Below are 72089 nucleotides of genomic sequence, written 5' to 3' on the forward strand. Positions count from 1 at the left end.
CAAATTAGCACACACACATGTCTCAATAAAGTGGTATTTTAAAAAAATAAGGCTTAAGCTAGACTTCAGCCCTCACAAAAGCTTAAACCCAATAAAATGGAATGTCTACATTAAACATACAGATATCTTTCACACACAGATCTCTACATAAATATTCAGTGCAGCTCTACTTATCCGTAATAGCCCCAAAATGGAAACAACTCAAATGTTCTTTCCTGAGTGAATTAGTAAACAAAACTGTTAGTCTATGCATACAATGGAATACTACTCAGCAATAAAAAGAAACAAGCTGTTAATTCATGAAATAACACAGATGAATTATAAATGCATTTGCTGAATGAAAAAAGCCAATTTCAATGGCTAGATATCTCAAGATTTGATTTATGTGACATGCTGCAAGAGACACACTGACAGGGGTCAAGAATGATCAGTGGTTGCAGGGGTTAGAGGAAAACGTGTGACTACAGATAAACTGATAACACCAGGGATATTTTTAATGGGGTACTAAAATTATTTCTCTAATTACGGTGCTTGCCCCATTCTATACATGCATTAAATCTCAGAACTGTAGTCCAAAGAGAATCTTGATTTTATTTTACATTACTTTTTTAAAAATTAAAATAATGTTAGTGGGTTTCATAAACAGCCTGGAAGAAGACCCTCCTCAACTAGTGCTACACTGAAGTATTTCTGCCTTTGTTCAACTTATTACAAATAATCTACTCACAGCTACGGTCTGCACTTTCTAACCAAGACCAAAATACAATACATGAGGCTGGGATTATCATCCTGTTTTATTCACCTCCCACCTTCCACTCATATCCTCTTAGTCCCTCTGCAAAAGTCCCACTTTCATCTTTCAGTGTCTCTCTTTCTCTTCCTATATCTTTAACTATAAAACTGTTGCTTACTTGTGTATTCTAGAGGAGAATTTTTTTAAGGAATGACAGAAGAAATGTGTTAGTCTGAATTTTCATTTTGTGCTCATTCTCTCAGTCATGTCCAACTCTTTGCGAACCTTTGGACTGTAGCCTGCGAGGCTCCTCTGATCACAAGATTTCTTCAGGCAAGAATACTGGAGTGGGTTGCCATTGCCTCATCCAGGGGATCTTACTCATGTCTCCTGTGTCTTCTGCATTGCAGGCGGTTTCTCTACCACTGAGCTATCTGGAAATATCCAATTCAATGGATATTTTATTGACCAGAAGTAAAAACTGGGATTGGAAATTAATAGGCTCTAGCACTAAAACTTTAACTCAGGTGTTCTCTAACTATAAAATAATTGATTTAACTATACCACACTGTGGAACTCATCCATTTTTTCACTACAAACTATGCTTTGTAGTATCTAATCAAAATTCAATAAACTATTGTCTCATCTAACATTAACAAATTCTTATCCATGTGTAATTAGCATTGTTTTCTTTATTGATGTTTTAACTTATACTGAGTGAAGGAATAAAAGAAATATGGGTAATGCCTCTGGATTTTTTGTTCAAATTATTATATAAAATTAAATCTCAGTTTAGTTTACCAGTAGTTTATAATTTTCACTCCACCTCAGAATGGGATCTTTTATAGAAATGTGAGTTCTTAAATATACTTTTGCAGTACAGGAATTCTTCCAACTGTTACAGTCACAATGTTCATAAAAATATAATTATGTTTAACTGTTAGCAGCAGTACATGGTTAATGAATCAAATGCTTGTGTCTTTAATTTGATCAACGTGGTTTTGCTCTAGTTTTACCACTGAGGAAGCCACGGTTGACTAACTAAAGAAAGATCAATTAACATATGATGGTTGAATTAAACATTATCATTCATATATAGTAATATATCTTCTTCATTCAAAGTACCCAATTGTAATACAACTTTCTGTTTATGTTTGTTAATATCACTACTCTTAAATTTATGGTTGTAATTTTATTTAAAATGCTTGCTATTTAAAAAATTTTGTTAATAGTGTTTCTGTTTGCTTTTATGTTAAATTTCTGATTTAAAAAAATGGTAAACAGTGGGTAGTGAGATATCTTCTTATGTTTGTTTGCTGTTTTATATATTATTTATAGTAAAGCTAGTTGTTAAATCTGTTTCAATGTTTTGCTTTACCAAAACCTTTTGAAACTGTGTTGTCTGACATCAATATGAACTCATTATTAATGTAATACATATATGGATGCTGTTACTGTTAAGTCGCTTCAGTCGTGTCCGACTCTGTGCGACCCCATAGACGGCAGCCCACCAGGCTCCCCCATCCCTGGGATTCTCCAGGCAAGAACACTGGAGTGGGTTGCCATTTCCTTCTCCAATGCATGAAAATGAAAAGTGAAAGTGAAGTCACTGAGTGGTGTCCAACTCTCAGCAACCCCGTGGACTTCAGCCTACCAGGCTCCTCCATCCATGGGATTTTCCAGGCAAGAGTACTGGAGTGGGGTGCCATTGCCTTCTCTTGATATATACAAAAACAATTATAGATATGGATTTCTACACTGGTTGGAACATATACATATTCATACCCCTGTCCACTGACAGGTTTTAGAAGTATCCCAGTAGCAGTGAGCACATCAAGTCCTAAGACCTTGGTTTCTAAATAAAATTCTCCAGTAAATGGGAACCAAAGTTTCTTAGGGAAATATTTGATTCTAGTACTGGGATAGGGAAAACACAAGACAATCCTGGAGTGTTTTACAGTATCAAAAAATAAGAGATACTGGGAGAGAAATGGAAGAATGAGAGTGTGTCAGAGGGAAAAGGAGCCTCCCAAAGACCAGAGCTTAAAAATTTTGAGCAACAAAATAAATAATGACAATATTGGGTTATAAACCAAAGAATAAAAATAAATATCTAAACACATGTTGATACAAGTAAATAAATTTAAAAACAGAGGCTAAGTGATGTGTACTCACTATAGAATAATTCCAAATACCAAAGGAGAAGGAATAAGAATATAATGAATGATCATTAGATCATTATCTTTCAAAATATCCTAATGAATGATAAAATTTGTGGGTGAAATTTTATATTTTATAGCCTCAGTATTAATTACTGTGATGGTTTAAACTTATGTGAAAATGCCTTAATAATACTACTTCCAGGAGGTAAATATTAATGCCTTTCCCCTTAAGTGTGGACTAGACATAGTGATTTATGTTCAAAGAATAGAGCATGGAAAGTGAAAAATGTTAATTCAGCAATAACAAAAACTGACAACAACTTAACAGAATGATTTAAGCCAGAATTACCAGACACAAATCATGTTAATATTATGTATTCTCTTATATGATTTAATTTGGAGGGGACTCACCTCTGTGCTATTCTCCCAAATCCATAACTCCAGGCTAATTTTGAGAAAATATTAAACTAACTTTAATTGAAGGAATTCTACAAAATATCTTACTAGAATGCTTCATAAAGGTCATTAAAAAAAAAAAGGAAAGACTGAGAAAGTGTCATAGATTAAAGTAGATATGATAAGTAAATATACTGTGCTACCCTGGATTTCATCCCAGGATATAACACTGACATTTGTAGGAAAATTGTTAAAATAAAGTCTTTAATTTATTAGTATTATATTAATATGATTTTTTTAATTTCATAAGTTTAGTATCATTATTTAAGAGAAACAGATAAAGTTTATATGAGAACTCTATTTTTATAATTTCTCCTTAATTCTAAAATTATTTCAAAATTAAAAAGTGAAGTAAAAGTGAAAGCCACTCAGTCGTGTCCAACCCTTTGCGACCGCATGGACTGTAGCCTTCCAGTCTCTGCTGTCCATGGAGTTCTCCAGGAAAGGATACTGGAGTGGGTTGCCATCCTCTTCTCCAGGGGATCTTCCAAACCCAGGAATGGACCCAGATCTCTCACATTGCAGGCAGATTCTTTACTGTCTGAGCCACAAATCCAAAGGATCAAGTAACAGCAAGTGGCAATCAGATTCAGTAGTAAGTAGGAAAATTTATGAAATTGCAATGCTTCCACAACGGATTACTATGAAGCTAAAGAGTCTGAAAATGATCATTATCAGCTAAAACATGGAGCAAGGAGTTCTCTGAAGCACTCTTGATAGAAGTGTATTTAATACAACTTCTTTGAAACAACTGTTTGCCTTTATGTGGTAATGCTGAGGATAAGCTTATCCATGACGCAACATTTCTACTCTGTGGATATTCTTGGGAAACTCATATATTTGCACACCACAATAAAGGTCAAGGTTGTCCTCAGTAGCACTGTTAGTATATATTAGCCCAAATCTCAAAAACATTGAAATGCTCGTTGTTATTAGAGTGAACAAAGTGTTACAGAGCTATAATGAATTAACATACATGCAATTAAGCTTACTGAACTCCAGCCCCATGTAAATATTTATGTGTATTATAAAAACAATATTGAAAGACACAAACATAAGATAAAATATTCAATATGATTACATTTATACAAAGGTCAAAAATACAATTTATAGTGTATATTTAGGGGCACATATGTATAGGTAGTGTTTAAGTTTGTTTGGGGTTCTGTAACAAAAATACCACAGACTGGTGACTTAAATAACAAACATTTATTTCTCAGTCTTGGAGGTTAGAAAGTCCACAATTAAGGTGCTGGGAGATTTAGTATCTGCAGCTTCCTTCCTGTCTGATAGACCTCATCTTCTTCCTGAGCTCTTGCCATGGAGGAAGGCATGAGGGAGCTTTCTGGGGTCTTTTTAATAAGGGTATCAACCCCATTCCCGAGAGTTCAGTCTTCATGGGTATAGCCTAGCATATGTAGTTTCAGTCATGTCCAAATCTTTGCAAACTCACCAGGATTCTCTGTCCATGGGATTTTCCAGGCAAGAATACTGGAGTGTGTTGTCATTTCCTTCTCCAAGGGATCTTCCCAATCCAGTGAGCAAATCTGAATCTCTTGCATCTCCTTCATTGGCAGGCAGATTCTTTACCACTTCCACAGTCTGGCTACTGAAAGTCCCACCTCTTAGTATCATCCTTCTGGGGGTTAGAATTTCAACATATGAACTTGGGATGGAGGGGACAAGAACATTCTGGCATAAAAACGTGAGCAAAAACAAAGAAATAATTATCATAAGAGTCTTCATATGTTACTTATAGATCATTTGGGGATATATACAGGATGCTTTAAAATATTTAAAAAATATGAAGCTATTGCATGAACTTTGCTCTATGTTATGTGGCAGTCTGGATGGGAGGGGAGAGTGGGGGAGAATGAATCCATGCATATGTGTGACTGAATCCATTTGCTGTTCACCTGAACTATGACAACATCGTTAATCAGCTATACCCTAATACAAAATTAAAAGTTAAAAATATATGAAGCTATTTACCATAAAAATTAGCATTGTAGTTATTCTGAAGAGGCGGGGTACCATGGAACAAGAACACATGAAGGGGTTCTGGGAAGACTGCAGGTTTCTTTCCAGCCTAGATGGTGGTCATCCAGGTATTGCTTTTCTAGTTATGTGATCTGCTGCATGATACAATTTTATGCACTGTAGTTATATATATTATTTTTCATATTTTTAAAAGGCAAATGCATAGGTATATTTGTTTTAAGAAATCCAGAATCCAAACTAAGATTTTAAAATCTATAATACTCCAAAAATAACATTTGTACAATTAATGAACAGAAGAAAAGCTGATTACACAAAAGTTAACAAAGTGCTTACTGAAAGTGTCATTTGACTCTAAATTTGAAAATTAGGTATGGAATAGAGTGTCTGTGAATGTGAAACACATTTTCTCTTATATTTTGTAATGTAGAATCTTAAATTTATATGAAACTTGGAATAGCGGTTTGGCTCACCATCCAGTCTAAATATTCCAAATCACTGCCAACCTGAGAGATTTGATATAATATATTCAGACTAAGCTGATACACTAAAAAATGTGAACACCAATTATAGGGACACAATAAAATCATAGGGGAGGTAGAAGAAGTAACACAATATTATAAGTTTCACTTTTGCATCATTTCCAATAGTTTATTATTCAGGCAAATCATAATTCCAGAAAGATTATACCCTCTCTGTGGCTAACTACAACAGTCCAAGTAAAATATTTCAGTCCTTCATGGGTTGGTTATATAGCTGAAAAGAGGGCTAGTCACTAAATACATCTCTTTAAATCCCTGGGCAGACTTAACTCCTTCACTCATCCATTATGGAGCTTTTATTTTTATTATTTATTTATTTTATTTATTTTTTACAATAGCTGCTGTCATTCCCATTTACCCAGTTGTTCACTGATTCTAAGGTTTAAATAAATCAAGACCATGAGAAGCTATCCTGCTTCTATCTTTGGTGCTGTGGTAAGATTTTTCTCACAGCCTCTTTTGATACTGTTCCTTCCATTTCATGGATTTTTTTTTCTTTCTGTTGAACTTCTCTGTCATTACCAATATGTCTTTATAGTTTATACTTTTCCAATTATATAAGAAAAGTGTGTAAGAACTTCCCACTTGGATCCTGACAGCTCTTTCCACATCATTTATAGTATCTAAAACAAAGACTATTTGGGACACAGACATTCCTTTCACTGCTCCTGGATTTTGATATCACTTTGACAGATTCAAGCTAAGTAACTTCTCTCCCCATTGGATATTTGCCTGAATTTCAAGCCTTCTCTATGGGGACATATAGTCACTTCAGTTTTCCTTGGAGAAACTCTTCCATTGCTTCGCTTGCAATATCAAGACCTTGCACATTTCCTCTGCTTTATTTAGAACAACATTCAACCACAGAGGGTTTTATTCCTTCATGGATACGGAATCCCGAATGTGTAGGCAGATTACTAGATTACTAGAAGCCATTTTGTCTGTGTTTTTCCATGTTTTGGGAGACTAAAATTCTAGACAAGAGATCATATTGGATTCATTTCACTCAAGGGCCAAAAGAACAGTTTTCATGAAGCTTTCATGAAGTAAATGGCCTAGATGCATGCCCAGTCAAGGGACACTCAGACAAAGCTGAGTGGCAATAACAGCCTGTAGATGTGTGACTGGTGTTAAGAACTGTCAAAGACAGTGGTTTTCCTGAAAAATAATATTTTTTATCTTATAGTCATATAAGTAAGCCTGTGCTGCTAAAAACCAAATCTAAAGTTTCTAACATCTGTCTAAAGATCTCTTCTATATACATTTTAAATTGCCTTACTTTAAACATAAATTTTGAAAAATATTATTCTTTCTAATCTCTTAATTGTGAATAGTATATTATGAAAAACTAAATGAAATGTGTAACATGAATAGAAGTAATATATAGGGTGCAAGACATGAGAGTACATGAAAAAATACATTTTTGTTGTTAGTTTTCAGTTACCATAAAACTCAATTTTAGATTTGAAACCAGAGTTTTGCATTAAAGCATAAGTGCTTGATTTTTAGAGCAATCGTTTATTTCTAGATTTTCTATTTTGCTCTTTGTTCACTCAAAATAAAATTTTGTATGATATTCTGAGAGAGATAAGTCAACAATTTGCAATATGTTGTAGTTTGTGGTTTCTGAGGGAAATTAATACCTTCTGTAATTGGAAATTTTGTAAAAACCAAATCTCTAATGAATGGCACCACAAATGCTATTATTGACTCAGAAAATTACTATCTAAATAAAAATGAAAATCCATGTTGCAGGCCATTACTATTTCCTTGCCTCAAATTAATTTCCTCTATACCACCTTTCCCACTGATGAGAGCCACTAGAGTTTTGACTAACCACTATTACTGTTTAGATGCCACAAATAGCACACAACATACCCACAACTGGAAAAACCCTGAGGATAGCTCCGTTCTCATTCCAAGGTGAAAATATTTTTTCAGAATGATAAACAGGACAGCTAACCCCAGAGGCATTCTGATACTCACAAATATATAATGTATTCAGTCGCTTCAGTCATGTCCAACTCTTTATGACCTAATGGACTGTAGCCCACCAGGCTCTTCCTTCCATGGGTTTCTCCAGGCAAGAACACTGGAGTGGGTTGCCATTTCCTTCTCCAAGACAAATTTATAGTATTTTAGTGTAAATATCTATAGCAAGTTTGTCCTCTTTAACACTTAAATCTTATTTGCATGTCCAATAAGTCATTTGAAGAGAACAGCATATTTGTAAAATGGTAGTTAAGTAAAAATATTTAACCCTGGTGCCTCAGTGGGTAAAGAATCTATTTGCAATGCAGGAGACACAGGTGATGCAGGTTCTATCCCTGGGTTGGGAAGATGTCCTGGAGAAGGAAATGGCAACCCACTCCAGTGTACTTGCCTGGAAAATCCCATGAACAGAGGAGTCTGCTGGGCTACTGTCTATGGGATTGCAAAGAGTCAGATACAACTGAACATGATACACAAAATCACAAAAATAACAATACTATTACAGAAGGAGTCACTTTGAAATCATACTGAGTGTATGATTTCTCAGTGTATGATACTGACAAATCAAATTTTTTAGCTGTTAGATCAAGAGCCAGAATAGTCACTGGGCTTTGCAAATTCATGAAAAAAACATGTCATCTTGTTTCTTGGCCTCTTCCCTGGGTAGTTCTTGGATTCTATTTTAACGACTAACATTCACATTTTTTTCAGATAAAGAAACTAAAGCTTTTGAAAATTAAGCAACATTCCTAGAAGTAAGCAATTCATAAGAGAACCAAGATTCCAGCTCTGTTCTGCTTGAATTCAAGGTCTGTTATAATTCCAATCATGTGTCTTACTTTTCTTTCCTATTCTCATCAATATCCTACAAACATAGTGCTCACTCCTTAAGGAAATGAAGTCTACATTCATGGTTTCCTGGAGGATGTAGTTTGGTAATGAGATAGTATAGGTATGGAAATCAGGTGGAAGACATTGTAATAGTTAGGCTAGAGGCCATAAGCATGTAAAACAGAGAAATGTCATAAATGGAACAAGAGAGGAGGAGAGCTAAGTGATGAGTATACAAAAATGTGTAAGCCTTAACAGCTGTTTTAACGAAAGAGGCTGCTTTGCCCCATATGCCTTTTAAAGTCCTGGGGAAAAAAATATGACTTAGGGCCATTAAATTTATCTTATGGAAACTTGTAATTAGAATTTGTAAGATGAACCAGTTGCTACTGAGCACTTGAGATAAAAAAATATAAAAAGTTCAGGCACTTGGAGAACAAAAAGATAGTGACTGAAAGAAATTCTGGCCCATGATAAATAGAAGTCTGAATTCTTGATGGCTTTCAAATTCCCAGTTGCACTCCATAAGAGGTCTGGATGTATTTTGGTGTGTTTGTGGGTTTCTGTGAGGTTACAGCATGTACCCATATAAAAACCACTTGTCTGAGCTGGTTCAAGTGAGTCTTTGTTTTTTGTCAAAAGAGAAAGAGAGGAAAAAGGAAGGAAGGAAGGAAGAAGTACAAAACTTTAACTGAGTAAGAGCATAAATTGTTGAGAAAGATCTATATTAATGGCGATAGAAACAGAAAAGGGTTAAAGATGTAAAAACCAAGAAATCAGCAAGAGAAGTTGTGAATAAGAGAGTAATAAAGGCACAGATACATTGATCCTTTTCAGAAATCCACTCAGATGATCCCAACTGAATAATGAAATAGGATATCATTTATTCATATGGCAGAAATCTTTACAAAATTTGTCTATAGGTCATGTTCAATACGAAGGGCTTTCCAGGTAATGCAGTGGTAAGGAATCCCCCTGCTAGTGCAAGAGATGCAAGAGATGCAGGTTCAATCTTTGGGTGAGAAGATCCCCTGGAGAAAGAATGGGTAATCCACTCCAGTATTCTTGCCTGGAAAATCCCATGGACACAGGAGCCTGGTGGGTTACAGTACAAGGGGTGGCAAAGAGTCAGATATAACTGAGTGACTTAGCACACACACGCACACACAAAATAAATTACAAGGAATGATAATGAAATTTAAATTTCAAATAGCTTTTAATAGTACCCCTTTTCTTTCCCCTACATTCTAATCTGTCCACTAAGCCTGTGAACCTCTTTCCTAATATAAAACATTGCATGCCATAACACACATTCAGTTTATAAGAGTTACTCTGCAGTTTACCCAGCCCAGTATTCTTGGGCTTCCCTGGTGGCTCAGCTGGTAAAGAATCCACCTGCAATGTGGGAGAAATGGGTTCAGTCCTTGGGCTGGGAAGATCCCATGGAGAAGGGAAAGGCTACCCACTCCAGTATTCTGGCCTGGAGAATTCCAATGACTGTACAGTCTATGGGGTCACAAAAAGTCAGACACCACTGAGTGACTTTCACTTTCCACATTCAACACTTTCTTCTTCTTTCCATTTGTTATTTATTCCTAAATTACTTATTCTCCTTCTTACTTTTCCTTTAAGAAACCAAATAAGTGTCTTACTTAGAGTAACAGGCTTTCAGTAGATACTGATTTAGACAGTTTAATAATAAGGTAAACTTGTTCTTTCTTCAAAAATTATTTCAACTTTTAGATTTATATCAAAACATTAGTAAAATTGAAAGGTCTAAGGAAAACTGTAGCTGAATTGTTGCTGGATAATTTAATAAAGACTGTTTAATTAGTAACAGGCATTTTCTGTAGAAACAGGGCAAAATTCAAACAATGTAATTTTTTTTCACTTCTGACCAGAGGCTACAGTGAGAAAATACTGTCTTGCGGTGGGAATAAAAAAATATTTGAGGTTTTATCTTAGTGGGTCCAAGGAGTGTTTTTCATGTTTCTTTTGAGAAATGAGAGTAGGGAAAAATAAGAACTCTTCCTTTCCTATTATCTTGTCTGTAGGATAGATAAATGAGAAATTAGAAAAGAAAATCCTTGTACTACCCAACAGCTGGAGGGCTTTTGGCATCAAGGACTGGAAAGAATTGGAGGAAAAGGAAGAGCCTTTGATATAAAATAATTGGAAAGATGCAAAGTTTCCTTTGAAGCCAATCATACAAATTAAAGAGAAGATCCAGGAATGGATAATCACTAATAATCAAGTTGCTAATGATAAAAATTAAACAAATATGATGAATCTTAATAATATTTTTTGCATTTTCAATTGAAAATGCAAAAGAAAAAACAACTGAACCATATTCTGATGTGAAGAAAATGTGAATAAATACTTAATAAATCTAAATAACCTAAATATATGCTTCTGGAAATGATTCAGTACCTGGAGCCAGACTAGTTCTGCAATAAACAATTTTAAAATGGACACAGTGCAAAGTGAAATTATTTTCAGGTCAACAGGAAAAGTAACACTATGACTCTGAGAATAGGGAAGTTTACAAAGTCAACTTTGGCACAAATGCCCACCTTGCTGACAGGAGTCAATTTCCTGACCACACTTCAGAAAACTAGGTTCTGAATAGAGCACAGTGGTTCTGTTGAATTGATGAGGTAATGAAGACCTCTGAGATGGAACATCAGAGGAGGAATTACCAAAAGGGAGGGCTTGAGAAGCACATGAAAGGGCTTGTTGCAAGGTCATGACTGAGAGGCATGCTGTACTTTCAGAGTAAGATGAGTTTACGCTTTCCAGAAAGTGGCAACAGACAGTTTTTTATGATACTTTTAAACTAGACTTTGCATTGCCAAGAACACGTGTACCCCAATGTTCATTGCAGCACTGTTTACAATAGCTTGGACATGGAAGCAACCTAGATGCCCATTGGCAGATTAATAGATAAGAAAGCTGTGGTACATAGACACAGTGGAATCTTACTCAGCTATTAAAAAGAATGCATTTGAATCAGTTCTAATGAGGTGGATGAAACTGGAGCCTATTATACAGAGTGAAGTAAGTCAGAAAGAAAAACACGAATACAGTATATTAATGCATATATATGAAATTTAGAAAGAAGGTAATGACAACCCTATATGCCACACAGCAAAAGAGACACAGATGTAGAGAACAGACTTTTGGACTCTGTGGGAGAAGACAAGGGTGGGATGATTTGAGACAATAGCATTGAAACATGTATATTATCATATGTGAAATAGGTCACCAGTCCAGGTTCGATGCATGAGACAGGGTGTTCAGGGCTGGTGCACTGGGATGACCCTGAGGGATGGGATGTGGAGGGAGGTGGGAGGGGGGTTCAGGATGGGGAACACACGTACACCCATGACTGATTCATGTCAATGTATGGCAAAAACCACTACAATATTATAAAGTAATTAGCCTCCAATTAAGATAAACAAATTAATTAAAAAAAAAAAAGAACAGAAAATGGAAAGATTTGAGTTGTGGTCCAACCAGAATTATCATAACTAATTAACTTTTGCCCCATGTCCCAAGACAGCAGAATTAAAGCCACCAAATCAATAAGTAACATTTAGTATGAGTTTATTATACATGTAAGAACAATTTGTAAACTGGGAGTCTTCTCATTTAAAACTAATCGGAAGTTCAGCACATGAAGTTAAAAGATGATTTATAAAGTGAAAATGAAGAAGTTGATTAACTTTCACAATGATTGATTATTATAAGGGAGATTTCCAGGTTGATTATTACAATGGGGATTTTGTTACAAATGATTATTTTATAGCATTTTCAGAAAGATGTCTTAACTTTCTTTTGTAATTATCAGAGTCATTTATAAGATCTAATCAAAATTAAGTTTTGTGTATACGCATGATAATTCACTTCAGTCATGTCCGATTCTTTGTGATCCTATGGACTATAGCCCTCCAGGCTCCTCTATCCATGGGATTCCCCAGGCAAGGATGCTGGAGTGGGTTGCCATTTTGTCTTCCAGGGGATCTTCCTAACCCAGGGATGGAACCAGCATCTCCTGCATTTCAGGCACTTTATCACTAACTTCTTTACCACTAACGCCCAAGTTTTATGTATGTTCGTGAAATACATTTGGCTCGCTTGTGTGGCTTAAATGGTTTTGTCTGCTCAGGGAATTGTCAGGATGGGTCTTCATTTTGCACTTAATATAACACTTTCTGGGCATCCAACTGAGACAGCAGAAAAACCACCACATATTTGTAATAAGGACCATATCCTAGAGCACTAGTTCTTAATGATAGAGAAGGAGAATGATGTAGGTTTGCCAATCAGTGGACACTTGGCAATGAAAGGGGCATTTTTGATTTTCATAACTTGCTAAGTGATACTGGTCTCTTGTGGGCCAAAGATGTTGTAAATCAACTTTTTTTTTTTTCACACAACAGCCCCAGCATTAAAAAATTATCTGATCCAAAATGTAAATAATACCAAGGCTGAGAAACATTACCCTAGAACTAGATGTACTCTCCACTTATACCCCAGAGAAGCCTAAAAATAAGCCTCAACAAGATCCACAGGAGATAAAAGACATGTTATATACATGGTAGCAGAGAATAAAGTTCTGTTGACTTTTCATCAGAAATAGTGGAGGCCAAAAATCAATTGAGTGACCTTTTTAAGTTCTGAAGGTTAAAAAAAAAAGAGCAGAAGAAAAGAAAGAAATAAAACTGTTGACAAAAAGTTCATATACAGTAAAAATATCCTTGAAAGGCAAGGTTTAAATGCCATTTTTAGAAAAATTAAAGCTGAGAGTCTGTCACTTCAAGAAATGATAAAATGTCTTTCAATCTGAAAGGAAATGACAAGATAGAAAATCAAATGTACAGAAAATAAATACAACCATTGAAAATAAAAGCCTATGGAAAGGATGGTCTTCAGAGTTGATTCAGTGGCTCAGCATGTTCATGAAGATCCCAGATTTTTTCTACCTTTCAATTTGACATCATTGGAAAATATCATAGGGTTGGTAGCAGTATGTCTCCTACTTTGTAAGCATAGTTTCTGATACAATAACAACCAGAGTCAGTAAAGGGGATTATCTTTAAAGTTTTAAGAAGTAAAGAAATTTTACAGCATATTTCTTTTGCCAAAATTGAATTGCCTGCCTATTATCAAGACAGACACAAGCACAGAGTTTTAATGACGGTGATGGCTGTAGAACAGTCACTGCCATGGGATAAATTCCAAGGAGTCACCCTACAAGTCCTCCAGCACATGAAAATGGAACCTCCAACAGTAATATCTGGACTAAATAGTTTTGTGGCCATCCGCCTTCCACAAAATCACATCATCTATTCTCTTTACTGGCAACCTAAAACCTAGATGTTTCAGATGAAAATTAGCCCATTCTTCTGTCTAGCTCTGTGGTCAGTTACAGGGTTTCTAGGATGGCATACTAGTACACTCCATATTTTATCAAGAGTCATGACTCTGATGAAGCCTATAATCACTAAGCACTTTAGTTCTCAGGATGAACGACATACTGAGGGAGGACTGACGATTAAAACATCTTGAATTTCATTGCTTATATAAAACTAACTGTGTGGAGCAAGATTAGGGAATGACTCCCCAGGGAATGTGGTGTACTTCCTCTAACTGTGAAGCAGTAGGGACTGCATCTTTGGGCTCTCCAATGTAAAATGATCTTCGGTTCTGAAACCATCGGCTGCCTGGGTAACAGAGCACTGGGGCTACTCAGTCTTCTTCCAGAGTTAGTTCCAACCACTGCAAATATTTCAGGGAGCTCTTGAGTTGGTTCTTGGATGTTTCATGATTTTTTAAACCCTTTTCCACTTATTGCAGGTATTCTCTCATTCTCTTAAAGTCTCTGAGATCAGTTTGTTTTCTTTTTAATTCCTCTGCTTGCTACCTAGACACAATTAAGGCTGTCTTTGCCAAGAGTCATCACTTTGAGCAATAGAAGTCTCTCTCAACAGGGACCTGCCTCTCTCTACACCTCTCTGCAACACCTGTCACTTCCCATTCCTTGCAACCTCAAATGTCATTCTGCTATCTCCAGTTACCCAAATTCTATCAACCATGCAAATCCACTCATAGTCCTCTCCCCCAGGGAGACATCTTTGGTCCAGCAGGCATCATTAATCGCTTCTTAAAGACCTTGAATTTTTTTTATAGCTTCTGCTATAATTGCTTGAAAGAATTAAGCTGACTTTTCTCCACTCATTCATAATTTCACTTTTGAAAGACAAGTCAGGTTTTCCTCATTTCTTACTCAGGGAAGGAGTAAGGCCTTTGCAGTCAGACATGTACACCTTAAACTCCACTCTTCACTAGAAGTTTGACTTTAGATAAATCACCAAGCCATCCTGAGACTTAGTTTTCTCCCTCTGTAAATAAGGAAATATAAGTGTACTTGACCTTGGTGAACTTTAATGTATGCTAAAGCTGAAACTTCAGTACTTTGGCCACCTCATGCAAAGAGTTGACTCATTGGAAAAGACTCTGATGCTGGGAGGGATTGGGGGCAGGAGGAGAAGGGGATGACAGAGGATGAGATGGTTGGATGGCATCACTGTGTCGATGGATGTGAGTTTGAGTGAACTCTGGGAGTTGGTGATGGATAGGGAGGCCTGGTGTGCTGCGATTCATGGGGTTGCAAAGAGTCGGACACGACTGAGTGACTGAAATGAACTGAACTGAACTGAAACCAGTAAAAAAATAAATGTCACTATCTTAACGAGTCCATGGATGGAGCTGAATCAAATTTTCAGTGTGTCTCCAGTTTTCTTGGCTAGTTCAATTAGCAGCCTACTCAAATATCAGTGACGAAGTTTAGATAAGGAAAAAAAAATAGCCATATGGGCCTTCTGTTTTTAAAATGCTACCAAAGTAACATCTCACCCCAAATAAAAATAGTGATATTTATTGTACATACAATAAGATATTTATTTTACGTATATACTTATGTACTCATATGTGTGTGTGTGTGTGTGTGTGTGTGTGTGTGTGTGTGTGTGTATGCTGTTAAAAGTGTGGATGCTACAAAGTCTAAACTAATTATTCACTTTCAGAAAGAGAAGTAATCTTTCCAGGTGAATGCTATGGCTGAATTGGGTCCCTCCAAAGTGTATAAGTTGAAGTCCTAAATCCAAGTGCTTTAAAATGTGACATTATTCAGAAACAGGGTCATAGAAAATGGAATTAGGTAACTTAAGGTTCTTAACATTCAGGTCTGATTTCCTTTAGGATGGACTGGTTTGATCTCCTTGCAGTCCAAGGAACTCACAAGAGTCTTCTCCAACATCACAGTTCAAAAGCATCAATTTTTTGGTGCTTAGCCTTCTTTATAGTCCAACTCTCACATCCATACATGACTACTGGAAAATCCATAGCCTTACTGGACAGACCTTTGTTGGCAAAGTAATGTCTCTGTTTTTTAATATACTGTCTAGGTTGGTCATAACTTTTCTTTAAGGAGCCAAGCGTCTTTTTATTTCATGGCTGCAGTCACCATCTATAGTGATTTTGGAGCCCAAAAAAATAAAGTCAGCCACTGTTTCCACTGTTTCTCCACTATTTGCCATGAAGTGATGGGTCCAGATGCCATGATCTTAGTTTTCTGAATGTTGAGCTTTAAGACAACTTTTTCACTCTCCTGAATGTTCATTCAGGCCTGAATGTTCACTGGAAGAACTGATGTTGAAGCTGAAAGTCCAATACTTTTGCCACCTAATATGAAGAACTGACTCATCTGAAAAGACACTGATGCTGGGAAAGATTGAAGGTGAGAGGAGAAGGGGATGACAGAAGATGAGATAGTTGGATGGCATCACTGACTCAATGGACGTGAGTTTAAATACACTCCAGGAGCTGGTGACAGACAGGGAGGCCTGGCATGCTGCAGTCCATGGGATCGTAGAGTCGGACACAACTGAGCAACTGAAAAGAACTGAACTGAACTGAGGGTCCTTGAGGTGGACCCTAATCCAATATCAATGTGAAAGTTGCTCAGTCGTGTCCCACTCTCTGTGACCCCAAGAACTGTATAGTCTATGGAATTTTCCAGGACGGAATACTGGAGTGAGTAGCCTTTCCCTTCTCCAGAGGATCTTCCCAACCCAGGGATAGAACCCAGGTCTCCCGCATAGCTGCTGCTGCTGCTCAGTCGCTTCAGTCGTGTCCGACTCTGTGCGACCCCATAGACGGCAGCCCACCAGGCTCCTCTTTCCCTGGGATTCTCCAGGCAAGAATACTGTAGTGGGTTGCCATTTCCTTCTCCAATGCATGCATGCATGCTAGGTCACTTCAGTCGTGTCCAACTCTGTGTGACCCCATGGACTGCAGCCCACCAGGCTCCTCTGTCCACAGGATTCTCTAGGCAAGAATACTGGAGTGGGTTCCCATTTCCTTCTCCACTCCTGCATAGCAGATGGATTCTTTACCAGCTGAGCAACAAGGGAAGCCCAAGAATAGTCGAGTTGGTAACCTATCCCTTCTCTAGCAGATCTTCCTAACCCAGGAATTGAACAGCGGTCTCCTGCATTGCAGGCAGATTCTTTACCAATTGAACATGGGAAATTTGGACAAAGAGACATAAGCATAGTAGGAAGATGATATGAAGAGATGTAGAGAAGATGGTCATCCCCAAACCAAGGAGGAAGATTTTTTTGTTTTGTTTTGTTTTTATTTTTATTGGGCTCCAGGGGATGGGATGGGGAATGCCTCTGTTAAGTTATGCCCCACTAGGAAGATGTCCATTCTAACTTTCCTGAGATAGCTTTCGGAGCTTTTTCTTTTTCTTGGAGCCGCTGCTCTTGCTGGCAGCAGCCTCTTCAGGTCCACTGCTGAGCAGCTGAAGGAGGGTTTTGCACATACCCTTCCCTCACAGCCCTCGAAAGAACTGACTCTTCCTACACCTTGATTTTGAAATTTGAGCCTTTAGAGATATGAGACAAGAGCAGTAAGAACAAACTAATATGGTGAACAAAAAACAAGATACCAGATACTTTTATACCTGGAGGAATTGTCTGATCTGGCAAAGGAATGGACTTGCCATAAGGAGACACATTTGACAAGATGAGGAGGAACCAGACAAACCTTTTACATCTACATAGGAATTGTTTTATGATATAAAAGCTAAGCATCCTAATTGCAAAGATAATCTTTCTGACATTAGAAACCTCCCCCGTGTAAGAGTAAGCAGTGGCTAGGGTGAGGCAGGGAAGCAGAAGGAGATGATAGTTTCCAAATAACTGTATCAAAGGACCTTGCTGAAGGGAGGACCTGATGTAACTCTTGCAGTATTTGATACTAAAAGTGAGCTGACTGGCCCGAAGTTTCAGCTATCAAAGTTATCATTATGTAACCTAATGCAGTAATTTGGGGTGATTGCATGATGCAGGCCACCATGCAAATGGTGAGCCATTAACTTTAATTTTAATTCTTTAAAATATTTTACTTACATTTCAGTTTATCCAGACCCACCAAGATTCAAGAAGGGAAGCCCAAAAATTGTCAGCAAGTTTTAGAGTGTCTGGTTTCAAGTTCCCCTGAAGAACACAGCTCTTTCTCTTGTGTCAAGATTGATAAGTATATTTTCTTTGGTCTTCTTTTTAAAATAAACTTCTTTTGAAGGATTTCTTCCCCATTTCCTCACACAGTTGGGTATAGGTAAAAGTTAATTCAAAGTTGAGACCTAATAACCAAAGCCATTTAATAATCCTACCTCCATCAATGTGAAAGAGACCTGTAATCTATTAAATTTTTCTGATAAATGGAATCATAGCACATGGATCAGAGCACATGTTCTATCCATGTTGTTACATGTATCAGTAGTTTAGTACTTTAAATTACTGTGCTACATTCCACTATATAAATACATACAGTGGAATTTGCATGCTCCTGTTTATGAAAATCTAGTTTGTTTCCAAGTCTGAGAGAATATGAGTATGGCTATTATGACAATTCCTATGTAAATTGTTTTCTGAATTTATATGCTCATTCAGTTCAGTTCAGTTCATTTCAGTTGAGTCACTCAGTCGTGTCCAACTTTTTGTGACCCCATGAATTGCAGCATGTCAGGCCTCCTTGTCCATCACCATCTCCCGGAGTTCACTCAAACTCATGTCCATCAAGTCCTGGCCATCTCATCCTCTGTCATGCCCTTCTCCTCCTGCCCCCAATCCCTCCCAGCATCAGAGTCTTTTCCAATATTTGTTAAATATGTAGAACAGAGATCAAATTGCCAACATCCATTGGATCACAGAGAAAGCAATAGAATTACAGAAAAATATCTACTTCTGCTTCACCAGCTATGCTAAAGCCTTTGACTATGTGGATCACAGCAAACTGTGGAAAATTCTTAAAGATAGGAATACCAGACTACCTTACCTGCCTCCTGAGAAGTCTGTACACAGGTCAAGAAGCAAGAGTTAGAACCAGACATGGAACAACAGAATGGTTCAAAATTGGGAAAGGAGTATGTCAAGTCTCCTTTATTGTCAACCTGCTTACTTAAGCTATATGCAGAGTACATCATGCAAAATGGCCAGTTGGATGAAGCACCTGCTGGAATCAAGACTGCCAGGAAAAACATCAATAACCTTAGATACGCAGATAACACCACCCTTATGTCAGGAAGTGAAGAGGAACTAAAGAGCCTCTTGATGAAGGTGAAATGAGAGTGAAAAGGCTGGCTTTAAAATGCAACATTCAAAAAATGAAGATCATGACATCCAGTCCCATCACTTCTTGGCAAATAGATGGAGAAACAATGGAAACAGTGGAAACACTGGCTGAATTTATTTTCTTGAGCTCCAAAATCACTGCAGGTGGTGACTGTATCCATGAAATTAAAAGAAGCTTGCTCCTTTGAAGAAAAGTTGTGACCAACTTAGATAGCATATTAAAAAGCAGAGACACTTTGCCAACAAAGGTTGGTCTTGTCAAGGCTATGGTTTTTCCAGTAGTCATGTACGGCTGTGAGAGAGAGACCATAAAGAAGGCTGAATGCTGAAGAATTGATGCTTTTGAACTGTGGTGTTGGAGAAGACTCTTGAGGGTACCTTGGACAGCAAAGAGATCCAACCAGTCAATCCTAAAGGAAATACATCCTGAATACTCATTAGAAGGACTAATGCTGAAACTGAAGCTCCAATACTTTGGCCATCTGATATGAAGAGCCAACTCATTGGAAAAGACCCTGCTGCTGGGAAAGATTGAAGGCAGGAGGAGAAGGGGATGACAGAAGACTAGATAGATGGATGGTATCTCTGATTCAATGGACGTGAGTTTGATCAAGCCCTGGGAGATGGAGAAGGACGGCGACGTCTGGCACGCTGAAGTCCATGGGGTCACAAAGAGTCAGACACAACTGAGCAACTGAACAAAAACAAATGGAGAACAAAAATTCCTAAATTGCTTAATTTCTTTCAAGAAATTACTAAACTTTTTCCAAAGTGGTTGTATTAATTTAGAGTACAGACAAAATATCAGAGTTGCAGTTACTCCTTCAACCTTTCTGAAATTTGATGTTGTCAATTTGTTTTTTCATTTTAACTTGTGTAGTGATATTTTAGTATAGTTTTAATTTGTAAGTCCCTAATAATGTTTAGTACATTTTTATATTCCTTGGCCACTTGTATATACTATTTTGGAAAATGTTGGTTTGATTCTTCTTCAATTTTTGAAAATCCACATAGTTGGGCTTTTATTTTTGAAATGCAGGTATTTTTAAATATTTTTTCAATAAAAATCTTTTTCAGATATTACTGTTTCAAATATTCTCTCCAAAAATGTAAATAATTTATTTATTATTTTTATGATATTTCTTTTCTTTTCTGATGATCTGAAAATTTTAATCTTCATACAACCTAACTTTCTTGACATAAATGTATAGTTTATGCCTATTACATACCATAAAACTTCATTGCCTAACCCAATGTCTCAAAGATTTTCTCCAGTGTTACATTCCATAAATTGTGTTTTTTAATTCTTATGTTGAGCTTCATAATTCATCACACATTATTTCTCACCTGTGATATAAAAATGGGAGGGTGAGATTATCTTGTAGTGACAGCCTATTGTTCCAATACCATTTTTGGAAGAGATTTCTCCTTTACATATCAAATTGTTTTAACCCTTCTTTTATTGCTGTTGTTGGTATTTTATGTACAGTTGAGATTTGATTTCCTATTATTGAGCTCCATCATCAAACTCTGGAAGCAAGAGTAAGGGATCAAGTGAAAAAGTATATATTAATAGTTTACTAAACTGTTAGTAATATCTTGGAATTTAGGAAGTCTTCATTGCTCCTGTACACAAAATTGATCTTCTGCACTTGCTGGAGGAAAGAAAGACTCAAGCAGTAGTTGTTTTAGATATTGATTTCAGGTATTATAATTAAAATATAAGAAGGAGAATTTATTATTCCAAAGGGAGTTTGTCACAGCTGCTTACCTCAATTCTTCATTTATTCTTTAATTTCTTAATCATGTCATATATTTACTTAACCCTATTGTGTACGAGTAACTATGTGATGATGGCTTATAAAAGAATGAAAGAACATCCGCTACCCACATGATACTGTTTATTTTAACTAACCTGTTTGATTATTTTCCCCTAAATTTTTCTTAGGATGTACCTTTTTGCATGACCTTTTCTTTAAAAATGAGTTCTAGCACTTAAGAAGACTCTGCCTCAATATGTAGACAGAGCTAATTCAGAGATAAAACAGGATAAAAAGAGTAAAAGCTAGTTCCTTAAAAGGAGAACAGTATTTCAGAAAACAAGGATACAGCTTTCAAGAAGCAGTGATAATCAACAGAATAAAATATTGCACACACTAATCAAAGCTATGACAAGCCCATAAAGCATATTAAAAAACAGAAACATCACTTTACCAACAAAGGTCCATCTAATCAAAGCTATGGTGTTTCCAGTAGTCATGTACAGATGTCAGAGTTGGGCCATAAAGAAGGTTGAGCTCTGGAGAATTGACAGTTTTGAATTGTGGTGCTAGAAAAGACTCTTGAGAGCCTCTTGGACCTTAAGAAGATCAAGCATGTCAATCCTAAAGGAAATCAACCCTGACTATTCACTGGAACTGTTAGAGGAAGCACACTGACTGAAACCACCCACCCTGGCCAGGCACCATAGCAACCATTTGCATGAGCTGTTTTATGACAGGAGGTCCTGGTAAGGAACACGGAGCTAAGAAGCTACCACCAACAGGAAGAGTTCGGGAAAGTTCAAAAGCAGACACCACTTGTCCAACCATCTCTCAGAATCTTTCTGGTGTCCATCTTGGCTGAACAAGGCATGTACCACCAGGAACTCTGAGTAAGAATGATTGGCTAAAGACAACAGGGAAACTAATCCAATCACCATAAAATCAGAGACTGCAAGCCACGTGGCAGAGCTGTTCTCCTGGGTTCCCTTACCCTACTACTCTCCACCCAGGTGCCCTTTCCCAATAAAGTCTCTTGCTTTGTTAGCACATGTGTCTCCTCGGACAATTCATTTCTGAGTGTTAGACAATTAGTGTTAGGCCCAATTTTGGGCCTTGACAGGGGTCCCCCTTCCTGCAACAGAAGGACTGATGCTGAAGCTAAAGCTCCAATACTCTGGCCACCTGATGTGAAGAAGCAACTCATTGAAATAGATCCTGATGCTGGAAAAGATTGAAGGCAAAGGAGAAGGAGGCAGGAGGATGAGATAGTTGGATTGCATCATTGACTCAATAAACATGAATCTGAGCAAACTCTGGGAGATAGTGAAGGGCAGAGAAGCCTGGCATGCTGCATCCCCTGGTGTCACAAAGAGTTGGACACAACTTAGCAATTGAACAAAGAACAACAATCAAATAGAAAAAGAATGACTCAATTAAACACACATACACACTATGAATACAACAGGATAGCATTGGAAAACTCAAATGTAATTTTATGAAGATCATGACAAGTGATATCATATGTCACATGTAGGAAAGGGGAGAGACACATGACAAGGACTATTCACAAAATCTTTCTTCCAGCAGTGTTCCAGAGCCAGTTTGCAAGCTGGCTTCAGTTAAGTTCAGTCGCTCAGTCATGTCCAACTCTTTGTGACCCCACAGACTGCAGCACGCCAGGCCTCCCTGTCCATCACCAACTCCTGGAGTTTACTCAAACTCATCTCCATTGAATCGGTGATGCCATCCAACCATCTCATTCTCTGTCATTCCCTTCTCCTGTCTTCAATCTTTCCCAGCATCAGGGTCTTTTCTAATAAGTCAGTTCTTCACATCAGGTGGCCAAAGTATTGGAGTTTCAAAATCGGTGCTTCCAATGAATATTCAGGAATTCAGGACTGATTTCCTGAATTCAGGATGAACTGGTTGGATCTCCTTGTGCTCCCAGGGACTCTCAAGAGTCTCCTACACCACAGTTCAAAAACATCAATTATTCAGAGCACAGCTTTCTTTATAGTCCAACTCTCACATCCATACATGACCACTGAAAACACCATAACCTTGACTAGAGGGACATTTGCTGGCAAAGTAATGTTTCTGCTTTTTAATATGCTGTCTAGGATGGTCAAAACTTTTCTTCCAAGGACCAAGCATCTTTTAATTTCATGGCTGCAGTCACCATCTGCAGTGATTTTGGAGCCCAAAAAAATAGTCTGTAACTGTTTTCACTGTTTCCCCATCAATTTGCAAGCTAGATACTCATTTGATATTTGGAAGACACTAGTCTTTCTCCAGAAGAAAAAACACAAACACATGAGCTTTGCAACATTTCCTATGAAGCCTTTTGCCTAAATAACTGGGAAAATCTTGTGCTTAAGGATATGTGGTATCTTTCTGATTCCCTAAAATATCTCTTTAAATCTGAAAGTTAATAGCAATTTTCTTGACCTTTTCCCCTCTAGCCCTCCCAACAATTTGTAAGCAAATTATTATTTTAATCAGATCAATTCTTGCTTAAAATACTTATGGTATTTATTGCTTTTTGACCTAACTATGAACCCAACTGGAAGTAAAATAAAGTTTATTTAATTATAGAAAGCAAATGTAAGAAATACTTCTAATAAAAGTAAATGAATAGGTATATCAACATAACATTTTAATATTAATGGAAGGCAATATAATCCAAGTAGCCTACAAGTTAACATGCATAATGTCAAGCAGACAGTAGGCAAAAATGACTAGTTAAGCAGAGACACAGGAAAATATGATAATCAGGAAAAATTAATAAACATAAACTGACACAAAAATGATTCAGATATATAAATAGCTAAGAAAAACTTTGTCAACTGTAACAAAGCATGCATAAATTTTGAGGGACAAAATAGACATAATAATAAAATACTTGGGGAACCTCAACAGAGAAAAGAAAACTAAAATAACCAAAAAATAATCATTAGACATTACAGAATTGAAAGTACAAAAGATGATACAACAACAACAACAACAAAAATAACTTTGTGAGGGGTTTAACACAACAATGGAAATAAGAAAAAAAATGGATTTCATGATTTTGAAGGTAGATTATTTAAATTCATTTACTTTGAAGACAAGAAAAAAATAAAAAATAAAAATATCGAAGAACTTTACTGTGTCTCATTGATTTGGGGGACAAAACTAGGAAGAGAGCCCTCACCAGAAACCAGATTTATGGGACCATGACTATGAACTTATGACACATGAAAAAAATCAGTGTCTCTTGTTTAAGTCACCCAATAATGGTATTTTGTTATAGCAGCCAGAGAAGACTAATACTCCTTATGAAATACACATATTAGAAATATTTCATAAAACTAAAAAACAAATTGTGTTCTAATAACTATGTGAACAGAAATATGTGCAAAACTGCATTCTTTATTGTTATTCTAATTTCTGGGTTAAAAAATATATGTAACATTAAATCTACCCCCTTGTCAAAACCTTTTTTTTTTTTTTTAAGAGATTGTGGTTATTTTATTCATCAAAGATATCACATTTGGAATGAAACCATTCTAGGGAATATCACCAACCTGCTAATCCCTTTATCCTTAAAATGGAGAATAAAACTAAATATAATGTCATATTTCATATTCGCTAACAGTGAATATGTTTTCAATAAACTTATGAAGATAACAAGGACCAGAAAAGTGCTGCTAACTATATGCATATTGTTATACAGTAGATTACTAGAACTTTTCTGTCTTGCTTGACAGAAACCCTATACCCATTGAACAGAAGCTCATTCTTCTGTTGACCCACATCTTTGGCAACAACAATTCTACTTTCTGCTTCTATGAACTTTGACTATTTTTGATACCCCTTATAAGTGGAATCATGCATTGTTTTAGCATATGACTGGATTCCTCCATTTTTAAGGCTGATATTCCATTGCATGCATATATCATATTTTCTTTATTCATTCATTAATTGATGGATGTTTAGGTTGACATACAAATGACCAACAAGCATATTAAAACACGCTCAACATCATGAATCATCAGGGAAATGCAAAGCAAAACTAAGGAAATAGTACCTCATACATGTTTGGATAGCTGTTATTATAAAACCATTGGAAACAATGAATGGTTGTGAATATATGGAGAATTTATAACCCCTGTGCACTGTAGTGGAAATGTAAAATGGTGCAGCCACTATTTAAAATAGAATGGAGATTCCTCAAAAAAAATTAAAAATAAAACTAACATATAATCCAGCAATCACACTTCTAGGTATTTCTCCAAAAAAATTGAAAACAGGATTTCGATGAGATATGCACACTTCCATTTTCACTGAAGCATTATTCATAACAGCCAAAAGATGAAAAATGTCTATATATTTAACTGTACATTTTTGAAATTGTTGTGTGTAGATCCTCTGTAGACATTATTTTATATAAAGTTTCTCTCCTTCCAAAGTAGATTTTTGCATCAGAAATTACTTCATTTCTGTCAAAATTTTCTTAATATGAAAGATTTAGAAGATGAAATATATGATTGAAAGATGACTTTTAAATCCATGAAAGCAGAGGTTTAAATAGAAGCAAAATTTGTGCTATCCTAATGTACCACATGCCATAGCTCTAAGCTTATTTCTATTTTTTCTCAAAATATACAAAGCTCCATATATCTTATAATTACCGTTCTACATAGTTCAGTAATTTAATTATCATTTATGCAAAGAATAAAGCTTCAGATTTAATGTGTGCACAAACAACCAATGTACTGATACCTAACTTATACATTGATATAGATATATACTATAGAAATGATAGATTGTATTTGTGAACTGCACTAATATTTTCCATTATTTTACCTTAGTTTGCTGCATGTAAGTTCTGTCAGTCTTACTGTCATGGAAACTGATTCCCCATTGTAATCACTGCTGGTGTAAAACACAGCTGCCTAACAAATGTACACTGGAATGGTCTGCTTTTAGCATCTGTTAAATCTCAGCACAGTGTTTAACTGCTCTTTTTAGAGAGCATCAATCATGGAAGAGTGAGACAGAATTAAAGAGTTTAGCCCTGCTTGGCTCCCTTTGTATCTAATTTAGGCATGCATGACCCATTGCATTCATTGTTGTGCTTACAACAGCTGTTTCTTATTATTAAGAAAAGCAGCTTTGCGTGCAGAACATAAAACAATAAATGTTAGCCATGTGGATACAGTACATTTGCTTCTCAAGGTTATAAATATACACTTAATAAAAAAGTAAGGTGATGCTCATCATATTTCACAGAGAACAAATGGTACCACTTCAGGCAATAAAGTCTAACACCTCCTGATCAAAAAGCCAAAATACTGAATCTAACAATTCCTATCACTGCAAAAATAATTGTAATGAATAAAATTATGAGCCAGAATGGATTGGGTGCTTCAGAATTATGCTTCAGAAAGATCATCTCTAATGATTTTTCCTAGAATTCCACATAATTTAACTTCTAGAGACTATTAAGTATAGAAATTATAAAAGTGTTAGGTGAATACAAGGATTTATGCTTCAAAAAATGCACTTAATTTTATGTATATGTATGTATATTTACAGAAACATTTTGAAAACACTTTTTTTCAGTATGTTGCCCATTTTTCAATGTGAAACTCTAATGATTTAATGATGGTAACAAATAACTACCTTATCAAACTACCATTTAATAATGGTAACAAATAACTACTAGGTTGAAAATTAATCCTATACTTCTATAATTTCTTTCAAGTTGAAAGTTCATATATTAAAAATCCTAGAGGTGACTTAAGGACTTCCTTAATTAGTAAACTTATCAACAGTAAAGGTCAAAATAAAAACTATGTCATCAAAATTATGACAAATTTTTAAAAGACTATCATTATATTTTATGTAATCTCTCAAACTAAAGGTCAGTATGTTTCTAAGTAGATTTTGCTGATTCTGATTGGTGAGGTGCTTATATAAGAAAATATTTCCTATTACTTTTTAGTAAAATTTTGCACGGCTACAAGGAGCTTCCCTGGTGGCTCAGATGGTGAAGTGTCTGCCTGCAATACAGGAGACCTAGGTTCAATCCCTGGGTTGGCAATATCTCCTGGAGAAGGAAAAGGCAATCCACTCCAGTATTCCTGCCTGGAGAATCCCAGGGAAGGGGGAGTTTGGTAAGCTACAGTCCATGGGGTCGCAAAGAGTCAGACATGACTGAGCGACTTCACTTCACTTCACTTCAAGGAGTTCAATAAGTTAATAATTCATTTTCTTTCTTTTTTGATGCAAATGATAATCTATCTCCAGCAGTCTTTTGTTTTGAGTTCTTTTTAAAATTCGCTTATCCAAATTACTTCCCTGTACCCTTTTACGGTAATAGTTTATCTTTTAAAATTTCCAAAACACCTCATTTGTTACACTTTCTTTTTTCATTTACTTTTTCTATACAGACCTATTATAGGAATATTTGAAATCTTTACATTTTGGCTTCAGAATCTCTGTAATATACTACTGGTATGTAGTCTGTGAACTCTTCAAAACCAAGGACTATGTGAAACCTTGGGTCATAGTGGACTGAAAGTAAAAATGAAGCCATGTGACAAAAAAGTTTATCTTTTTGCAACCATTATTACAAATAATAGTTCCTCTCCATGTTCTCTTTTCTTGTCTTTCAGAGCCTAAAGGGTTTGTTTAACGAGTGTCATAAGAAAAACCTCTTCCTCTGGTCAGATGGCTATTATCCACATAGAACTCGGGTTTTGTCCCTCCACCTACCAAAGTCCTCTGTACCTGGACTTGAATTGGGCTGAAGAGAATAGACTACCTCCACCTTCCCCAATCTTCATATCACCTCTCTTATATTGTTGCCCAAGAAGTTTGTCTGAAAACAGTTGCATCCTTTTTAAGTTGTTGCACCTTTCTCTTTCCCTGAATTCAGGTTTGCGTTCATAATGCTGGGATCATGACACATTTAAGTGAGAAACATGAAGCTTTATCCCTTTGGAAAAAGGGAAGCAGACCACTGAGGGAGCTTTATTGAATTATTTTCCTTCTGATGACTAAGAGCTTTATTTATTTATTTTTTTACTAGATATTATTTCTTAATGTCATGTCCACTCTCCCATTCTCTCCCACAAGAATAATCTACATTCTTTATACAAAGCATACCCTGGTGACTAACCAGAGTTTCTAGACATGTACTGTGGATTCAAGTTGGCAGTGTCTGCTACACATTCAGTTCACCTCTGTTGTTCCCACAGCACCAGGTGAATATGTGTTTGTGTTCAGCTGCCAAGTTGTGTCTAACTCTTTGTGACCCCAGGGACTGTGACACACCAGGTCTCCCTCTTCTCTCACCATCTCCTGGAGTTTGGCCAAGTTCATGTCCATTGAATTGATGATGCCATCCAAACCAACCATCTCATCCTCTGTCACCCTCTTCTTTTTTTGCCTTCCGTCTTTCCCAACATCAGGATCTTTTCCAGTGAGTTGGCTATTCGCATCAGGTAGGCTAAGTACTGGAGCTTCAGCTTTAGCATCAATCCTTCCAATGAGTATTTCGGGTTGATTTCCATTAGGATTGACTGGTTTAATCTCCTTATTTTTGAAGGGACACTCAAGAGTCTTCTCCAGCATCACAGTTTGAAAGCATCAATTCTTTGATGCTCTGCCTTACTTGTGGTCCAGCTCTGATATCCGTACATGACTACTGGAAAGATCACAGCCTTAACTATACATACCTTTGTCAGCAAAGTGATGTATTTATTTTTTAATACACTGTCTAGATTTTTCATAGCTTTTCTGCCAAGAAGCAATCATCTTCTAATTTCATGGCTGCAATCAACATCTGCAGTGATGTTAGAGCCCAAGAAGAGGAAATTTGTCACTGCTTCCACTTTCCCCTCTGCTATTTGCCATGAAGTGATGGGACTGGATACTATCATCTTAGTTTTTTTCAATATTGAGTTTTATGCCAGCTATTTCACTCTCATCTTTCACCCTCATCAAGAGGCTCTTAGTTCCTCTTCACTTTGTGCCTTTACAGTAGTGTCATCTGCATATATGAGACTGTTGATATTTCTCCTGGAGTTCTTGACTTTCATCCAGCCTGGCATTTTGCATGATGTGTTCTGCATATAAGTTAAATAAACAGGGTGATAATAAACACCCTTGTCATACTCCTTTCTCAATCTTTAACCAGTCAGTTGTTTCTTATAAAGGTCTAATTGTTGCTTCCTGACCTTCATACAGGTTTCTTAGGAGACAGGTAAGATGGTTTGGTATGCCCATCTCTTTAAGACTTTTCCAAAGTTTGTTATGATCCACATAATGGATTTAGCATAGTCAGTGGAACAGATGTAGATGATTTTCTGGAATCCCTTTGGTTTCTTTATGATCCAGTGAATTTGATCTCTGGTTCCTCTGCATTTTCTAAACCCAGTTTGAACATCTGGAAGTTCTTGGTTCACATGCTGCTGAAGCCTAGCTTGAAGGGTTTTGAGCATAATCTTACTAGCATGGGAGATGAGTGTAATCGTCCGGTAGTTTGAACATTGTTTAGTACGGCCCTTTTTGGGAACTGGGATGAATACTGACCTTTTCCAGTCCTGTGGCCACTGCTGGATTTTTCAAACTTGCTGACATATTGAGTACTACACTTTAACAGCATCATCTTTTAGGATTTTAAATACCTCTGCTGGAATATCATCATCTCCACTAGCTTTATTAGCAGTAGTGATTCCTAAGACACATTTGACTTCACACTCTAGAATGTCTGGTTCTGGGTGGGTGACCACACCGTTGTGGTTATCCAGTTCGTTAAGATCTTTTTGTAGAGTTCTCTGTGTTCTTATCATTCCTTCTTGATTTCCTCTGCTTCTATTATGTTTTTACCATTTCTGTCCTTTATTGGCCCATCTTTGCAAGTTCCTTTGATGTTCCCAATTTTATTGACGAGGTCTATAGTCTTTCCCTTTCCATTGTTTTCCTCTATTTCATTGCATTGTTCATTGAAGAAGGCCTTCTTTTCTCTCCTTGCTCCTCTGTGGAACTCTATATTCAGCTGGGTGTACCCTTCCTTTTCTCCCTTGCTTTTCACTTCTCTTCTTTCCCTAGCTATTTATAAAGCCTCCTCAGACATCTACTTTGCCTTCTTGCATTTCTTTTTCTTTGGGATGATTCTGTTCACTACCTCCTGTACAATATTATGAACATTTGTCCACAGTTCTTCAGGCACTCTGTTTACTAGATCTAATCTCTTGAATATATTTGTCACCTCCATTGTAAAATCATAGATGATTTTATTTAGGTCATACCTGACTGGCCTACCAGTTTTACCCGCTTTCTTTAGTTTAAGCCCGAATTTTGCTATAAGGAGCTAATGATTTGAGCCACAGGCAGCTCCAGGTCTTGTTTTTGCTGACTGCATACAGCTTTTTCAGCTACAGAGAATCTAATCAATGTGAATTCTGTATTGACCATTTGGTGATTTCCATGTGTAAAGTCATCTTTTGTGTTGTTGAACAAGGGTATTTGCTATGACCAGTGCATTCTTTCATCGGAATTCTGTTAGCCTTTGCACTGCTTCATTTTGTACCCCAAGGCCAAACTTGCCTGTTTCTCCAGTTATCTCTTGAATTCCTGATTTTGCATTCTGGTCACCTGTGATGAATAGGACATCTTTTTTGGGGGGTGTTAACTCTAAGAGGTCTTGTAGGTCTTCATAGAACTGATTAACTTCATCTTCTTCAGTGGTTGGGGCATAGATTTGGATGACTGTGAATGGTTTGCGTTGGAAACGAACTGAGATCATTCTGTCATTTTTGAGATTGCACCCTAATACTGTATTTAAGGATCTTTTGTTGATTACGAGGGCTACTACATTTCTTCTATGGGATTCTTGCACACAGTAGTAGATATTATGGTCATCTGAATTAAATTCACCCATTTCTTTCCATTTTAGTTCACTGATTCTCAATATGTTGATGCTTATTCTTGTCATCTCCTACGTGACCACGTTCAATTTACCTTGATTCATGGACCTAATATTTCGTGTTCCTATGCAATACTATTCTTTACAACATCGGATTTTACTCTCATCAACAGACACATCCACAACTGAGTGTCATTTCTGCTTTGTCTCAGCCACTTCATTCTTTCTGAAGCTATTTTTTAGCTCCAGAGTAGAGAGACATTTTTTCTAGAGTAATTGTCCTTTGCTTTTCCCCAGTAGCATATTGGACACCTTCCCACCTGGGGGACTCAACTTTTGGTGTCATATCTTTTTGCTTTTTTATACAGTTCATGGGGATATTGTGGCCAGAATACTAGGGTGAATACCTATGCTAAATACATGCGTAGCAAAATAAAATGTTTTATATTAAAATCACTTTAAATAATAAGACAATTGTTTATACTAAAGCAAGAGTTGCTTATAGTAATGGCTAATATAGATTCATTCCCATATTTACAAAACTTCTATTGATACCCATAGTATATGCTATGCTCCATACTAGGCCATAGAAAAATCATGGTTAATACACATTCTATAAGGAGTATGGAATTCAAAGTTTAGTAGAAGAAACAAACATTGAACATGTGAACAAATGCTAAAGTAAATATTGACAATTTTTAAAATAGCCTAATGAGAAGAACAAAGCAATATAGAGTATGAGGTGGTCAGCTAAAATATACTGTTTGATTAAAAAAAAAAAAACAAATGAAGTTATGAAAAGAATGAGAGGGAAACCATTGAAAAGTGTCAGTCACTTAGTTGTGTATGACTCTTTGCAACCCTTTGTGGACTATAGACCACCAGGCTCCTCTGTCCATTGGATTCTCCAGGCAAGAATACTGGAGTGGGTTGCCATTTCCTTCTCCAGGGGATCTTCCCAAACCCAGAATCGAACCTGGGTCTTCCAGGCATGAATGCTCTGAGGCAGGAAAGAGTTTGGCAGATTCAACCATGAGACAATGAATGGTGTGCATACAAGTGTAGAACATGGAAGAAGGAAGGGAAGGGCCAGTCCAGGCAGAACCTTGTAGGAGCTGAGAAGAAGTTTGGATTTTTTTGACTTCGCAATAGGACTACATGACGTATTTTAAGCAAAAAAAGGTATATGATATTATTTTATTTGTTTTGTATTTATTATATAACCAAATATATTTGACAGTGTGTCATATATTATAAGGGGCTTCCTTGGTGACTCAGACAGTAAAGGATCAGCTTGCTATGTAGGAGACCCAGGTTTGATCCTTGGATTGGGAAGATCCCCTGGAGAAGGAAATGGAAACCCACTCCAGTATTCTTGCTTGGAAAATTCCATGGACAGAGAAGCCTGGTGGGCTACAGTCCATGGGGTCACAAAGAATCAGATACAACTGAGCAACTAACACTTTTATTCATATATGATAATATGCATACTTAAAAAGCGATACCCATCTTTGCCCATAGAACTTAAAATATATACCCATAATTTGGAAAAAGGATTGTGACTTACATTTTTACCAATCTCTAAGTGAGCTTATGTCACTGTACCTTAATATTTTAAACTAGAGTTCATTATGAATGCTCAAAATTACATAGGAAATTTCAAATACAACATTCCAGAATATTCATTTTTAAGTTCATTTCTGTAAAGTGCTTTCTGTGAATGGATGTCTTCTGCAAAACATACCATGAATTTTCAGTGAAATAAAGTTCTGTGTTTGCTTAGTAGCATTATTTTATAAAGAAAAGTTTTTCCTTTGCCCCTCTGTTACCTTTTAAGTATTATTTTGTTTTAGGGTAAGTACAGACTTGTATACTCTATTTTGGACATCAGTATGTTGGAATTTATTTCTGTCATTATTCATTTCGAAGCTCATTTTCTGCCAGTGGGAGCTGTTTAATCTGGCTTCTGTGTGTTTTTGCCAAATTTCCATTAGTCTCAGAGCATTTTCTTCACTTTATTGGATAATTAGATATTTTACCTTACTTTGAAATACTCTTGACCCAGAACAATAACCAATTATTTCTAGAAGAAGTACTTGGTTTGTTTGTTCATTTGGTTTGTTGGTTACTTGCTTTTTTTTTTTGTCAGTAGGGAATAGTATTTAGAGTGGGCATGGAATATGCCCATTGCTAATGAGGAGTCCCGCTTTCTTGTCTTTTAACAATGACTTAGCCTTGATGCCTTTAATTACAGTTCAACGTAATTCTCCTCTCATCTCTTTTCCCCGAGTCTGCATCTCTCTTCATCCAGAGTAAGAACAGTTGTTCCTGAAAATATAAATCTCCTTACCTACTACTCTCATAAAGAAATTTAACTTGAGTTTTAGATATATGATAATGGCATGATTTTAAGTTCAAAGATGTGGGAAAAGATATAGTCACAAAAGTTGAATCCACATTTTTATCACTTTCAAGCTTACTCCTGTAAACACCTAATTTCATTAGTTTTGGAAGTCTTTTGTTCTTGCATAAATTCTTCAAAACGAGCCTTTTTTGTATTTCTTGCATAAAAAATGACATAATATATATACTGATAGACCTTGTTTATAAACTCTGTAGACTAGAAAACATACCATATAAGTTCACAGAGATTTTTAAAATATTTCTTATAGCTGCATAGTATTCTCTTAGACTACAACAAAACTACACACATGTTTTCATAAATGCAATTTTAATAGTATTATGTTTCATTATAGATTTATGTACTTTTCCAGTCAATGATCTATGTATGCTATTGAATTATTTCTAACATATTGCTTGAAAATTGTATTGGTGAATATATTGGTGCATGTATTTTGCTTTTGATATTATGTCATTGTTTATTTATTTTCTGATTAGTAAATATGTGTCTTTAGGGAAAATTCCTAGAAATGAGATTGCTGAGAAAAAAAAACAAAATAAATGTGCCTTTATAAGATTTTATTCAAATCTCCATAGGGATTTTATCATTGTTCACTTTCTGTGTATGAAAGTGTTTTTACCCTCACAGTCTTGTCAATCTTGCCTTCTTTAATCATCATGAAGAATAAGCTTCATACAACATGAAATATATATTCTTTTATTTTTTTAACAGATTTTTGAAGTATAATTAATACACAAAAATACCTGCACAGGGACTTTTAGCCTCTAGTTATGTATGTAAGTCATCATCCTGTCCTAACAATAAGTAAAAAGCTGAACAAATGAAAAATCAATAGCTCTTTTACGATATTTAAGAGAGGTGAGGACACAAGCCAAAACACTACCCCAAGACTGGCAAGACAGCGAGAAGACCACAGTGATCATAGGCTTCCCTGAGCAAAGACTCACGAAAGAAGATTACCCTGGGGGCCAACCCCAGAGTGGGAAAATTTATATTGTAGTTTATTGGGAAATTGCTGAGTTTGACTGTAAACAATTCTGAAAGTTAAAAACTCCCAAGAGGATTCATTCATAGTCCCCCCACCCCCTGTCACCCAGTTTTGTGAGATTTACCTCTAAGAGTTTGACCAGGTTCTCACAGTAGATATTGGAGAAAAGTCACCTCATACTTCCACAAGGGAAGAACAGCATTTTTAAAATATGTCAGAGCTCTCTTTCATTCGTAACAGGGCCTGCCATCAAGAGAAACCAGTTAATCAGATCCTAAGCTGCTGGAGTGTTGTCAGAGCCTAACTAATCTAAGGGAAAGCAAACCTTCAACTCCACCCTACACTGGACACTCTCTTCAATCTAAGGGGAGAGAAAACTTAAAAAATAAAAGCTTACAAATACTGGTGAAGTTCATGGTTTAGAGGTGTAGGCTCACTAAATAACTGAGACCGGTCTAAGGTCTACAGGAAGCTTCCCCTCTCTTCAACTCTCTGAACTTCATGAAGAAAAAAAAAAAAAAAAAGGCAAGATATTCTAAAAAGCAAACAATTCAATTTGAAGAAACATAGAAAGCTTCAAAACTAGACATGGCAGGGATGTTAGAATTATCAGGGTGGGGATTTAAAACAACTATGGTTAAGATGCTCATGACTCTAACGGATAAAGTAGACAGCCTTCAAAACAGATGGACATTGTAAGCAGAGAAATGGTAATTCTAAAAAGGGACTGAATATACTGATAAATCTAAGAGATCAAAAAGACTAACAAAAAGAAGAATAACTTTATTAGTATACTGGATACAGCTGAAGGAAGAATATCTGAGCTCGAAGTTATCTCAATAGAAACCTCCAGCTTCTCAGAAATCATGCAAGTGAGATGTAAAATATTGAGAGAGAAAAAAAAAAAAAAACAACAAAAAACCCAACCTATAAATCTGTACCCTCTAAAATTGTTTCTCCAAATAAAGGCGAAACAAGGACTTTTTCAAACAAAAATTGAAAGTATTTCAGGTAGAACAGCCTTTCAAACAATGTTAAAATGAGTTCTTTGAAGAGGAGGGAAAAAAATTGAGTTCAAAAAACTCAAATCTACATGAAGAGGGGTGGAATACTGAGGAAAGAATGTGTGAATATAAAATAAAAACTTCAAATTTTCTTAATCTTAATTGATCTAAGAGATAACAATTTATTCAAATAATAATCATAAAGTGTTTTATCATCAACAAATGTACTGGAACAGTGGACATCCACATACAAATAATGAAACACAATTCTTATACTCTTCAAAAAATTAACTCTATCATGCTGCTGCTGCTGCTGCTGCTGCTGCGTCGCTTCAGTCAGTCGTGTCCGACTCTGTGCGACCCCGTAGATGGCAGCCCACCAGGCTCCCTCGTCCCTGGGATTCTCCAAGCAAGATGGAATGGGTGGCCATTTCCTTCTCCAATGCATGAAAGTGAAAAGTGAAAGTGAAGTTGCTCAGTCGTGTCCGACTCTTAGCACCCCCTGGACTGCAGCCCACTGGGCTCCTCCATGCTTCGGATTTTCCCAGCAAGAGTACTAGAGTGGGGTGCCATTGCCTTCTCCATAGGTCTAAATATAAAACAAAAATTTAAAGCTCTTAGAAAATAACACAAGAGAAAATCTACATGACCTTGGGTGTGGCAATGACTTTTTAGGTATAACCAAAAAGATGTTACCAATGAAAGAAATATTTGATAAGCTGAATTTCATTAAAATCAAAAATTCTGCTCTGTGAAAGATAATGTCAAGAGAATGAGAAGACAAATCACAGACTAGAATAATTTATTTGCAGAAGACACATCCAGTAAAGGATCATTATTCAAAATACATAAAGATTTTAAAACTCACCAATGAAAAAACATTTAACTCAATTTTAATGATGGACCAAAATTTTTAATAGGCACTTCATCAAAAAAGATATACAAGTTGTAAATAAGCATATGATAAGATGTTCCACATCAAATGTCACAGAGCATTGCAAATTAAAATAATAAGATACCACTACACAAGTATTAGAAGAGCCAGTATCCAAAACACTGACAACAATATATGCTGGTAAGAATATAAACCAATGGGAACTCATTCTTCGATTGTGGGAATGCAAAATGATACAATCATTGTGGAAGATAGCTTGTTTTTGTTTTTAATGAAAGTAAACACACTAATACTACACAATCCAGGAACCATGTTCTATTATTTCCCAAAGGAACTAAAGGTTTATGTTCATGTAGAAACCTGCCTATGAGTTTTACAACAGTTTAATTTATAATTTCTAAAACTTGGAAGCAATCAATATTTCCTTTAGAATGTGAATAGCTAATAAAATGATATATCCGAACAATGGAGTATTAGTCAATAGCACTAAAAAAAGTTATTATTAGGCCATAGAAAGACATAGAAAAACCTTAAAATGCACGTTACTAAATAAAAGAAGCCAGTCTAAAAAGGCTACATGTATGACTTCAATAATATGACATAATGGACAATGGGAAACTGTGGAGACAGAGAAATTATCAGTGGTTTCCACCAACTAGAGAGTGGGGAGAAATGAACAGGCAGAGTAGAGGAAACTTTTAGAGCAGTGAAAATATTCTGTATGGTACTTTAATGATGGATACATGTCATTATACATTTTTCAAATCCACAGAATATATAACATCAAGGGTATTCCCTAATTTAAGCTAAGGACTTTAAGTCTCCTGCACTGGTAGGCAGGTTCTTTACCACTAGCACCACATGGGAAGCCCCTCTAATATATTACTGTAGCTTTATCAGCCGTAACAAATGTAGTGCTCTGACATAGGGTGTTGTGACATTAACCTTGCGAGTCTGAAATGTCTTATAATAATTATACATTTTTCATATTAGTTCCTTTTAATAAGATCTAGTTATTTGTGCAATTATTCATTTTTATATTTTGAGCACTATGTTAGACAGTGAGACTGGCCAGATCTGTTTGTTTATTAGTACTCTTTTTTTTTTTGAGGAAATTTGTATCAGGACTCCGTAATCCTTGTAAAATTACATTGGAAAGCTCTCCACTTAAAAAAACAAAAAAAAATTCTCCAGAATATTTTATAGAACATGAGAATGATCTCTTTCTTGAATGCTTGCTCTCTAAAACTGCCTTGGCACTGTCTCCCTTTGTATGTAGAAAATTTACTACCTTTTTTACATTTACTGCAGTTATTGATCTCTTGAGGAACTATATTTTTTTTCTAAGCCAATTTTGGAAATGTATATTTTTCCCAGAAAATTGACCATTTGTCTATGTTGTCAGATTTATTACCATAAAGTTGAACACAGCATTCGCCCTTTATACTTATTACCACTCTTCCTTAAATCTTAAGCTTTGTGTTCTTTTTGTCCCCAATCTTGCTTGTAAATGCCTTCTCCCTTTCTTCTCTAATCACAATTAGCATAGATTTGCTGATTCAATAGTGCCTGTAAAAAACAGAAATTTTAATTAATGAATTATACAGTTGTTTTCCAATCCATTAATTTCAACTTTATCTATAGCAATCACCCTTTTAATTTCTTTTTGTCTTTGTTACTTAAAATAAAAACATTTAATACTCTATATTTCCCTATGAGTATTGTCTTGGGTCTGTCCTCCTGTTTGGGGATGTATTTGGTTCTTCTCTAATACTGATTACTATGAGATATTTGGTTTTTGGATCAGAGCTTGTCCTGTATTGTTAATTTCTTATTATTTTAACTGAATTATGTATCTCTTTATATTAGCCTTTTTGTATGAAGGGATGTGAATCTGCCAAGTCTTATTTCAATGACTTGGTGGCAGGTGAAGTTCAACTGCTGCCATTTGAAATGAGCCAGCATCACATCTTCTGGACCAGGAATCTCATTGCTCCTCCCCGGTGTCACTAGCCATCCTGAACATCGCTCTTTCTCTCTAGTGTGTCACCCCACATTACTCATTGCTTCCAACCTCTATTTTGTCCCTTAATATTCCTTCAAATGAAGGATCTAGTTCTTATTTTATGTTATAATTCTATATTATAAACAGATTGGTAGTAGATAGATGTAGATAGTATGTATGAGTGTTCATGTATACATGTATATGTGTATGTGAGAGCATGTATTTCCTTTCAATGAACCATTAAAATATCTACTTTATAGATTTAGTGATAAATTTTGAGGATAGAGGGGATCAGTATATATAACATATTTAATATCTTTCCTATAGTCTGAACCAATGAGAGAAAATGGGGGAGGTATCTCCCATTCAAATACAAATCATGCCTGATCCAGCTTAGCTTTGGAGCTTAGAGAAGATAGGGCACATTCAGGTAGTATGCTATAGACATGGAGATGTCAAAATTTCAAATTTAGAACTTGCAGATTATATACTTCAGTTGCACAGTCACAATGATTGTATCACTGAATTAAATAGGCTCATCCAACCACTCCAATACAAGCAGTGTCAAAAAAACACCTTTTGAGGACTTCCCTGGTGGTCCAGTTGTTAAGACTTTGCCTTTCAATGAAGGCGATGTAGGTTCATTCTTGGTCGGGGAGCTAAGATCACACATGCCTTGCAGGCGAAAAAAAAAAAAAAAACATTAAAAAATGAGCAATATTGTAACAAATTAAATAAAAACTTAAAATGGTCTGTATAAAAACAACAACAACAACAAAAAAAACTGTTCCTCATAGAAAAGAGAATGTCTAGGGAAGCAAAACAGCTAATGTGTTATATCATTTGTAAACTCCTCAACTCTGGAGTCTGCTTCTGGGGAGACTGTCTGAAGAAAATGCTTCATGAGATGTCTGGGCACTTGATGCAAAGCATATAAAACATGCTATGGTTGCTTATTCCATTATTTATCACAATCGGAATATCACAAAAGGATATAACAGTTAATTAGCATGATAACGTTCACTTATTTAAAATTATTTATGGAGCCCAACTCTATTTAGGAGGTATTGCTTATGGAATTACCAAAACAAATATAGTCTAAAGTAAGAAACAAGATCGCAGAAGTTTTTCAAAGGATGAGCAAAAACGGTTCTAATTTTTTTTTAATGTTTTTCCACATTTACTCACATTATAAAGTCTAAAGAGTTAGAGATTAGAATAAAATTTACTGACAAAGCTAGGGTTTGTTTTAAGTTCCACTTCTTCCACCAGGGCTGGAGATGAGTGGGAAGTGAAACTTTAAGAAAACTCAGTGAGCTTGATTAATGCCCTCATGAAAAGTGCAATGACACGTGAGTCCTATGTGCATGTATGCATGCTAAGTCACTTTGGGCATGTCCACCCTTTTGTGACCTCGTGGACTGTAGCCCACCAGGCTCCTCTGTCTATGGGATTATCACAGCAAGAATACTGAAGTCGGTTGCCATTTCCTACTCCAGGGGTCTTCCTCACCCAGTGATCAAACCCATGTATCCTGCATTGGCAGGTTTTTTATCCCTGATCCATCTGGGAAGCCCATGTGTCCTACAGAGATATCTAAAGGGAAAGCAATGATATAAATAGCAGGTAGAAAAGTATCAGCTTTGGGTGGCTCACCCTCCCAGAGCTTGTTGGGATAAAGCATCTGCTTTTACCAAGAACCAGATGTGTGCCATGCCACAAGAGAGTTAGGATGGTTTTGTCTTGAACACAATTGAAGAAAACTACTTTGAGGTATAATAAAACTTAGCAGAAAGGCAATAGAGGTACTACTACAAACTTTGTAGTTGAACAAAGCCAAAATGACTAAAAGGTATAGAGATATGTTTGCCCTGATCAAGACATCTTTAGATAACTAACTGCCAGCCCCTGAATGATTGGCAACATTCATACAATTTTTTAAAAGAGAAAATCCAACTAAAACTCTTTGAAGTCCTGAGAGTTGAGCTATAACTTTACTCCTATATTTGTTCTTTCTTTATACCTCACCCTGAAAATATCATAAACTTGGTTTAGCATGATAAGAAAGGGAAGACCACCCACTTTTTTTTAAAGTCACTCCAGAGGGCAACATTTTTATTAAACAAAATGTGGTTGTTTTCTCAGTACATATGCAGCATCCAGTTCTGAATCAGAGACTTGGAAGGGTTGGCTGGAAAAAGAGAAAAGCAAACCAATCATCTTTCCCAACAGACTTGAACTGGGAAAGGACCAGGGAATGATTTTTAACTTAAGACTGAAAATTTGGCAAACACACTTGACTAAATTTTCTAATGGCTTAAGCAAGACTGTGTTTTGTGATTTGAAGTCATCAGACAAATTTTATTTACCTACGAGTTGCCTTAAAATTCATGGGTTTTAGTAGGCAACTTCCAAGATGGCCCACAATAATCCTGCCTACTGATATTCATGACTTTGTATAATTCTGTCCTTTTATTGTAAAACTGATGTGACATCACTATTGAGGTTAAGTTCCCAAAGACTCTGAGTTCTGTTTTGCTGGTACTTTTTTCCTGACCTCATACATACTCACTCTGATGAAGCCAGCTACCTTGTTAAGAACTGTTTCATGGAAAGACCCATGTAACAAGAAAGCGAGGGAAGCTTTTTAGAAACTGAGGCCTAACCCTGTATGCGAGACAGCAAAAGAGACACAGATGTATAGAACAGACTTTTGGACTCTGTGGGAGAGGGAAAGGGTGGGATGATTTGAGAGAATGGCGTTGAAACATGTATAAGATCATGTAAGAAACAAATCACCAGTCTAGGTTTGATGCAGGATACAGGATGCTTGGGGCTGGTGCACTGGGATGACCCAGAGAGATGGTATGGGGAGGGAGGTGGGAGGGGGGTTCAGGATTGGGAACTCATGTACATCCGTGCTGGATTCCTGTTGATATATGGCAAAACCAATACAGTGTTGTAAAGAAAAATAAAGTAAAAAATAAAATAAAATAAAATAAAATACCGCTAATGATTAGTAGAATGAACTTGCAAATGGATCCATTCTATCTAAGTTAACAGATGAGACCACAGTCCTGCCCAACACCATAACTGCACCTTTGTGAAATACCCAGGGCCTGAAGGCCCAGCTGAGCCAGGTCTGGATTCCTATTGCACAGAAATGGTGATGCAATAAATATTGTTATTTTAAACCACTAAGTTTGGGACAATCTGTCACAAAACAGTAGACAACTAAACATTAACCCAGCCTTAGTTTTCAACTGCCGAGATGGAAGGATATAAATGCAAGAAAACAAAACAAACAAACAAACAAACAAATAAAACAATGAGGGGCAAAGATTTAAAAAAAAAAAAAAGTCTTCTGTTTATACTCTAGAGAACTTGTTCCAATAAATGCAAACCCTACAATGTCTGAATAAAACATATTATCTGATTCCAGCAGTTCACAATTTAAAAACGGAGATTTGCACCAAGGCAGGATGTCCTGAGAAATAACTAAACATGTGTGTATAGTGGAATTCCAAGGTCCCATTTTTTAGCATTCTTAAACTTCTGGAAGGCTTTGAGTTTTCTTTCTCATCTAGAGCTGACTCCAACTGACAACGAATTGCCTCCATTTAGGAATCATTTCAATATCAGACAGTTGTAATTTTTGTTTCATTGTGCTTTCACATATAAAAAATTCACTCACAGAAATGCACCTACACACAAACACACATTCCCTCAGGAGAGATTTAAATGTGGAAGTCTATATTGAATGAAATGGTGGTAAGAATAGAAGATATATTTATATTCAAACAATATACATTGATTTAAACAGAACTTGAAAGAGCAACAATCACAATCATTACTTCCCTCCAGTAAGAAATTTCTATAACATGATTTACTGTATATGGTTCTCAATTCCATATCATCTCATTATTTGACTAATCAGGCAATTCACCCTGCCATTGCAATTATTTGTCCCTTTTTTCCATAAGAACAAAAAATAAGTTTCCCTAATTTTTCACATTGGACACTTCATCTCTTCAGTTTCTGAGGACTTAATTAACACTTATACCCTAAAATCGACTTTTCTACCCCTGTGTGTGCTGTGCTTAACATCTGTTGAGTCCAACTCTCGCAACCCCATGGACTGTAGCCCCCCAGATTTCTCTGTCCATGGGGATTCTCCAGACAGGAATACTGGAGTGGGTTGCAAGCCTTCCTCCAGGGGATCTTCCCCCGAGGGATTGAACCCTAGTCTCCAGCACTACAGGAGGATTCTTTCCATCTGAGCCACTAGGGAAGCCCATGGTTACTTATTAAAACATTTTCTTATAAAAGCATGAAATATGCAGAGTACATCATGAGAAATGCTGGGCTGGAGGAAGCACAAGCTGGAATTAAGATTGCTGGGAAAAATATCAATAACCTCAGATATACAGATGACACCACCCTTATGGCAAAAAATGAAGAGGAACTAAAGAGCCTCTTGATGAAAGTGAAAGAAGAGAATGAAAAAATTGGCTTTTAAAGCTCAACATTCAGAAAACTAAGATCATGGCATTCAGTCCCATCACTTCATGGCAAATAGATGGGGAAACAGTGGAAATAGTGGCTGACTTTATTTTGGGGGGCTCCAAAATCACTGCAGATGGTGATTGCGCCATGAAATTAAAAGACACTTACTCTTTGGAATAAATGTTATGACCAACCTAGACAGCATATTAAAAAGCAGAGACATCACTTTGCAAACAAAAGTTTGTCTAGTCAAGGCTATGGTTTTTCCTGTGGTCATGTACGGATGTGAGAGTTGGACTATAAAGAAAGCTGAGCACCAAAGAATTGATGCTTTTGAACTGTGGTGTTGAAGAAGACTCTTGAGAGTCCCTTGAACTGCAAGGAGGTCCAACCAGTCCATTCTAAAAGAAATCAGTCCTGGGTGTTCATTGGAAGGACTGATGCTGAAGCTGAAACTCCAATATTTTGGCCAACTGATGCGAAGAGCTGACTCATTTGAAAAGACCATGATGCTGGGGAAGATGGAGGGCAGGAGGAGAAGGGGACAACATAGGATGAAATGGTTGGATGGCATCACCGACTTGATGGACATGAATTTGGGTAGACTCCGGGAGTTAGTAATGGACAGAGAGGGCTGTTGTGCTCCCATTCATGGGGTTGCAAAGAGTCAGACACGACTGAGCGACTGAACTGAACTCATTTGAATAAAATACATTCTATTTCAAACTACTACTTTTCAACTGGTATTTTAATGTGACAGTGATTATACTTAGTGGTGAGGATACTGAGGTTTCCTCCTGTATATCTACTTGTTTTGGGAACAGAAGCTTTCGTTCACCTTCACTGCTTAGGGCATAACATCTGAACCAAATCTGGACAGTCTTCAGCAGTTCAGTTTACATTCAGCAGAACTTGTGTGTTGATTGCTGTCAATAAATCTCTTTTTTAGAGCTTTATTCCTAGGGAAACTAACCTGCAACTATTGGCAGAATAGAATAGCAGATTTCAGGAGGAAGCTAACGAGATGGATTTTAGATAAGTTGGAGTCTAGATAAATCATTCACTAGGTAGCAGAGGAAATAAATAGTAGAGAAAACTAAGCTGAATATATATATGTTGGAGCAATCAATACACTGGATATATTTTAAATCACAGGAGTTAATACTTTTTATTGAAAAGCACTTACTTTTGTTTTTCATGTCCACCAAATTGGTTTTCATCAGGAAGTTTTCTTAAGTTCACCACTTACTCTTCACCTGCTTATTAAATAGTCTAATTAAACCATATATTCAACAATTAATTTATTCTAATAATAAAAACTGAATTCCTATAATATACCAAAGTGGGTCTAAGATATGTTGTTCTGAATAACATAGAAAAATTTCCAGCTAATGATTGAAAGGAGACAGACATCAATGATGTAACAATAATAATCCAGACAAAGATTCTGATGTGTGAATTTGTTTAGTATATTTATCATTACAAATAAGATCAGTGTAGTTGAAAAGCAGTAAATGAGGCAAGAGGATGTATGGAGAGGAGTTGAAGTGTTATAAACAGGCTTTAAACCATGTTTCAAATTTGTTCTTTATTTTTAATAAGTTGGAAGAAATTTGACAGCTAATACAAAGGTAAATTTAAAACTTATTGAGCACTTTTCTGTATTTTCTAGTATTTTTTAGTGCTGGTATTACAGGGGTGAACAAAACAGATTCCCTAATTGTCATGTACATACATTCTGATTATACAAGACATTGAATCAAAGAAATAAATAATAGTGAAGACAAATACAGAAAATAAATATCTAATCCTGTAATTAAAAATCAAATGGTGATAAAACTCCTGCAAAAATTGATAAAACAGCATAATAGAATAAAGAATGACAGTCGATGTTAGTTTACGGTGACTGAACAAGGAAGACTTTTTTAACACATACTTGAATAAAGCTTAAAAACAAATACAACAATTGTGTTTATCACAATTATATTTACACTTACTGTATGAAGTGTAAAAATTTCTTGAAGTCATAGAGTCACAAGCAAATAGATGACTTTTAAGATATGGCTTAAGGCTCAACATTCAAAAAACTAATATCATGACATCCAGTCCCATAATTTCATGGCAAATAAATGGGCAAATAATGGAAACAGTGAGAGATTTTATTTTCTTGGGCTCCAAAATCACTGTAGATGATGACTGCAGTCATGAAATTAAGATGGTTTCTCCTTGGAAGAAAAGCTATGACCAACCTAGACAGCATATTAAAAAGCTGAGACATTACTTTGCCAACAAATTTCCGTCTAGTCAAACCTATGGCTTTTCCAGTAGTCATGTATGGATGTGAGAGTTGGACTATAAACAAAGCTGAGCGCCAAAGAATTGATGCTTTTGAACTGTGGTGTTGGAAAAGACTCTTGAGGGTCCCTTGGACTGCAAGGAGATCAAACAAGTCAGTCCTAAGGGAAATAAACCCTGAATGAGTATTGGAAGGACTGATGCTAAAGTCAAAACTCCAATACTTTGGCCACCTAATGCGAAGAGCTAACTCATTGGAAAAGACCCTGATGCTGGAAAAGATTGAAGGCAGGAGGAAAAGGGGACGACAGAGGATGAGATGGTTGGATGGCATCACCAACTCAATGGACTAGAGTTTGAGCAAGCTCTGGGAGCTGGTGATAGACAGGGAAACCTAGTGTGCTGCAGTCTATGGGGTCGCAAAGAGTCAGACATGACTGAACGACTGAACTGAGCTGCAAACATTGATATAGGTCCATTCTAGCAAAGAAGCCAACTTCCCTGGTGGCTCAGACGGTAAAGCGTCTGCCTATAACGTGGGAGACCCGGATTCGATCCCTAGGTCAGGAAGATCCTCTGGAGAAGGAAATGGCGACCCACTCCAGTATTCTTGCCTAGAAAATCCCATGGGCAGAGGAACCTGGTAGACTACGGTCCATGGGGTCGCAAAGAGTTGGACACGAGTGAGCAACTAAACTTTTTAGCAGGGAAGCCACCAGGACTTCCCTGGTGGCTCAGACGGTAAAGCGTCTGTCTACAATGACGGAGACCCGGGTTCAATCCCCTGGAGAAGGAAATGGCAATCCACTCCAGTACTATTGCCTGGAAAATCTCATGCACAGAGGAACCCTGTAGGCTACAGTCCATGGGTTGCAAATAGTCCGACACGACTGAGCGACTTCACTTTAGCCGAGAGTGTAGAAATAAAAGAGATATAAGGAGAAGCAACAGGACCTCAACAGGAGATTTTCAGTTGAGAGGAAAGAAGTCCAACTGGAATAAGTTTAAAACAGTATAAAGTGGTGAAATGTTTGAATCCAAGAGCATGGATGACAGTTTTGAGAAATTATCCTAGAAGTGGAAAAATACATGAGAAAATCTTGCATTGAACTGGCATGTAGGATCAAAGGAGTTTAACAATGTTTCTATTATGCATTTTATTTGCTGGTGAAATGTGTTCTTAATGATGCAGAATTTGGTGATGTAGGAAAGAGCAGCAATAATTTTAGGAGCAAAATTCTTAATTATGGAGAAGAGAGTGTGAGCCAAGGCAGAGGAAATGGATATGAGTGTTTTGTGTTCTTAGGATTATAAACACTCATATGCAAAATTCATTTTCTATAGCCTGACTAGTATTATTTTTTCTTCATATTCTACATTACACCTACTAAGTTTACATATACATAATACTAGCAGAAATAAAAACCAAATGAAGATGGAATTTTATGTTACCATTTTATTGGGATTTTAAAAATCTTATATTACAGAATATAAAGATATTTGACCCCTTTTCTTTAAAGAGAATGAGCATAGAGTATGTATAAGACTAGAAAAAATAGAATGTTTTCTATACACTTAAAGCAACATTCAGATGTATGATTTCACACCAAGTCACTATTTCATAAGTTCTACCTCTGGCAGATGAAAATTTCTGATGGGTTAATACCTCCTATGGCCACTTCTGTCCCTTCTCATTTCCTTTTTGAAGATTATTAAAACAGAGGAATTGTTTCTGCTCAGAACTGAAAACAGTTCAAAATGTATTCTCAAAAAGTTTCTTATTTTTATAGAAGTTATAAAAAAAAAAACACCTTTTCCTCTTAATATTGCTCACATCAAGTGCTGTAATTTTTTTAGGCGAAAATAACTTACTATTTTATTTTTTGATTCAATACATCAGTCTTGATTTTCTGTGTGCAAATGAGATATTCATCATCCAAATAAAAAATACTTCAGTTAAAACTTACTATTCTTTGATGAAATAGAAATTAGAAAACTATAGAACACACACATTAAATATTAAGCACTACTTTAAAGATAGTTGTTGATATGCTTATTTAATGATCAACACCTCTGCCATTTTATATTTAAACTGTAAGTATAGCAGAACTGTTGTGTTTCTAATCATAGTTTTTTGATGTTTTTAGAGTCACAGGAGAATATGCAAACATGGAGATAAGATTCTATTGCAGAAGAGATAACAGATTAAAATCTAGAAACACCTTGCTTCTTGAAGAACATCAAAACTATACATCATTAATTTCTATTACATTTTTCACAATTTCAAGAAAGAACTAAAAACTAAAAGATTTTCAAACTTAGGGATTCTTGTATTTGCACAGCAAAATTAATTCTAAAAAATATATAATTAAAAAAAAATAATTTCTCTTATTAATTAGCTTTTTTAAACTAAGGCAAGTAGATATAAAATATTTACTCATTTGAAGAGAATAAAAGTTGCAATAGATTAAGAAAATTCAGATTTAGAGTGATAATTTAATTGTTAATGTGTAGGTTCTGACAAAACTCTATATATATTTAAACATTTTTAATAGATAAATTGAGCTTTCTGGTGGCTCAGAGGGTAATGAATCCATCCGACTCCAATGGAGACCCAGGTTTGATTCTGGGGCTGGGAAGATACTCGGAAGAAGGGAATGGTTAACCACTCATGCTGTTCAAGTTCATTCATTGTGACTTAAATGGTGCTATTATAAAAGCAATGCTTTTTAGCAGAAATACCCACATTCTAAACAAACAAAAATGTATTTGTTAGATGGTATTTCAAACATGCAGGATGTTTAAGGACTTAGTACACATTAGAGAAAATGCACTGGTATTTCAATTTCATCAGAGAATATTAAGTTTTTTACTCTGTTAAAGTTACCTATATGCCAAGAAAAAAAAAAGTATTTCTGTCTTCATTTACTTTGTGTGAGTGTGTGTCAGGGACTCTCCAAGTCACTGAAAAAATAATGGCACTCTGTTCTACCCTATTCTGTCCTCAAATTACACTGTGAGGTATTAATAACTTCTATACAACAGATCAAAGCTGGGAATGATAAAAGTAGCAAGTTGCAAAGTCACCATTATAACTCATGCCTCTCTGAAACAATGAACAGTTTAACGACAACACCAGTTGGCCATACTTATTAAGAGGAAAAGGATAATAAAATCAGCCTTGCAAAATTAGTTCCATGCTATCTGTTTAGGATAAAGTAAGTTAATAAAAATAGTATTTTAAGAGTTTTACATTTATTTACTCAGTGCATTGTCTGTGATGAGCATTAACTCACATTCCATGTAGACAATGTTCTTTTTCACTATGAATGACTCAGTTTTAAATTTGTTTTCTCTGAGTAAGGAAGGTATTGAGTTGTTAAAATTAAAATCAATAAAAGCATGATTTTAAAAGGTGATATTCTATAGAGTTACTTCAAGCTAGAACCATTATAAAAATATTCAGTTGTGATTGATAAACCTGATAAGATGGATGATATAATTTAAAACACTCATGATTACAATGTATAAAATCATAATTAAAATCAAAGAACATGAAAGTTTTACATTTTGGCTTCTAATTTATGTATGGTATTATTTTATATTTCACTGGAATGATGATTTACATTCAGTTTTGCCTTTCCTTATGTGAGTTTGGAATAGGAAATGGAAACCCACTCCATTGTTCTTGCCTGGGAAATACCATGTACAGAGGAAACTGGAGGCCACAGTCCATGAGGTCGCAGAGCTGAGCATCTGATCATACACACACGCATGTGACAATTAAGAGATGCTTATGGTCAGTCAGGCTCCAGGTGAGCTGCCATTATGATATTCCAAGTTCTCCAGTCTTAAACTTTTCTTATTGACATCATTCTTTTACTTTATTATGAAATTTACTCATTTCTCTGAGAGGTTAACTTCTTATCTCATATAGTAAAGGCTAAACTATTATCTAGAATATTTTATTCTGGTTCCTATTATAAGATATAATCAAACTACATGAAACAAAATTGCTGCTGCTGCTGTTGCTAAAGGCTAAACTATTATCTAGAATATTTTATTCTGGTTCCTATTATTAGATATAATCAAACTACATGAAACAAAATTGCTGCTGCTGCTGTTGCTAAGTTGCTTCAGTCAAGTTCAACTCTGTGCGACCCCATAGACGGCAGCCCACCAGGCTCCCCTGTCCCTGGGATTCTCCAGGCAAGAACACTGGAGTGGGTTGCCATTTCCTTCTCCAATGCATAAAATGAAAAGTGAAAGTGAAGTCACTCAGTCGTGTCCGACTCTTCGAGACCCCATGGACCATAGCCTACCAGGCTCCTCCATTCATGGGATTTTCCAGGCAAGAGTACTGGAGTGGGGTGCCATTGCTTTCTCCATGAAACAAAACTATCTCCCCAAAATTAAATGCTCCCTTTAAATTAGATAATGATGGAATATTTTTGTTTTTGTTGCTTTAGTCACTAAGTTGTGTCAGATTCTTTTGCAATCCCATGGACTGTAGCCTACCAGGCTCCTCTGCCCATGGAATTTCCAAGGCAAGAATACTGTATTGGATTGTCATTTCCTTTTCCAGGGGATCTTCCCAACCCAAGGATCAAACTCATGTCTCCTGCATTGGCAAGTGGATTCCTTACCATAGAGACACCTTGCATTTAACCATGGTATTAGTGTTTATCATTAAATATTCATATTATAAAATTTATTTTCCAGTCACACATTTTCTCTCCAGTACCCATGTTGCATTTTTGGTAGCATTATACTCCCTGTCATCTAGGATTGAATCACTTGATCTAGAGTCTCATTCTTTTTCTTATTTTCCATATTCAGTAAAGGTTAAACCCAACATTCATCTCCTTTCTCTCCCCACAGTCGTCGTTTATCCTTACACATCGTGCATTCACTTAATGCGTCCTGGGGATCCAGTCATGCGGTATGTGCTGAGGATGCTGCTATGCAGACCCCTGGCCCCATGGACCTAGAACCTTGTAAAGAAGTCTCTCTTGTGTCTTTCAAAAGTTTTGCTGCTTGTATCCTGTCATGTTCTATCAGAAATTTGTTGACTTCCCTTTCAGTTCAGTTCAGTTCAGTCCCTCAGTCGTGTCTGACTCTTTGAGACCCCATGAATCGCAGCATGCCAGGCCTCACTGTCCATCACCACCTCCTGGAGTTCACTCAGATTCACCTCCATCGAGTCCATGATGCCATCCAGCCATCTCATCCTGTCGTCCCCTTCTCCTCCTGCCCCCAATCCCTCCCAGCATCAGGGTCTTTTCCAATGAGTCAACTCTTCGTATGAGGTGGCCAAAGTACTGGAGCTTCAGCTTTAGCATCATTCCTTCCAAAGAAATCCCAGGGCTGATCAACTTCAGAATGGACTGGTTGGATCTCCTTGCAGTCCAGGGGACTCTCAAGAGTCTTCTCCAACACCACAGGTCAAAAACATCTATTCTTCGGTCCTCAACCTTCTTCACAGTCCAACTCTCAAATCCATACATGGCCAAAGGGAAAACCATAGCCTTGACTAGACGGACCTTAGTAGGCAAAGTAATGTCTCTGCTTTTAAATATACTATCTAGGTTGGTCATAACTTTTCTTCCAAGGAGTAAGCATATTTTAATTTCATGGCTGCACTCACCATCTGCAGTGATTTTGGAGCCAAAAAAAAATAAAGCCTGAAACTGTTTCCACTGTTTCCCCATCTATTTCCCACAAAGTGATGGAACCAGATGCCATGATCTTAGTTTTCTGAATGTTGAGCTTTAAGCCAACTTTTTCGCTCTCCTCTTTCACTTTCATTAAGAGGCTTTTTAGTTCCTCTTCACTTTCTGCCATAAGGGTGGTGTCATCTGCCTATTAGAGGTTGTTGATATTTTTCCCAGCAGTCTTGATTCCACCTTGTGCTTCTTCCAGTCTAGCGTTTCTCATGATGTACTCTGCATTTCAGTTAAATAAGCAAGGTGACAATATACAGCCTTGACGTACTCCTTTTCCTATTTGGAACCAGTCTGTTGTTCCATGCCCAGTTCTAACTGTTGCTTCCTGACCTGCATACAGATTTCTCAAGAGGCAGGTTACATGGTCTGGTATTACCATCTCTTTCAGAATTTTTCACAGTTTATTGTGATCCACACAATCAAAGGCTTTGGCATAGTCAATAAAGCAGAAATAGATGTTTTTCTGGAACTCTCTTGCTTTTTCCATGATCCAGCAGATGTTGGCAATTTGATCTCTGGTTCCTCTGCCTTTTCTAAAACCAGCTTGAACATCAGGGAGTTCACGGTTCATGTATTGCTGAAGCCTGCCTTGGAGAATTTTGAGCATTACTTTACTAGCATGTGAGAAGAGTGCAATTGAGCGGTAGTTTGAGCCTTCTTTGGCATTGCCTTTCTTTGGGATTGGAATGAAAACTGACCTTTTCCAGTCCTGTGGCCACTGCTGAGTTTTCCAAATTTGCTGGCATATTGAGTGCAACACTTTCACAGCATCATCTTTCAGGATTTGAAACAGCTCAACTGGAATTCCATCACCTCCACTAGCTTTGTTCATAGTGATTCTTTCTAAGGCCCACTTGACTTCATATTCCAAGATGTCTGGCTCTAGATTAGTGATCACATCATCATGATTATCTGGGTCGTGAAGATCTTTTTTGTACAGTTCTTCTGTGTATTCTTGCCACCTCTTCTTAATATCTCCTGCTTCTGTTAGGTCCCTACCATTTCTGTCTTTTATCGAGCCCATCTTTGCATGAAATGTTCCCTTGGTATCTCTAATTTTCTGGAAGAGATCTCTAGTCTTTCCCATTCTGTTGTTTTCCTATATTTCTTTGCATTGATCGCTGCATCTTATCTCTTCTTGCTATTCTCTGGAACTCTGCATTCAGATGCTTCTATCTTTTCTTTTCTTCTTTGCTTTTCACCTCTCTTCTTTTCACAGCTATTGTAAGCCCTCCCCAGACAGCCATTTTGCTTTTTTGCATTTCTTTTTCTTAGGGATGGTCTTGATTCCTGTCTCCTGTACAGTGTCATGAACCTCTGTTCATAGTTCATCAGGCACTCTATCAGATCTAGGCCCTTAAATCTATTTTTCACTTCCACTGTATAATCATAAAGGTTTTGATTTAGGTCATACCTGAATGGTTTAGTGGTTTTCCCTACTTTCTTCAATTTGAGTCTGAATTTGGTAATAAGGAGTTCATGATCTGAGCCACAGTCAGCTCCTGGTCTTGTTTTTGTTAACTGTATAGAGCTTCTCCATTTTTGGCTGCAAATAATATAATCAATCTGATTTCGGTGTTGACCATCTGGTGATGTCCATGTGTAGAGTCTTCTCTTGTGTTGTTGGAAGAGGGTGTTTGCTATGACCAGTGCGTTTTATTGGCAAAACTCTATTAGTCTTTGCCCTGCTTCATTCCGCATTCCAATGCCAAATTTGCCTGTTACTCCAGGTATTTCTTGACTTCCTACTTTTGCATTCCAGTCACCTATAATGAAGGACACCTCTTTTGGGTGTTAGTTCTAAAAGGTCTTGTAGGTCTTCATAAAACCATTCAACTTCAGTTTCTTCAGCGTTACTGGTTGGGGCATAGACTTGGATAACTGTGATATTCTGTCGTTTTTGAGATTGCATCCAAGTACTGCATTTCAGACTCTTGTTGACTATGATGGCTACTCCATTTCTTCTGAGGGATTCCTGCCCACAGTAGTAGATATAATGGTCATCTGAGTTAAATTCACCCATTCCAGTCCATTTTAGTTCACTGATTCCTAGAATGTCGACATTCACCCTTGCCATCTCTTGTTTGACCACTTCCAATTCGGTCCACTGCCTTGATTCATGGACCTGACATTCCAGGTTCCTATGCAATATTGCTCTTTACAGCATTGGCTCTTGCTTCTATCACCAGTCACATCCAAAACTGGGTAATGTTTTTGCTTTGGCTCCATCCCTTCATTCTTTCTGGAGTTATTTCTCCACTGATCTCCAGTAGCATATTGGGCACCTAATGACCTGGGGAGTTCCCCTTTTGGTATCCTATTATTTTGCCTTTTCATACTGTTCATGGGGGTTCTCAAGGCAAGAATACTGAAGTGGCTTGCCATTGCCTTCTCCAGTGGACCAGGCTCTGTCAGACCTCTCCACCATGACCCACCCGTCTTGGGTTGCTCCACAAGCATGGCTTGGTTTCATTGAGTTAGACAAGGCTGTAGTCCTAGTGTGATTAGATTGACTAGTTTTCTGTGAGTATGGTTTCAGTGTGTCTGCGCTCTGATGCCCTCTTGCAACACCTACCATCTTACTTGGGTTTCTCTTACCTTGGGCGTGGGGTATCTCTTCACAGCTGCTGCTCCTTACCTTGGAGGAGGGGTATCTCCTTACTGCCACCGTTCCTGACCTTCAAAGTGGGATAGCTCCTCTAGGCCCTCCTGTGCCTGCGCAGCCACCGCTCCTCCCGGCCGCCGCCCCTGATCTCGGACGCAGGGTACCGGCTCACTAAGCTTAATCACTATTGCTTAGTCACAAAGTGAAGTGAAGTGAAGTGAAGTCGCTCAGTCGTGTCCGACTCTTTGCAACCCCATGAACTGTAGCCCATCAGGCTCGTCTGCCCATGGGATTCTCCAGGCAAGAATACTGGAGTGGGTTCCCATTTCCTTCTCCAGGGCATTCTTCCTGACCCAGGGATTGAACCTGGGTCTCCCACATTGCAGGCAGACACTTTAACCTCTGAGCCACCAGGGAAGCCTTTGACTTCCCTTTACCCTTTATAATTTTATCCAGAAGAAATATTGTCAAGTCACATGCTTATGGAATGGCAAAGAGTTCATAGGAGTTATCTATTTTGTTGTTCGTTTTTGGCTTCACTCACCATGCTCTTAAGTAAGGTTAAAGCCTTTTTCAGACATATTCATGGAAAGCTGGGTAATATGCAACACAGTTTCTAAAGTGTCTGTTGCACCAAAAATGATTATCTCCTTTCCTCACTGCCTGAGTCTCCAGCTCTCAAAGGTAGACAGAGTGAGTTTGTGCAACCCTGATCACACCTTTCAATCCAAATTTTTCCCACCTCTTATATTTCTACAGAAATTTGTTGTTAAATTTTACCCATTGCAGGATGCAATGTGATATCACTAAACTTGATATTTTCTGCCATATTAATTTGTAAGAATTGGATTCTCTGAAAACTGTAAAAGTGGTGTCTGAGGCAAGACTACAAAAGTCACCTTGAACAGTCTTTATTAAGATTAGTAACAGGAAAGAGGAGAGAGTGCAAGTTTTTTGTTTGACATAACTGTATTTCTCTGAATCAAGGCAAGTGGTAGAAAACAACTCATGAGCCCACCTTCTCTTTCAGTCATACAGGGCTGCAGTTGTTTCATAAATTTCCTGTAGGCTTTTATAAATGTAATTTATATTTAGTTGATATTTATCACAATTGCTGGCATTTGTGTGTGTGTGTGTGTGTGTGTGTGTGTGTGTCTTAGATTTAGTACTTTTAATGAATTTTCATGTGTCTCCTGCTTTGGGAATAGTATAAAGAAAGGTAGAAGAAATTGACTCCATTTTAATCCAGAAGTTGCCCCACCTTGACTTTTTTCATTTTTCTTTTTTTGTAATGTAACTATTGAATGGGTTTATTTATAGGGCCATCTTTTTTTCTCTCTCTCTCTCTTTTAGGAGGAACAGGTTTTGAAAGTTTAGTTTAATTGAGAGAGAAACAGAAGAATAGAAAAAATAAATGATCTAATCTTTGAATGTGTATAGCAGTGTTTTCATTCTTTTGTATCTTTAAGCATCAGTTTAATATTAATTTTTTACATGAAATTTGCCATCAGTTCAGTTCAGTCACTCAGTCGTGTCCAACTCTTTGCGACTCCATGGATTGCAGCACGCCAGGCCTCCCTGTCCATCACCGACTCCCAGAGTTCACTCAAACTCACGTCCATTGAGTCGGTGATGCCATCCAGCTATCTCATCTTCTGTCTTCCCCTTTTCCTCCTGTGCCCAAACCCTCCCAGCATCAGAGTCTTTTCCAATGAGTCAACTCTTTGCATGAGGTGGCCAAAGTACTGGAGTTTCAGCTTTAGCATCATTCCTTCCAAAGAACACCTAGGACTGATCTCCTTTAGGATGGACTGGTTGGATCTCCTTGCAGTCCAAGGGACTCTCAAGAGTCTTCTCCAACACCACAGTTCAATAGCATCAATTCTTCAGTGCTCAGCTTTCTTCACAGTCCAACTCTCACATCCATACATGACCACTGGAAAAATCATAGCTGTGACTAGACAGACCTTTGTTGGCAAAGTAATGTCTCTGCTTTTCAATATGCTGTTGAGGTTGGTCATAACCTTCCTTCCAATGAGTAAGCATCTTTTAATTTCATGGTTTCAGTCACTGTCTGCAGTGATTTTAGAGCCCAGAAAAATAAAGTCTGCCACTGTTTCCACTGTTTCCCCATCTATTTGCCATGAAGTGATGGGACCAAATTTCCCATAGATTGTCAATAAAGCATTTTCAAACCACTTTTTAAGCATGATAAGGAAATATGCACAGACTGGCCAATAAGATGCTTTCCTTCTCATCTTAGTTATTTCAAACAATTTATTTCATATGCACTACAATAAAACTATATACTTCAAATAAAATATGATTTATGCTTTTATATACACTTGATCACAACTAGTTTTCCTCTGTAATATGAAAAAATCTAATTGCTTTATAATGATATTTTTAAAATCTAGGAATAATTATTTTAATAATGTATAATACTATTCTTAAAAGTACATTACTTTGTATCATGCATCATATCTATATTTTAGGGATACATTATTATAAAAGTAAAAACAAATCTGTCTACCTGTTGAAGGTCTGATAAAAAAATAAAATACACTTAAAAGTACAAAAGCGAGGATATATCGCATAATGGCTTGAAAGAGTAATTCTGACAAGACATGTGACAAGCAGTATGTCCTTAAGGAATGAAGTGAAGAAGGCACTTCTCTAACAGCTTTGTTTTCTGAATTTTAAATAAATAAGACATCCAAATAGGCTATGATTAATTTAAACCAGAAGCCCTACATTTTTAAAAGTGCAGACTATTGTCAATTTAGATTCTAAAGCTTTCTCTTTTATGTTAAAATTTAACATATAACCAATTTGTTTCCAAGACAAACCATTCAATATCATGATAATCCAAGTCTATGCCCCAACCAGTAATGCTGAAGAAGCTGAAGTTGAACAGTTCTATGAAGACCTACAAGACCTACTAGAACTAACACTTAAAAAAAGATATCCTTTTCATTATAGGGGACTGGAATGCTAAAATAGAAAGTCAAGAAACACCTGGAGTAATAGGCAAATTTGGCCTTGGAATACAGAATGAAGCAGGGCAAAGGCTAATAGAGTTCTGCCAAGAGAACGCACTGGTCATAGCAAACACCCTCTTCCAACAACACAGGAGAAGACTCTACAACATGAACATCACCAGATGGTCGACACCAAAATCAGATTGATTATATTCTCTGTAGCCAAAAATGGGGAAGCTCTATACAGTCAGCAAAAACAATACCGGGAGCTGACTGTGGCTCAGATCATGAACTCCTTATTACCAAATTCAGACTGAAATTGAAGAAAGTGGGGAAAACCACTAGATCATTTAAGTATGACCTAAATCAAATCCCTTATGACTGTACAGTGGAAGTGAGAAATAGATTTAAGGGATTAGATCTGTTAGACAGAGTGCCTGATAAACTATAGACAGAGGTTCATGACATTGTACAGGAGAGAGGAATCAGACCATCCCCAAGAAAAAGAAATGCAAAAAAGCAATATGGTTGTCTGAGGCGGCCTTACAAATAGCTATGAAAAGAAGGGAAGTGAAAAGCAAAGGAGAAAAGGAAAGACATTCCCATTTGAATACGGTGTTACAAGAATAGCAAAGAGAGATAAGAAAGCATTCCTCAGTGATCAATGAAAAGAAATAAAGGAAAACAGTAGAATAGGAAAGACTAGAGATCTCTTCAAGAAAATTAGAGATGCCAAGGGAACATTTTATGCAGAGATGGGCTCAATAAAGGACAGAAATGGTAGGGACCTAACAGAAGCAGGAGATATTAAGAAGAGGTGGCAAGAATACATGGAAGAACTGTACAAAAAAGATCTTCACAACCCAGATAATCATGATGATGTGATCATTCACCTAGAACCAGACATCCTGGAATGTGAAGTCAAGTGGGCCTTAGGAAGCATCACTATGAACAAAGCTAGCGGAAGTGTTGGAATTCCAGTTGTGCTATTTCAAATCCTGGAAGATGAAGCTATGAAAGTGCTGCACTCAATATGCCAGCAAATCTTGAAAACTCAGCAGTGGCCACAGGACTAGAAAAGTTCAGTTTTCATTTCAATTTCAAAGAAAGGCAATGCCAAAGAGTGCTCAAACTACCACACAATTGCACTCATCTCACACGCTAGTAAAGTAATGCTCAAAATTCTCCAAGCCAGGCTTCATAAATACGTGAACATTGAACTTCCAGATGTTCAAGCTGGTTTTAGAAAAGGCAGAGGAACTAAAAATAAAATTGCCAACATCCTCTGGATCATGCAAAAAGCAAGAGAGTTCCAGAAAAACATCTATTTCTGTTTGATTGACTATGCCAAAGCCTTTGACTGTGTGGATCACAATAAACTGTGGAAAATTCTGAAAGAGATGGGAATACCAGACCACCTGACCTGCCTCTTGAGAAATCTGTATGCAGGTCAGGAAGCAACAGTTAGAACTGGACATTGAACAGCAGACTGGTTCCAAATAGGAAAAGGAGTACGTCAAGGCTGTATATTGTCACCCTGCTTATTTAACTTAAATGCAGAGTACATCATGAGAAATGCTGGGCTGGAGGAAGCACAGGCTTGAATGAAGATTGCTGGGAGTAATATCAATAGCCTCAGATATTGAGGCAGATGACACCACTATTATTACAGAGATTGAAGAGGAACTAAAGAGCCTCTTGATGAAAGTGAAAGAGGAGAGTGAAAAGTTGGCTTAAAGCTCAACATTCAGAAAACTAAGATCATGACATTTGGTCCCATCACTTCATAGCAAATAGATGGGAAAACATTGGAAGTGGCTGACTTTATTTTTCTGGGCTCCAAAATCACTGCAGATGGTGACTGCAACCATGAAATTAAAAGACATTTACTCCTTTAAAGGAAAGTTATGACCATCCTTGACAGCATATTGAAAAGCAGAGACTTTACTTTGCCATAAAAGTTCCATCTAGTCAAGGCTATAGTTTTTCTAGTGGTCATGTATGGTTGTGAGAGTTGGACTGTGAAGAAAGCTGAGTGCCGAAGAATTGATGCTATTGAACTGTGGTGTTGGAGAAGACTCTAGAGAGTCCCTTGGACTGCAAGGAGATCCAGCCAGTCCATTCTAAAGGAGACCAATCCTGGGTGTTCATTGGAGGGACTGATGCTACAGCTGAAACTCCAGTACTTTGGCCACCTCATGCGAAGAGTTGACTCATTGTAAAAGACCCTGATGCTGGGAGTGATTTGGGGCAGGAGGAGAAGGAGATGACAGAGGATGAGATGGCATCACCAACTCGATGAGCATGAGTTTAAGTAAACTCCGGGAGTTGGTGATGGACAGGTTGGCCTGATGTGCTGCCTTTCATGGGGTCGCAAAGAGTTAAACATGACTGATCATCTGAACTGAGCTGAATTATATTATTTCTGGCATAAGAGTGTGGTAGCAAAAAGCATAATGTAATTGAATAAAAATTCGATTTAAAATACATGCACAGGCTTTTAATGTTGTGTTACCTATTTTTGCATATATATATTTTTTCATTGCTGAAATTGCAAAACATATTAATAAGAAAAAGCTCTTATTTTCTTTGTAAAACTCTAAGAAATTACTACAAGATAATTATTTTTTCCAATTTAGTTTCCTTTTTCAATAAGTATTCCTTGAATAACTAAATAAAGGAATAACTAGAAATACCCAAAGTAGTTAATAGAAGTTATCAAAATTTATGTCATCTATATATTCTTCATATTATAAATTTGATCATTTTATATGCCAATATATTTTGAAAACAACTGCTGAATAAGAATAAGAATGAAGAGAAAGAAGAGGATGGGGGAGGAAAAGAAAGAAGAAACTAATATGTGCAAAGCAGTATTTTAAATATTTACACCAATTTAATGAGCTGGATATTAGTGTTAACTTTACTTTTTCAGTGAGAAACCTGAGACACAGCAGGTATAATATCTTGCCCAAGTTTTTATAGCTATTCCATGTTAGAAGCAGAAATTAATTTTAGAAGTCTGGCTCAAAGTCTGTACTTTTAATCAATATTTATTCTGATAGACATGTTGAAGATAGGTATACAAAATGAAAATGAAGATAGGAGAATAAAATATATTTGCTTCTAATTCATTACTATTTGTTGAGAGAAAAGATAACTTCAGAGCTGATATTAAAGGCTATGTTCCACAAAGTCATAAAGGATATAACTTTATTTGCTCCACTGGGCAAACCTTGTATTCCCTCAAGTTCAAGTTGGATGTTCTAGCCTCACATCTATGTTTTAGCCAATCAAAAAGAAAACCACCCAAGTTGCACTTTAATGAAATCATCCTGAATTTTATACATTTCTTTCCCTACATCTTAATAGTTGAATTATACTCAGTTATTGTTCATTGTAAAGGAAATTGGAATTTTATAATGCTAAAATTTAAACATGGCTTTATGTAAAAGGGAAAACAGATTTGAAGTTAGATCATATATCATCACAACTAATACATATAAAAATACAAAAAAAATTACAGTTGATTACTGCTGATTTTACTGGTTTAAAAGCAGACAAACTTGGAACAAAATTATAATGAGGATTAGCCTAAGATACTTAATAAAGAAAAATTAAGAAAAGCATAAATCAAAATTATATTTTAGCTTTAGATAAAGTGTTTCCTAAGATGAAGATATCTAATTTTCACTGGGTAGAAAATTATCCATATCCTTCCCAATACAGAATTTGTTGAGAATTTATTAAATATATTGCTTTAATAAATGTGAAGAAGTTCCCAACTGATAAATAATTACAAATCACCCAGCTATAAGTAAATTACACTGCAGCCACATTTTCAAATTGGATAAGACATATTTCGTAGAAGAGGAGTTATATGGTTCCTTTTTCCAGTTTACAAGCATATAAGAAATTAACAGCAACTCTCATAATCTTATGGCAATCAAAACAATGAAAAATAAAGGTCGTGCATTATTAATAAATCCAGAGATCTTTAAATATCAATACAACCAAGTTTTAGATTACAACAAGGATTACTTCTCTTGGAAAATGCATTTTTTATTTTTAGACACAGTTGGAGGAAAACAAAAGTCAAAGTGTTAGTCACTCTCTTTGCAAACCCCATGGACTGTAGCCCGCCAGGTTGTTCTGTCCATGGGATTTTCCTGGCTAGAATACTGGAGTGCGTTGCTATTTCCTTCTCCAGGGAATCTTCCCAACCCAGGGATTGAACCCGGGTCTCCTGCATTGCAGAAAGATTCTTTACTCTCTGATCCACGAGGGAAGCTGGAGGAAAGCAAGGTGTGTATAATTCAGTTATATGACCACTTTTTAAGGTTTTCATCCTAGTTTTGATGTAAAAATTATCTATAATAAATTATATTATATTAAATAAAAATCATATAATTTTTATATTTATATGATTTATATTTATTATATGAAAATCATATATTCATATAATTATATAATTGTTATATCTTATATAAAATCATCTATTAAACACAAAAGAAACAGAAGGCATCTGATCTTAACCATTGTAGTAATTTTCTCTGCCCAATGATTGTAGTCATATTAATTAGGATAAAATAAAGGGGAACTCTGGAGCTAAGCAGATTACCAGGAAGATGGGAATACAAGGATCAGTAGAGCAGGAAGGAAGAAAATTGTTCACTCAAAAGTTCAAACAAATAATAGAGATAAATCTTAAGCACCCAAACATAGTTGGAATTATTCCATGGCATTCTAGTTCAGTACTTTACAATGAAAAAAATGTCCACCTGTGAAATAAAGAAGCAACAAACACTATTCAAGTTCTTCACCAAAGAAAAGGAAGTTAAATTATCATTTCAGAGGAATCATAAAGATCCTCCTCTACAGGAAAGAATATCCTCCTATGTAATACATGATGAGGAATAGCCATGGAAATGAGCCCCTCAGATCTCCTGCTTTGGGAAGCACGTAGTTGACCAGCAGTCCCAGCTACTGCTGTTCCACATCTATGACAAAGCCATCTTTCTGCAGAGCTGCTCCCAGCTAATTACTGAGTAGACCAGGATCCTGGCACTGAACATTTCCTATGAGAAACCAGATTGCTCTGGAAGGTGAATTTGACTCAGGCACTCACCATAACCCTGGACAAAATTTTCTCAGAACTGTACTATCATGTGAGAGTTTTCCTACTCATCCTCCTTCCTCCTCATTGTCCTTCATAAGGCAGATGTGCACTGTGGTCTGCAGTTTATCCAACTTCCTCTCTATTCTCCATAGTAGTTTTCCTTGATAAATCTTTACATGTCTCATTCCATCTGGCTATCTACTTCTTGGGGAAACAGAGCTAATGCATTTTGTGTAGGAATTTACATCAGGGAGTACATACTGGCAGCCAAGCTGTAGGAAACTTTATATTGTATATAAATTCTAAAGATAATTTTATTGTTAATGTTTGTAAATCTCAGCATCGATAATAGTTGTTTTTTTCCAAAGTTTTTTTTTTTTTTTTGAGTATAGTTGCTTTACACTGTCGTATCGGTTTCAGCTGATATGTATATCCCCTCTTTTTTAGATTTCCTTCCCATTTAGGCTACTATAGAGAACCAAGTAGAGTTCCCTGTGCTATCCAGTAGGTTTTCCTTAGTTATCTGTTGTATACATACTAGTATATATATGTCAACGCCAGTCTCCCAATTCATCCCCCCGCCCCTTGCCTTTCCCCCTTAGTATCCATATATTAGTTCTACATCTGAATCTCTGTTTCTACTTTGCAAATACGATTATCTATATAATTTTTTTTTCTAAAGTCTACATATATGTGTTAATATGAAATCTTTGTTTTTCCCTTTCTGACATCTTCACTCTGTGTGAGATTCTCTAGGTCCACCTGTGTCTCTGTAAATGGCACAATTTCATTCCTTTTCACAGATGAGTAATATTCCATCATATATATGTGATACATCTTCTTTACCCATTCTTCTATTGATGGACATTTAGATTGCTTGCATAACCTAACTATTGTAAATAGTGCTTCAGTGAATATTAGAGTGCATGTGTCTTTTTGAATTACGGCTTTCTCTTAGCATATGTCCAGGTCAAGCAGTAGTTCTATTTTCAGTTTTTTAAGAAACCTCAATACTGTTCTCCATACTGACTATATCAATTTACATTCCCAGCAACAATGTAAGAAGGTTTCCATTTCTCCACACCAACACCAGCATGTTTGGTTGGAGATTTTTGGTGATGGCCATTCTGACTGATTGGAGAAGGAAATGGCAACTCACTCCAGTATTCTAGCTGGATACTGCAAGGATACTTGCTGGAAAATCCCAAGGACAGAAGAGCCTGGTCGGCTCCAGTATATGGGATTTCAAAACATTTGGACACAACTTAGAAACTAAAAAACAAAATTCTGACTGATGTGAGATGATACCTCATTGGAGTTTTGATTTGCATTTCTCTAATAATTAGTGATGTTGAGTGTCTTTTCATGTGTTGGGTATGTGCATATGCTCTTTGGGGAAATGTCTGTTTACATTTTAAACCTATTATTATTTTGAACCTACTATTATTTTGAACCTATTACTATTATATTGAGCTGCATGTGCTGTTTCTGTATTTAGGAGATTAATCCCTTATCAGTTGCTTTGTTACAAATATTTTCTCCCATTCTTTTGTTGTTATTGCTCAGTCACTCAGTCACATCCTACTCTGTGTGACCCCCTGAACTACAGCACACCAGGCTTCCCAGTTCTTCACCATCTCCCAGAGCTTGCTCAAATTCATGTCCATCAAGTTGGTGATGCCATCCAACCATCTCATCTTCTGTCATCCCCTTTTCTTCCTGACCTCAATCTTTCCCAACATCAGAGTCTTTTCTAACGAGTTGGCTTTTCACATCAGGTGGCCAAAGTATTGGAGCTTCACCTTCAGCTTCAGTCCTTCCAATGAATATTCAGAATTGATTTCCTTTAGGATTGACAGGTTGGATCTCCTTGCATCCAAGGCACTCTCAAGAGTCTTTTCTTACACCATGGGTCAAATCACCAATTCTTTGGCACTCAGCTTTCTTTATGGTCCAACTATCACATACACACATGACTACTGGAAAAATCATAGCTTTGACTAGATGGACCTTTGCAGGCAAGGTATTGTCTCTGCTTTTTTTTTCTAATTTATTTTTTTTATTGAAGGATAATTGCTTTACAGAATTTTGCTGTTTTCTGTCAAACCTCAACATGTATGCAGTGACAGACTTTATTTTCTTGGGCTCCAAAGTCACTGCAGATGGTGACTGTGGTCAAGAAATTAAAAGATGCTCACTCCTTTGAAGAAAATCTATGACCAACCTAGACAGCCTTATCTATGGCTGATTCATGTCTCTGCTTTTTAATATGCTGTCTGGGTTGGTCATAGCTTTTCTTCCAAGGAAGAAGTGTCTTTTAATTTCTTGACTGAAGTCCAATCTGCAGTGATTTTGGAGCCCAAGAATATAAAGTCTGTCACTGTTTCCATTTTTCCTCCATCTATTTTCCATGAAGTTATGGGACCAGATGCCATGATCTTCATTTTTTTGAATGTTGAATTTTAGGCCAGCTTTTTCATTCTGCTCTTTCACCTTCATCAAGAGGCTCTTTAGTTCTTCTTCATTTTCTTCCATAAATTAGTGTCATTTTCATATCTGATGTTATTGTTATTTCTCCCAGCAGTCTTGATTCCAGCTTGTGCTTTATCCAGCCCAACATTTCTCATGATGCACTCTGCATGTAAGTTAAATAAGCAGGGTGATAGTATTATAGTCTTGATGTACCCCTTTCCCAATTTAGAACCAGTCTGTTTTTCCATCTCTGGTTCTAACTGTTGACTCTTGACTTCCATACAGATTTCTCAGGAGGCCAGGTAAGGTGGCCTGGTATTCCCACCTCTTTAAGAATTTTCCAGTTTGTTGTGATCCACATAGTAAAAGGCTTTAGGGTAGTATATGAAACAGAAATAAATATTTCCTGGAACTCTCTAGGTTTTTCTATGATCCAACGGATGTTGGCAATTTGATCTCTGGTTCCTCTGCTTATTCTAAATCCAGCCTGAACATCTGGAAGTTCTCAGTTCATATACTGTTGTAGCCTAGCTTGGAGAATTGTGAGCATTATTTTGCTAGCATGTGAAATGAGTACAGTTGTGAGGTAGTTGGAACATTCTCTTGCATTGCTTTTCTTTGGTATTGGAATGAAAGCTGACCTTTTACAGTCCTGTGGCCACTGTTGAGTTTTCCAAATTTGTTGGTATATTGAGCACAGCATTTGCACAGCATCATCTTTTAGTACTGGAAATAGCCCAACTGAAGTTCCATCACCTCCACTAGCTTTATTTATAATGATGCTTCCAAATGGCCCACTTGACTTTCATTCTAAGTGTTGTCTTTTCATCTTATGATTTCCTTCGCTGTGCAAAACTTTTACATTTAAATAGGTTCCATTTGTTCATTTTTATTTTCATTACTCTAGGAGATGGATCAAAAAAGATTGTGATTTATGGCAAAGAGTGTTCTGCTTATGTTTTCCTCTAATAGTTTTACAGAGTCTAGCTTTTCCATTCAGATCTTTAAGACATTTTGAGTTATTTGTGTGTGTGTGTGGTGTTAGGGAGTGTTCTGGTTTCATTCTTTTACATGTAATTGTCCAGTTTTTCCAGCACCACTTATTGAAGATAATATCTTTTCTCCATCGTATATTCTTGCCTCCTTTGCCATATGTTAATTGACCATTGGTGCATTCCACAAAGGCTTCCCTAAAGGCTTTAGAGATAAAGTTTAAAGGTAGAAATAACATAAATATAGCATTATTTAAATTTTTATTTGAGGTGATTTTGATGAATTTAAACCAGAAATTTTGTTTAATGTGGTACAAAACCTTATATAGGGATATATATCCTTACATAATATGAATCTTCAGAGGTATTACTTTTCTACTTATAATTTCTTTGGCAGCTGTAAATCTAAGATTTTGAAAGAAGTCATTAAAAAACAATAAACAGTTTGTTCAACAAATTTACAAGAGATCAGTGAGATCCTTTATATATTTATGAAATGTACACTTGCATATGAAATTAAAAGCCATAAAATTAAAAGACACTTACTCCTTGGAAGGAAAGTTATGACCAACCTAGACAGCATATTGAAAAGCAGAGACATTACTTTGTCAACAATGATCCATCTAGTCAAGGCTATGGTTTTTCCAGTGGTCATGTATGGATGTGAGATTTGGACTATAAAGCTGAGCACCAAAGAATTGATGCTTTTGAACTGTGGTGTTGGAGAAGACTCTTGAGAGTCCCTTGGACTGCAAGGAGATCCAACCAGTCAATCCTAAAGGAAATCAGTCCTGAATATTCATTGGAATGACTGATATTGAAGCTGAAACTCCAATACTTTTGGCCACCCAATGCGAAGAGCTGACTCATTTGAAAAGACCCTGATGCTGGGAAAGATTGAGGGCAGGAGGAGAAGGGGACGACAGAGGATGAGATGGTTGAATGGCATCATCGACTTGATGGACATGGGTTCGCGTGGACTCCTGGAGTTGATGATGGACAGGGAGGCCTGGTGGGCTGCGGTTCATGGGATCACAAAGAGTCGGACACAACTGAGCAACTGAACTGAACTGAATGTACACTTATGCTGTATATTTTGTTTTTTTTTATCATATACTTTAATAAATTAAATAAATCTTTATGGAAATCTTAGCTGATTTTATATATCATTGCATCTTTCTTCTTTTTCACTGAAAGTGATACTTTTGTTTGTGTAACACAAACAGGAGATTGTTTTTAAGTCCCCTAGTGCAGATTATTTTTTTAAAAGTGAACTTACACTAAAATACCCACATTTAAGTTGAACTGAGAGTGAGTGGTTTAAGAAATTTGGGATTAATTATAAGCAAAGCAAAGCTGATAGTCTAAATAGTCTTCCATGCTGTTCAGTTGTCACAACATAGCTAAAATAAAGGTCTTTTTTTTTAATTAATAAAGAAAGAAAGTAGCTTTTTGTGTCATGGAATAAGACATATCAAGAGCCAATTAAAACCTACCCCTTCAAAACTGTGTTCAGATTATTGCCCATCCTGTACAATATTGATTTGAATAAAAGATAAAGCAGACATTGGATGCTTGCATGCTCAGTCATGTCTGACACTTTGAAGCCCCATGGACTGTATCCTGCCAGATTCCTCCGTACATGAGATTTTTCCAGGCAAGAATATTGAAGGCAGCAAGTCTCCTGCACGGCAGATGAATTCTCTACCACTGAGCTACCTGGGAAACCCCAAAACAGACATTTGAAGACATGATGCAATCAGTTGAAAAGGTATATTACCTAAATGAGTGAGAATAAAGTGTTAAATAAGCAAATTCAATTCATTCATCTCACCATCTCTACTCCAAAATCTCTGATAGCCACTGATATTTCCAGTAATCTCTAAAATTTTTATATTTTCAAAATGGTCATATAGTTAGAATCCTTCAATAGATGGTCTTTTTAAACTGGTTCTTTTCATTAAGCCATATGCATTTAGATATTTCCTGTCTTTTTGTGGCCTTGACAGGAATGTAGAAGAGTTTGTTTACATGCTTGCCTATTCAAGGATATCTTGGTTTCTTTCAATTTGAGGCAATTATGAATAAAGCTGCTGTAAACATCCCCATACAGGTTTTTGTGTAGACATAAGTTTTCAATTCATTTGTATAAATACATTGGACTATAATTGCTGGATCATATGTTAAGCCAATGTTTGGCTTTTTAAGAATCTTCTAAAATGTCTTCCAAAGTGGTTATATTATTTGTATTTTCACTAGCAAGAACTAAAAGTTCCCATTGCTCCATATCTTTGGAACATGCTGTCATTAGTGTTTTGGATTTTTACTCTTTCTAATAAATAAAGCTGAGTGCCAAAGAATTGATGCTTTTGAACTGTGGTGTTGGAGAAGACTCTTGAGAGTCCCTTGGACTGCAAGGAGCTCCAACCAGTGCATTCTGAAGGAGATCAACCCTGGGATTTCTTTGGAAGGAATGATGCTGAAGCTGAAACTCCAGTACTTTGGCCATCTCATGCAAAGAGTTGACTCATTGGAAAAGACTCTGATGCTGGGAGGGATTGGGGGCAGGAGGAGAAGGGGACAACAGAGGATTAGATGGTTGGATGGCATCACCGACTCAATGGACATGAGTTTGAGTAAGCTCCAGTAGATGGTGATGGACAGGGAGGCCTGGCATGCTGCCGTCCATATGTAGCAAGAGTCAGACACAACTGAGAGACTGAACTGAACTGAATAGGTATACATGAGTTTCTCATTATTGTTTTAATTTGTAATTCTCTGATATATGATATTGAACTCTTTTCATTTGCATATTTACAATCTGCATATCTACGTCAGTGAGGTGTCTGTTCAGATCTTTTTCTTTACTTTTCTAATCGGGTTGTTTTCATATCATTGAGTTTGGAGGAAGAGAATGATGGGTCTTATTCCTGCGAATGCTGCAAAAACAGACAAAAGCTGAAAACTGGATACAACTGCCACCTCTATCTGAAGGGCCTTTGTGTGGCTTTGCTGACAGAAACCACAAGCAAATGCATTTGGAATTCAGATATATTTTTTTTTTCTTTTTCCAGTCTTCTAACTGCCTTCTAGACCCCTCTATTGGCAAAGCTTAACAGGAAGTTAGCTGAGACTAGGAGATGGTGGCTCCTCTGCTGTTAAGCAAGGTAAACATAGCAAGTATGCAAAAAAGTGCAAATGATGTGGAAGTTTATAAATTTTTATTGTATTTATTTTCAAGATACTCTATATTTTTAGTCAGCATAATAAAAGAGATGCCCATAAAAAGAGGTTAAAAAGATGATAACCACAATAAAAAAAATAGACAGTTTGATTTTCTGAAAATGTTTTAACTTTTATTCTTATCCATGGACCTATAACTTTCAGTAATTGTTTTGAATTATTAGTTACTATGTTTAGCAAATGTTCCAAAAAATTTTTAAGTAAACTAATTTCACAGTATGACCTAAACTTATATGTAATGTATGCATTTTTATTTGGTTGAACTGTTCATGAAATCACATGTAAATAAATTCTTTGTTTTGAAGGTGTTGCTTCTTTCAATGTTTATGAAAGAGAAATTCCTCTTGGCTATGCCTAGTGACATTTAGCTATTTACAAGTGCTCTGTGCAGTATACCATTCAAAACACATTTGTTTCAGAGCCTAACTCTTAAAAATATGTGTATGACATTTATATTCCCTTAGATTCCATACAATTATTACTAAAGTTTACAATTAGATTTTTGCCAAATTCACACACAAACAAAGAATACAAATGTAAGACACAGCATTTTTAAACTGCATACCCACATTTCATATTTCTTTGTATATGTCTAAATAGAGTTGCTTAAAATTGTTCAAGTATATTCTGTTTTACATCTTTAAAACTTGGGAATATTTCTATAGATCAAATCTCATGATATTGTCTAGCTTAATATTTTTTTTAAAAATCTATTTTCTGGCATTGACATTTTTGATGATAGCACAATTCGGAAAAATGCTGCAGAATGGTACCATAATTTTTGTTGCTGCAAGATAGATTCAATGTAAATCAACATATAAAGTGTGTTTGTGTTTGTGTTCCCTTTTATGCTATTCTGTTAATTATTTTATTCAGGAATGGATATGATATTTTATCAAATATTTTTAAGAGTGTCATACTTTTATATTATCTTCAATTTATTATTATAATCAATGTTATGTGGTGGTGAAACATTTGGTAAAACTATCATATGTTTATTTAAAAAAAGAAAATGTATTCAATGAGCTTGTGCCAACATAGCTTCTAGGCAAAAAGTTTGAGATTGTTGCTTCATATAAGCTACCAAAGAAATGGATAAGCTCAGAAACAACTGGACAGATTTCAGGCAGAATTTAGATGTAATATAGAGAGCCCAAAACTTTGGATAGAAAAAAAAAAAAAAAGCAATATCTTGTTCCACAACTCTCCTGTCAATCAAAGATTCTCAAATTAAGATACAACCTGGGGTCAAAGAAAAAAATCAAAAGAAGGGGAGTCACTTTTATAAAATACTTGAAAACTAGGAGTTCTTTTCATCTGGGTGAAAGAACTTATAACAGACATAACTTCATGGTTTTGCTGAAGAAATATGTACTTAAAGACTTCTAATTGAAATTGATGTCTCCAAAAGAATTATGGGGATAGAATGTGGCAAAGATACTTGACTGGAACCAAATATACAGAAAATCCTTGAAGTTTTTAAGAGAAATACATTTTGTTAAGTTACAGCAAGCCTTAATTGAGATAGTTCAAGATGAGAAAAGTTATCTTGGTCCCCAACTTTCTACAGCTATGAAGAAGTATAAAGAAGGATGGAAAAAGTTTTTCATCTCAAAAAAAAAAAAAACATGTTTTACAAATCCCTCTAGAAATGGCCAAAGACAATGATGGAAAAGTAAGGATGTCCCTAGGGCAAATACAAGGAGACTGTTAGAACAGCAAAGCAGTCATGGGGAGCAGAATCAGTGCCTAGTAAAATGTATATCTTACCCCACAGTTATGGAGATCTGGCATCATTTATCCAGGTGGATTTCAGAATGGTTATGAGCAAATGAAGGAGTGAGTCTTACGTGTCTCAAATTATCTAAATACACATTTTCTATTAAAAATATCCTTTTCTTGTTTGACCATTGTGTGTTGAGGGGATGTTTTCTTTTTTGTTCATAAATCTTTGGATCATGAAGAACTAGTCCAAAGTTAATATTGATATAGATCTCAAGATTTTAGGTTTCAGGCCTCATGCTGTGATTAGATTAGGGTATTGGGATGAGTGTGGGCATGTTTGACATGTAATAAGCTTCTGAATATATGTGACCAAGAAAACACATTTAATCGTTATTGGCTAAGATTCTTCACTCGTCCCTGTTTCCATGCCCCTTGATATATGTTTGTCTCCTCCATAACAAGTCAAAGAGCACTTTTCCTTTTGACTTTGGGATTGGCTTTGGTCAATAGCACGTGGATGAAAGTGATAATGTATTGATTCTAAGCCAAAACCGTAAGTATCGCTATGCATGTACTAATTATTCACTTGTGCTCTACTAACACCTTTAAAAAGCATGTCTTAGCTGACCCACAGACCCAAGAGAATAAAAACACTGTGGCTTTGAATCAATGAGTTTTCGAGTGGTTTATTACATAGTGGTTTTTAAACAGTGGCTTATCATCATGATATGATGGTAGTAGCTAACTGATGTAGTGAGTCAAATGATGAGATAGTTATAAGAAAAGTTTATAAAGTACTCTTAAATTGTTTCAAGGTGATGTAACCATTTATACTCCTCTTAGCTGTACTGATAATTTCCTGTCTCTCACATCCATACCAACAATATATTGTGTTAAATTTTACTTTGCTTTCTTTTTTGCCAGTCTAATGAGTGGTTAATTAGGATGTATTAAAAATGAATTTCCAGATTTCTACTGATTTTCAACACCTACTATGAATTCACTCCTCATATTTATGCATTTTATCTTTAACAATTAATTTTTATCAATATGTAGGGGTTTTTTTTATATTTTTACATAAAAAAATTTCTATTCCTGTCTTGGCAATATGAGTTCTAAATATTTTCCTAAGTATGAAGATTTCACTGTCACATGGCTAATTAATCATTTCCACAGAAGTATATAATTGCAGTGTAGTCGAATTTATTAGTTTTGAATTTTGGTCTTTTAAAAAATCTTAATGCACCACAATGCTCAAAAGCATTTCTATATTTTCTTCCAAGTTATTTTGTAGTCTTGCTTTACAAATATATATATTTGTTATGAGTTAAATTGCGTCTCCCTGAGAGAGACTGAACGCCTAACTTCTATGTGATTTAATTTGGAAATAGGATTGTTACAGATGGAATTAGTTAAGTTAAAGTGAAATCATACTGGAATAGGATAGACTCTTTATCCTGTATGACTGGTGTCCTTATAAGAATATGGAGATTTGAACACAGAGACAGAGATGCCATATAAGGATGCAGCTGTGAGCAAAAGAATGCCAAAGAGTGAAGGTCACCACAAGAAGCTATGAAAAGGCAAGGTAGAGTTCTATTCAGAATTTCAGAGGGCTCATGGTCTTGTTGACACCCTGATTCTGAAATTCTAACCTCCAGAATTGTGAGAGCATAAAGTTCTCTTTTAAGCCATCCAGTTATGGTCATTTGTTATGGAAGCCCTAGAAAACTAATACAAATTTTGGTACTGGAAAGTGGGCTGCTACTGTTATAACTACCTAAAACTATGAAAGTAGCTTTAGAATTGGATAATGGGTAGAGTATAGAAGAATTTTGAGGTACCCTATAGGAAAATATAGATGGCCTCAAGGTACTGACCGATATGACTTTAAAGGCACTTCAGGTAAGGGCTCTGAAAAAAAAGTGAGAAGAGCTGAAGAGAAAGCTTCTGTTGTCTTATAGACCACATGTATCATCATGAACAGAATGTTACCAGAAATGTGAATGTTA

The sequence above is a fragment of the Capricornis sumatraensis genome, chromosome 4 (assembly GCF_032405125.1).
Source record: "Capricornis sumatraensis isolate serow.1 chromosome 4, serow.2, whole genome shotgun sequence".
Lineage (NCBI taxonomy): Eukaryota > Metazoa > Chordata > Mammalia > Artiodactyla > Bovidae > Capricornis > Capricornis sumatraensis.